This window comes from Aquarana catesbeiana, linkage group LG04 (assembly GCF_042186555.1).
Source record: "Aquarana catesbeiana isolate 2022-GZ linkage group LG04, ASM4218655v1, whole genome shotgun sequence".
NCBI classification, from domain to species: Eukaryota; Metazoa; Chordata; class Amphibia; order Anura; family Ranidae; genus Aquarana; species Aquarana catesbeiana.
In genome coordinates, this window is record NC_133327.1 from 460,056,701 (window position 1) to 460,128,789 (window position 72,089).

At 41.7% G+C, this 72,089-nt stretch overlaps 2 protein-coding genes across 5 annotated transcripts; one reads left to right on the forward strand and one right to left on the reverse strand.

Annotated features, from left to right (window-relative positions):
• Nucleotides 1–24,060: 24,060 nt before the first annotated feature.
• Nucleotides 24,061–57,498, reverse strand: ZBTB18 (zinc finger and BTB domain containing 18). 4 transcript variants are annotated; one of them, XM_073627548.1, is made up of 2 exons: nt 57,232–57,498; nt 24,061–27,375 (listed from the first exon to the last, which is right to left on the reverse strand). In XM_073627548.1, exons 1-2 carry the CDS (start codon nt 57,470–57,472, stop codon nt 25,799–25,801), a joined length of 1,818 nt encoding a protein of 605 aa, XP_073483649.1. In that variant the 5' UTR covers nt 57,473–57,498; the 3' UTR covers nt 24,061–25,798. The 4 variants fall into 4 exon arrangements, with proteins under 4 accessions (XP_073483649.1, XP_073483651.1, XP_073483650.1 ...); XM_073627550.1 differs by lacking the exon at nt 57,232–57,498 and adding an exon at nt 57,131–57,154; XM_073627549.1 differs by lacking the exon at nt 57,232–57,498 and adding an exon at nt 28,857–29,334.
• On the forward strand, nt 32,966–33,514 carry LOC141141554 (large ribosomal subunit protein eL21-like). The gene has a single exon (XM_073629149.1). The coding sequence runs from the start codon at nt 33,014–33,016 to the stop codon at nt 33,437–33,439; it is 426 nt and encodes a 141-aa protein (XP_073485250.1). The 5' UTR covers nt 32,966–33,013; the 3' UTR covers nt 33,440–33,514.
• Nucleotides 57,499–72,089: the final 14,591 nt, after the last annotated feature.

Sequence of the window (72,089 nt, forward strand, 5' to 3'; positions counted from 1 at the left end):
ATCAAGAACCGTTACCCTCTACCCTTAGTGCCCGAACTCTTCCAGAGATTAGGATCCGCAGTAATCTTTACCAAGCTAGATCTCCGTGGTGCCTACAACCTGATCCGCATTCGAGAAGGAGATGAGTGGAAGACAGCTTTTCGCACCAGATTTGGACATTATGAATACCTTGTCATGCCCTTCGGTCTGTGCAACGCACCTGCTACGTTCCAACATTTTGTCAACGACATCTTCCGTGACTTCCTGGATCTTTATGTTATTGTCTACCTAGATGATATCCTGATCTTTTCCTCCTCAGTCTCAGATCATCGCAGGCATGTCAGAAATGTGTTAGCTCGTCTCAGGCAGCATGGACTTTATGCTAAACCAGAAAAATGCCAATTCAAACTTCAAAGCATCCAGTTTTTAGGCCTAATTATTTCTGTTGATGGTATAAAAATGGATCCGCAGAAAGTATCTGCCATTCTGGAGTGGCCCGCTCCCTCCGATAAAAAAGGGGTTCAAAGGTTCATCGGCTTTTCGAACTTTTACAGGAAGTTCATTAGGGACTTCTCTACAATAATTGCCCCCATCACCGAAATAACCAGACAAGGGAATCGATTCCAGTGGTCCCCTGAGGCACAATCTGCCTTCGAAAAACTCAAGGAGCTGTTTACCTCCGCCTCAATCTTAAAACACCCGGATCCTGCTCTACCATTCGTCCTTGAAGTGGACGCTTCGGAGGTCGCAGTCGGAGCTGTTCTGTCCCAACGGCAAGGCCCAAAGGCCCTTCTCTACCCAGTGGCCTTTTTCTCCCGCAAACTCTCTTCAGCGGAGAGAAATTATGATGTTGGCGATCGGGAGCTTCTGGCCATTAAATCCGCTTTGGAGGAGTGGCGTTATCTACTGGAGGGTGCAGCACACCCTATCCTGGTCTATACGGACCACAAAAATCTGGAGTATCTCCGAACTGCCAAAAGACTGAAACCTCGACAAGCAAGATGGGCTCTATTCTTCTCCAGATTTCAGTTTCATATAACGTACAGACCCGGTTCCAAGAATACCAAGCCGGATGCTCTTTCTCGTATGTTCCCTGATTCCGGCAAACCTGAGCATCCGGACACCATTCTTTCATCCGGAAACTTTCTTTTGCTTCAAGTGGATCTGTTATCCCGCATAAAACAAGCTTCTTTAAATTGGACCCCAAGTTCCGGAGAGGTGGTGAGGGCCCAGGATGGTCTTTTTTGGCACAAGGGTAAAATCGTAGTCCCTGAAGATTTGAGGGTGGCAGTGCTGGAGCTCTGCCATGATCATAAGATGGCTGGACATTTCGGTGTGCTGAAGACAACTGAGTTAGTGCAGCGCACATTTTGGTGGCCTTTGTTAGTGAACGACTGCAAGAGCTATGTAGAATCTTGTACCACCTGTGCCCGGAACAAGAATAGCCGGACTAGAGCCTGGGGTCTGTTAAAGCCATTACCCGTCCCGGAAAGACCGTGGAAGATGATATCAATGGATTTCATTGTAGAGCTTCCCCAGTCAGAGGGCTTCTCTACCATCTTTGTCGTCGTAGACAGGTTAACCAAGATGGCTCACTTCCTGCCGATGAAGGGCACACCTTCGGCCATGGAGACAGCAAGGGTCTTCATTAAAGAGATTGTCAGGTTGCACGGAGTCCCATCGAACATCATATCTGATCGTGGTGTTCAGTTCACCTCACGGTTCTGGAAGGCTCTCTGTAACTCCCTGGAAATCGAGCTGGCACTCTCCTCCGCTTATCTTCCCCAGACTAATGGGCAGACGGAGAGAACTAATCAAACTTTGGAGCAATACCTCCGTTGTTTTTCATCTTTCTCTCAGGACAACTGGGTCTCTCTGCTGCCAATCGCTGAGTTCTCCTATAACAACTCTCTACATTCGGCCATTAAGCAAACACCGTTTTTTGCCAATTACGGATTCCACCCGTCCTTTCTGCCCAGGTCTTTACCTGAATGTGCGATCCCTGCGGTCTCTGAGACCATGGACTTCTTTCTTTGTAACAACAAACTCTTGCAGGACACCATGGCTAAGACCCAAGAGTATAATAAAAAGATGTTTGACAGGAAGAGGCGGGGAGAGCTCATCCTGGAACCTGGCAACCAGGTTTGGTTATCCACGACCAATATAAGAATGGCCTGCCCTTCAAGGAAATTGGGCCCCAAATTCTTGGGTCCGTTCGCAGTCAAGAAGAGGATTAACAATGTGGCCTACGAACTCAATCTACCTAGTACTCTGAAGATTCATCCGGTCTTTCACATTTCATTGTTGAAACCTGTTGTACCCAACACTTTTGCTGGTCGAAGTACTGACCCACCAGAACCCATAATTGTCGATAGCAAGGAAGAATTCGAGGTGGAGGCTATTTTGGATTGCAGGAAAAGACGCAACCAGTTGCAGTATTTGATCAAATGGAGGGGGTACGGACCAGAGGATAACTCCTGGGAGCCAGAGGGCAACTTACATGCCGAAGAGCTTCTGAGGTCTTTTAGGAGTACCCACGCTTCCAAATTGGCACAGTTGGACATCCGGAGGCTGCCCTTGAGGGGGGGGCACTGTCAGAGAGTTCCCTTGGGCAGATGCGCTGTTGGTGGGCATCGCGGCGCGTCGGCGCGCGTCGGCAGGCGCACGCGCCCGGTGTTTGGCGCCAACCTGCCTATTTAGGCCATCTGCACAGGGGGCTCGGTGCTGTCCGATCTTCAGCTTCCTGTGTTCCTGCTTCCTGCTTCCTGTTGTTTCCGATCTCCTGACCACCAGCCTGTCTCTGTTCCTCCTTGTTTGCTGCCTGCCACTGATCCCGGACCGTCCTGACTACGAATCTGCCTGCTCCTCTGTACTGCGTTGCCCGCCTGCTGCCGACCTCTGCCTGTGACCCGACCAACCCGCTCCACTCCTGCTCTGCACCCACTGCCTGTGCTCCAGTTGACTGGTGATCTCCATAACCATCTTAACCGGGATCTTCCTGCAGCTACCCGCCAGGCTCTCATACCACTCTGTGCTCCCATGCCTCCTGTCCATACTACCAGGGGCCGGTAACCAGATACGTAAGGGAGGCCTCCCCTTGCTACATCGGGCTCACCTGTCTGCTACGTACAAGTCTGACAGTCTGCCTGAAGAGCTGAGACAGAATTGTGGCAAGGCACAGATCTGGCCAAGGTTACAAAAAAATTTCTGCTGGACTTAAGGTTCCTAAGAGCACAGTGGCCTCCATAATCCTTAAATTGAAGACGTTTGGGATGACCAGAACCCTTCCTAGAGCTGGCCGTCCGGCCAAACTGAGCTATCGGGGAGAAGATCCTTGGTGAGAGAGGTAAAGAAGAACCCAAAGATCACTAGATCACTGTGGCTGAGCTCCAGAGATGCAGTTGGGAGATGGGAGAAAGTTGTAGAAAGTCAACCATCACTGCAGCCCTCCACCAGTCAGGGCTTTATGACAGAGTGGCCCGACAGAAGCCTCTTCTCAGTGCAAGACACATGAAAGCCCGCATGGAGTTTGCTAAAAAAACACCTGAAGGACTCCAAGATGGTGAGAAATAAGATTCTCTGGTCTGATGAGACCAAGATAGAACTTTTTGGCCTTAATTCTAAGCGGTATGTGTGGAGAAAACCAGGCACTGCTCATCACCTGTCCGATACAGTCCCACAGTGAAGCATGGTGGTGGCAGCATCATGCTGTGGGGGTGTTTTTCAGCTGCAGGGACAGGATGACTGGTTGCAATCGAGGGAAAGATGAATGCGGCCAAGTACAGGGATATCCTGGACGAAAGCCTTCTCCGGAGTGCTCAGGACCTCAGACTGGGTCGAAGGTATACCTTCCAACAAGACAATGACCCTAAGCACACAGCTAAGGGACAGTGGCTTCACAACTCCAAGACTGTTCTTGAATGGCCCAGCCAGAGCCCTGACTTAAACCCAATTGAGCATCTCTGGAGAAACCTAAAAATGGCTGTCCACCAACGTTTACCATCCGACCTGACAGAACTGGAGAGGATCTGCAAGGAGGAATGGCAGAGGATCCCTAAATCCAGGTGTGAAAAACTTGTTGCATAAAAAAAAAAAAAAAAAACTTGTTGCATCTTTCCCAAAAAGACTCATGGCTGTATTAGATCAAAAGGGTGCTTCTACTAAATACTGAGCAAAGGGGCTGAATACTTAAGACCATATGATATTTCAGTTTTTCTTTTTTAATAAATCTGCAAAAATGTCAACAATTCTGTGTTTTTCTGTCAATATGGGGTGCTGTGTGTACATTAATGAGGAAAAAAAATGAACTTGAATGATTTTAGCAAATGGCTGCAATATAACAAAGAGTGAAAAATTTAAGGGGGTCTAAATACTTTCCGTCCCCACTGTATGTAACCATTCTAATACTCACATGATGATCCACAGTACAATAATCAAAAAAGGGGTGGGGGGTGGTTCAAGGATAGGAGTGTCAGGGCTGGGCTCAGCCCTTGTGTCATGGATCTGCTACCTAAGGGTTACCTTAGTCCAGGCTGATTTCAGGGATTGGCAACAGGTTGCCTTATTTAAACACCTCAGCAGCTCTGTGTCCTTAATGTTTGATCTGCAGCTCTGTGTATGTGTTTCCTGAAGATCTGATATCTGCTCCTGTTTGACCCGGTTTGTTTTGAGACTGTTCCTGTTATCCGCCTGCATCTGACCCTTGGCTTGTTTGACGATTCCTTCTGCCTGCTCCTCTTGTACCTTTGTTGCCAGCCTGATTATCGACCCGGCCTGCCTTACGTTCCAAGACTCTCCTCCAGTCTGCTATACTTACCTACTGCAGCCATCCAGCTTCAGTCCCGGTCTGCTCACCTGTCTGCTGATCCATCCAGTTTGCTCACCTGTCTGCTGATCCATCCAGTCTGCTTACCTGTCTGCTGATCCATCCAGTCTGCTCACCTGTCTGCTGATCCATCCAGTCTGCTTGCCTGTCTGCTGATCCATTCAGTCTGCTCGCCTGTCTGCTGATCCATCCAGCCTGCTGGTCCTGTCTGCTGTGCTGGCCATCTGACCCATCTGCTGTTGATCCTGCCAGGCACTCATACCATTCTGTGCCATTCATACCACTCCTGTGCCACCTATCTGCTCTACCAGGGGCCACGAGTCAGATATGTAAGGGAGGCCTTCCTCTGCACTATCGGGTTAATCAGTCAGGTACGTGAGAACTTGACACATTCCTTCTCTGAGCTGGCCGCTCAGCTGTCAACTAATTGCCAGATCCTATCTCTCCACAGTGACTCACCTGTTGATGATATCCTGCTCGTCAGTCCTGCCTACTTAAGCCATCCAGCCCAGATGATCTCTGCCTTCGCCTTGGTCACATCTCTATAGACGCTCTCCTGTGTTCCTCTTAAAGACTTTCTTGGCTGACATTCCTTCTGGCTCCAGATCCTGCTTGCTGTTCTACTACGCTCATCTACACGGCGGATCTAGTGGAGGAAGCCGAGTCGCGGCTGTTCTGCGCCCCATCAGACCCGCAGGAGGCGCAGGGGGAGGTATATCCACACAAGCAGGGGATTGGGACTCTCCAGGCTGCTTATTTTGAGCTGTTGCCGGTGTTGGAGGAGCATGATCACCGCGCGACCATCTTAGTGCGCTGCTTGCGAGCGCTCACCCCTGACAGGCAGGTGTTTTCATTCATAAATCGAGAGACTGCATATAGTAAAGCAGTGTAAAACTGGCCAGTGGTGGGATAATGTTAATCATTTAGATTAGGCCTAACTGATGTATGCCTAACTTTTATTTCTATGTTGGGAATAGGGGGTGAAATGAACATGTATGATAGAATGCGATATTTAAGAACCCCCCCGCCCCAAATAAGTTAAAACCTCAAAATTCTACCATCTGGAAAAAAAAAATTTGATATGGATTGGACAGAAGCTAAAATCAACAATAAACTAAAATTTAAGGCAAAAAGGCACATAAACATGAATTTTAGGTTAAATCAAGAACTGCAAATGCAAGGTGGGGATGTTGAGGGGTAGCAAACAAGTACCCACCATCGCAATTTACAGAAGTAAAACACAGTTTGCTAATGTATTCCAGTCTATCCTTTTGCAGCTTGTCAGCTCTCTCTAAAATGTTTAGAACCAAAGAGGGTGGGGATTTTTAAGGTGCAAATCAATTGAATAGATATCAAATATTTTTGTATAAAAAGATTTTTACTTTATTAGGAAAATACAGTAAAATATTTTTTTCACATAAAAATGTAAAAAGGAGATTTATATATAGAAGTGCCACATGTATTTAATTGCACATGCAGTAACACAGCAAAAACGAGGTACTTCCCAACATGTTTCGCCCATCTGTCGGGCTTCCTCAGGGGATGCTGGTCACATGCAGAGTACACTGCCTTCTAGCGAAAAACATATAACAATAGTTGTATGTTAGAACAGGACATGAATACAGAAAATATGGATTCACCGTACCAGCTCCCTCGGTACGGCGGCAGCATCTATCCTGGCAGACCTACCCCGTTCTCCCCTTTCCCCCCCCTTCTAGGAGATACAGGTAGGCAATCACACTGTGACAGCCAAGATGCACATGCATGTAATTTGAATAAATGAATCCATATTTTCTGTATTCATGTCCTGTTCTAACATACAACTATTGTTATATGTTTTTTGCTAGAAGGCACTGTACTCTGCATGTGACCAGCATCCCCTGAGGAAGCCCGACAGATGGGCGAAACATGTTGGGAAGTACATCGTTTTTGCTGTGTTACTACATCTGCAATTAAATACATGTAGCACTTCTATATATAAATCTCCTTTTTACATTTTTATGTGAAAAAAATATTTTACTGTATTTTCCTAATAAAGTAAAAATCTTTTTATACAAAAATATTTGATAACTATTCAGTTGATTTGCACCTTAAAAATCCCCACCCTCTTTGGTTCTAAACATTCTTTCTTGGGATGTGGTGCTAGAAATTAAACTTCGGCACATGCTCATATAATTTTCGTAGCTCTCTCTAAAAGCTTCCTTACTGACCCTTCAAAGCCTGCTTGCTAATTCAAAATCCATACAAAGCATTTTGTTATAAAATGAAAATGTGATGGGGCTACAAATCTGAAACTAGTAGGATTTGCCACAAAACCAAGGTCTCAGAGAATCTGAACCTCATCCCTAGCGCTGGCAAGTTGAGTATCAGTGAGTGGATGGGCCAGTATGTTAACTTTACCATGACTAGGCAAGGTAACACTGTCTCTTTATTGTTATGAAAACATGACTTTTAGGTATACTGTAGTTTGTAATTGCATATGTATACTGGGGCAGTTATAGTTGGTGATTAAATGGAATCACAAGGTCTACTTTATGTTTAATTTATTAAAGTAAACGTGCCATTAAAGAAGTATGTGGGCTGCCAGAAATTCCTATGTGCGTTTTTGTTTTGGCCCAGTGACCTAAAGCATTGAAGGAAGAAGGGTTAACATCCCAGTTAGGCCGTTAGCATTTTCATGAAGACATGTTAAGTACGGTCAGCCTCCATGTTTCCCTCACTACAGGTTTCCTTTAAGCAGATGTGAATAGAGGAATCTGTTAGGTTAATGATTAGAAGTGGGTGGATGCAGGGCAGTATAATCTAATGGTGGGAATACCACACACTTTTTCTGGCAGAGATTTCTTCATCCACATCAATCTGAATGGAGGAATCTGTTAGGTTCTCTTTTTTTCCGTTCATCCCACGGGCTGCATGAAAAAAAAAAAAAAGAACATTACAATAAATGCCCAACAAGGACAAGCAACGTACTGGTACGTCGCTGGACTTTGAGTGATAATACCGGAATGATGCCTGCAGGTTTAGGCATCATCTTGGTATACTTTTTTCAGGCAGGGGTCCGCTTTCATGTAAATTTCATCTAAATAGCCACTAGAATGCTTTGACAAGCAGTGGGAGGGGATATCCCCCCCAAACGCGGTTTTCTTGGGCTCTCCTGTCCCACCGGGGAACCTGAGAAAGCAGCCGGTGGTTCCGCCAGCTGACCATAGAGCTGCTTAGAGACCAGAATGGCTCCAAGCATCTTTATGGCCTAAGAAAACGGAAGCTACGAGCATTTCATCACTTCAGTTTCACTGGATATAAACAGCACCATTTTTAAATTGGGAAAGCATCTTACCACACTGATCTTGGTGTGGTAGAGAGAGATCTAGAGTCTAATAGACCCCACATTTAAAAAAAAAAAAGAAGAAGAAAGTACCAGTCACTACCTATTGCTATCATAGGGGATATTTATATTCCCTGTGATAACGATAAAAGTGATAAAAAAAATTAAAAATTAAAAAGGGACAGTGTAAAAATAAATAAAAAAGCAAAATGAATTAATAAAAAAAATAAAATAAATTAAAGCACCTGTTTCCCCGTGCTCGCGGGCAAAGGCGAACGTAAGCTTTGGTACCGTGTCATATGTATACAGCAATTGCACCATGCATGTGAGGGATCACCGCGAACGTCAGATTGAGGGCAGTAATTCTAGCAGTAGCCCTCCTTTGTGAATCTAAGATGGTAACCTGTAAAGGCTTTTAAAAACATACGTGCGCAATTTTAAAGCATGTCGTGTTTAGTATCTATGTACTCGGCCTAAGATCATCTTTTATATTTAACCAAACAATTAGACAATATATTTTGTTTTTGTGCATTCAAATTCAAAAAAGGGTTTTTTTCCCCCAAAAAAATTGCATTCGGAAAATCGCTGCACAAATACTGTGTAAAAAAAATTGCAACATCCACCATTTTATTCTGTAGGGCCTTTGCTTTAAAAAAATATATAATGTTTGGCGGTTCAAAGTAATTTTCTAGCAAATACATTTTTTCATGTAAACAAAAAGTGTCGGAAAAGGCTTGGTCTTCAAGTGGTTAGAAGAGTGGGTGATGTGTGGCATACGCTTCTAAGGTTGAGCATAAAATGTCAGGACGGTTTAAACACCCCCAAATGAAAGTAGACACCCCAAACTGTTTGCTGAGAGGCACGTTGAGTCCAATAGAACAGTTGATGTTTTGCTACAAGTTTTTTTTTTTTTTTACAGAAAGTTGTCACTTAAATGATATATGGCTCACACATGCCATGCCATGGGTATATGTGGAATTACACCCCAAAATGCATTCTGCTGCTTCTCCTGAGCATGGGAATAACACATGTGAGACTTTTTGGCATTCTAGCCTTCATGCTTTCTAAAGGCGTAAATTGCTAATTTCACTTCCTCACTACCTGTCACAGTTTTGGAGGCCAGGAAATGCCACGATAGCACAACCCCCCATGATCCCTTTTCGGAAAGTAGACACCCCAAGGTTATTTGCTAAGAGGTATGGTGAGTATTTTACAAATCTCATTTGTTGCCCCAATTTTTTGGAAAATGAAGTAAAAGGAAAATGTATTTTTTCTTTTTTCAATTTTCAAAACTTTGTGACAAAAAGCAAGATCTGCTAAATACTTACCATGCCTGTGATAGGTAGTGAGGAAGTGAAATGAGCAATTTACGCCCTTTGAAATCCTGAAGGTGGTGATTGGTTTTCCACACCTGTATAGGCTCACAAAAAGTCTCACACATGTGGTATCCACATACTCAGGAGAAGCAGCATGTATTTTGGGGTGTAATTCCACATATACCCATGGCATGTGTGAGCAATATATCATTTCAGTGACAACTTTGTGTAAAAAAAAAAAAATAAAACTTTGGAAAAATTTTTTTTGAGTACAGCGTTGCAGGACCGCACAATTACCAGTTTAAGCAGCACAGTGCCATAAATTGCAAAAATGCTCTGGTTAAGAAGGGGGTGAAACCTTCCGGAGGTCAAGTGGTTAATTTTATAACATTTTGTTTTATGTGTTTTTTCCGGATTTTTGGATGATATTCTGTCGCTATCATTTAAAATACACTTATGATAAAAATTATAGACCTTCATTTCTTTGTAAGTGGGCAAACTAACAAAATCTGCAGGGGGTTAAATAATTATTTTCTTCACTATATACTATACACACACACACATATACATATACAAACACACATATACATATACACCCACACATATATACACATACACGCTCACCGGCCACTTTATTAGGTACACCTGTTCAATTCCTTGGTAACACAAATTGCTAATCAGTCAATTACATGGCAGCAACTCAATGCATTTAGGCATCTAGATGTGGTGAAGATGACTTGCTGAAGTTCAAACTGAGCATCAGAATGGGGAAGAAAGGGGATTTAAGTGACTATAAATGTGGCATGGCTGTTGGTGCCAGAAAGGCTGGTCTGAATATTTTAAAAACTGATCTACTGGGATTTTCACGCAAAACCTATTTAAGGTTTCTTAGAGAATGGTCCGAAAAAGAGAAAATTTCCAGTGAGCGGCAGATGTGTGGACGAAAATACCTTGTTTATGTCAGAGGAGAATGGGCAGACTGGTTCGAGATGATAGAAAGGCAGCAGTAACTCAAATAACCACTTGTTACAACCAAGGTATAAAGAACACCATCTCTGAATGCACAACACATCGAACCTTGAAGCAGATGGGCTACAGTAGCAGAAGACCACACCGGGTGCCACTCCTGTCAGCTAAGCACAGGAAACCAAGGCTACAATTCACACAGGCTCACCAAAATTAGACAATAGAAAATTGGAAAAACGTTGCCTGGCCTGACACATCTCGATATCAGCTGCAAAATATAGATGGCAGGGTCAGAATTTGGTGTAAGCAACATGAAAGCATGGATCCATCCTGCCGTGTATCAACAGTTCAGGCTGATGATGGTGCAATGGTGTGGAGGATATTTTCTTGGCACACTTTGGGCCCTTTAGTACCAATTGAGCATCTCTTAAATGGCATGGCCTACCTGAGTATTGTTGCGGACCATGTCCATCCCTTTATGACTACAGTGTACCCATCTTCTGATGGCTACTTCCAGCAGAATAATGAACCATGTCACAAAGCTCAAATCATCTCAAACTGGTTTCTTGAACAGGACAATGAGTTCATTTTATTCCAATAGCCTCCAAAGTCACCAGATCTCAATCCAATAGAGCACCTTTGGGATGTGGTAAAACATGAAATTTGCATCATGGATGTGCAGCCGACAATCTGCAACTGCGAAGAATTAGGGCAGTCCTGAAGGGAAAAGGGGTCCAACCCGGTACTAGGTAGGTGTACCTAATAAAGTGGCCGGTGAGTGTATATATATATATATATATATTATATATATACATACATACATACATACATACATACATCTATATTCTATATATACACACACACACACACATACATATATATCTATATATATATATATATATATATATATATATATATATATATACACACGCGCAGTGGATATAAAAAGTCTACACGCCCGTTACAATGTCAGGTTTCTGTGATGTAAAAAAAACGAGACGAAGATAAATCATTTCAAAACTTTTTCCACCTTTAATGTGACCTATAAACTGTACAACTCATTTGAACAACAAACGAAAATCTTTTAGGTGAAGGGAAGTAAAAATAAAAAATTAAATAATATGTGTTGCATAAGTGTCCCCCCCCCAACTATTACTTTGTTGAAGCACCTTTTGATTTTATTACAGCACTCAGTCTTTTTGAGTATGAGTCTATCAGCATGGCACATCTTGACTTGGCAATATTTACAGACTCTTCTTTGCTAAAACACTCCAAATCTGTTAGATTGTGAGGGCATCTCCTGTGCACAGCCCTCTTCAGATCACCCCACAGAATTTCAATAGGGTTCAGGTCTGGGCACTGGCTGGGCCATTCCAAAACTTTAATCTTCTTCTGGTCAAGCCATTCTTTTGTTGATTTGGATGTATACTTTGGATAGTTGTCATGCTGAAAGATCAAGTTACTCTTCATGTTCAGCTTTCTAGCAAAAGCCTGAAGGTTTTGTGCCAATATTGACTGGTATTTGGAACTGTTCATAATTCCCTCTAACTTGACTAAGGCTTCCAGCTGAAGAAAAACAGCCCCAAAGCATGATGCTGCCACCACCACCATGCTTCACTGTGGTTATGATGGTCTTTTGGTGATGTGCAGTTTTTGCACCAAACATATCTTTTGGAATTATGGCCAAAAAGTTCAACCTTGGTTTCATCAGAAATTTTCCCACATGCTTTTGGGAGACTTCAGTTGTGTTTTTGCAAATTTAGCAGGGCTTAAATGTTTTTTCTTTGTAAGAAAAGGCTTCCGTCTTGCCACTCTACCCCATAGTCCAGACATATGAAGAATACGGGAGATTGCCGTCACATGCACCACACAGCCAGATATTCCTGCAGCTCCTTTAATGTTGCTGTAAGCCTCTTGGCAGCTTCCCTGACCAGTTTTCTTTTCGTCTCTTCATCAATTTTGGAGGGATGTCCAGTTCTTGGTAATGTCACGGTTGGGTCATATTTTCTCCACTTGATGACTGTCTTCATTGTGTTCCATGGTATAGAAAATTGGAATGCCGTGTTCCATGAGATTCGGAAACTCTTTTGTACCATTCTCCTGACTGATACCTTTTAACAATGAGACCTCTCTGATGCTTTGGAAGCTCTCTGCAGACGATGGCTTTTGCTGTAGGATGAGACTAAGAAAATGTCAGGAAAGACCTACTAGAACAGCTGAACTTTATTTGTGGTTAATCAGAGGCACTTTAAATGATGGCAGGTGTGTACTGACTCCTATTTAACATGAGTTTGATTGTGATTGCCTAATTCTGAACACAGCTACATCCCCAGTTGTAAGAGGGTTTGCACACTTATGCAACCACATTATTTTAGGTTTTTTTTACCCCCCCCCCCCCCCCCCAAAAAAAAGATCTCAGTTTGTTTTTCAATTGAGTTGTACAGTTTATAGGGCACATTAAAGGTGGAAAAAGTTCTAAAATGATTTAGCTTTTTCTTTTTTTTACATCACAGAAACCTGACATTTTAACAGTGGTGTGTAGACTTTTTATATACATACAGTATCTCACAAAAGTGGGTACACCCCTCACATTTTTGTAAATATTTTATTATATTTTTTCATGTGAGGAAATTACACTTTGCTACAATATAGAGTAAATTAGTGAGTGTACAGCTTGTATAACAGTGTAAATTTGCTGTCCCCTCAAAATAACTCAACACACAGCCATTAATGTCTAAACCGCTGGCAACAAAAGTGAGTACACCCCTATGTGAAAATGGGGTCCAAAGTGTCAATATTATTTTGTTTGGCCACCATTATTTTCCAGCACTGCCTTAACCCTCTTGGGCATGGAGTTCAACAGAGCTTCACCAGTTGCCACTGAGGTCCTCTTCCACTCCTCCATGACGACATCGCGGAGCTGGTGGATGTTAGAGACCTTGCATTTGAGGATGCCCCACAGATGCTCAATAGTGTTTAGGTCTGGAGATATGCTTGGCCAGTACATCACCTTTACCCTCAGCTTCTTTAGCAAGGCAGTGGTCATCTTGGAGGTGTGTTTGGGGTCCTTATGTTAGAATACTGCCCTGCGGCTCAGTCTCCGAAGGGAGGGGGATCGTGCTCTGCTTCAGTATGTCACAGTACATGTTGGCATTCATGGTTCCCTCAATAAATTGTAGCTCCCCAGTGCCAGCAGCACTCATGCATCCCCAGACCATGACACTCCCACCACCATGCTTGACTGTAGGCAAGACACACTTGTCTTTGTACTCCCCACCTGGTTGCTGCCACACAAGCTTGACACCATCTGAATCAAATAAGTTTATCTTGGTCTCATCAGACCACAGGACATGGTTCCAATAATCCATTTCTTCAGCAAACTGTTTACGGGCTTTCTTGTGCATCATCTTTAGAAGAGGCTTCCTTCTGGGATGACAGCCATGCAGACAAATTTGATGCAGTGTTCAGCGTATGGTCTGAGCACTGACGGGCTGACTCCCCACCCCTTCAACCTCTGTGGTGGAACCAATTCTGTTAAACTGCTGTATGGCCTTGGCCACCATGCTGCAGCTCATTTTCAGGGTCTTGGCAATCTTTTTTAGCCTAGGTCAACTTTATGTAGAGCAGAGATCCTCAAGAGTTCTTTGCCATAAGGTGCCATGTTGAACTTCCAGTAACCTGTGAGAGAATGAGAGCGATAACACCAAATTTAACACACCTGCTCCCCATTCACACCTGAGACATTGTAACACTAACGAGTCCCATGACACCAGGGAGGGAAAATTGGGCCTAATTTGGATATTTTTACTTAGGGGCGTACTCACTTTTGTTGCCAGCAGTTTAGACAGTAATGGCTGTGTGTTGAGTTATTTTGAGGGGACAGCAAATTTACACTGTTATACAAGCTGTATACTCACTAACTTTACATTGTAGCAAAGTGTTGTAACATGAAAATATATAATAAAACATTTACAAAAATGTGAGGGGTGTACTCACTTTTGTGAAATACTGTACATACAGTGTCTTGGAAAAGTATTCATACCCCTTGAAATTTTCCACATTTTGTAATGTTACAACCAAAAACATAAATGTATTTTAATGGGATTTTATATGATAGACCAACACAAAGTGGCAGGAAAATGATAAATGGTTTTCAATTTTTTTTTACAAATAAATATTTGAAAAGTGTGATGTGCATTTATTTGTATTCGGCTCCCTTTACTCTGATACCCCTAACTAAAATCCAGTGGAACCAATTGACTTCAGAAGTCACCTAATTAGTAAATAGAGTCCACCTGTATGTAATTTAATCTCAATATAAATACAGAGGTTCTGTGAAGGCCTCAGAGGTTTGTTAAAGAACCTTAGTGAACAAAAGCATCATGGAGGCCAAGGAACATACCAGACAGGTCAGGGATAAAGTTGTGGAGAAGTTTAAAGCAGGGTTAGGTTCAAAAAAAAAATATCCCAAGCTTTGAACATCTCACTGAGCACTGTTCAATCCATCATCCAAAAATGGAAAGAGTATGGCACAACTGCAAACCTACCAAGACATGGCCATCCACCTAAACCGACAGACCAGGCAAGGAGAGCATTAACCACCTCCCGCCGACATTACGTCATATGACGTCATGGACTTTGAGTGGGGATATCTGGATAATGCCTGCAGCTACAGGTCACATTCAGATTTTTTTTTCCGCTGGCGATTAAGCCCCTTGATGGTTCTTACAGGCCATGGGAGGGGCCGCTGCCGCCCTCCGGTGCTTCTCCCGAGGTTTACCATAGAGATTTCTGGTGACCAGATGGTCCCGTCATCTCTATGACCCTCGGAGGCTCAGGAGCGACGTTATGACATCACGTCCGGGCTGGCGGAAGTAAACAAAGCCGAGGATGTGGCTGGAAAGACTGAGAGGGTTTATTTTTTTATCTCAGTCTTTCCAGCCTGGAGGAGAGATGAGGGGTCTTATTGACCCCACATCTCTTAATAAAGAGAACCTGTCACGCACTATTCCTGTTACAACGGATGCTTACATTCCTTGTAATAGGAATAAAAGTGATTAACAATTTTTTTTTTTTAAAGCGCCCCCGTCCCCGCGCGCAGAAGGGAACGCATACGTAAGCCGCGTCCACATATGTAAACGGCGTTCAAATCACACATGTGAGGTATCATTGCATTCGTTAGAGCAAAAGCAACAATTCTAGCACTAGATCTCCTCTGTAACTCTAAACATGTAACCTGTAAAACATTTTAAAGCGTCACCTATCAAGATTTTTAAGTACAACGTTTGGTGCCATTCCACACGCAATTTTAAAGCGTGACATGTTAAGTATCCATTTACTCTGCGTAACATCTTTCACATTATAAAAAAAGAAAAAAAAAGGGCTAACTTTACGTATTTTTTTAAAATTCATGAACCTTGTTTGAAAAATCGTTGCGCAAATACCGTGTGACATAAAAAGTTGCATTGACCGCAATTTTATTCCCTAGGGTCTTTGCTAAAAAAAGCATATGTTTGGGGGTTCTGAGTAATTTTCTAGAAACAAAATTATGATTTTTACATGTAGGAGCGAAGTGCCAGAATTGGCCCGAATGGGAAGTGGTTAATCAGGAAAGCAGCCAATAGGCCCATGGTAACTCTGGAGGAGCTGCAGAGATTCACAGCTCAGGTGGGAGAATCTGTCCACAGGACAACTATTAGTTGTGCACTTCAGAAATCTGGCCTTTATGGAAGAGTGGCAAGAAAAAAGCCATTGTTGAAAGAAAGCCATAAGAAGTCCCGTTTACAGTTTGCGAGAAGCCATGTGGGGGACACGGCAAACATGTGGAAGAAGGTGCTCTGGTCAGATGAGACCAAAATTGAACTTGTCTAAAAGCAAAACATTAAGGGGGTTATTTACTAAAGGAAAATCCACTTTGCACTACAAGTGCATTGAAAGTGCACTTGGAAGTGCAGTCGCTGTAGATCTGAGGGGGACAGGCAAGGAAAATAAAAAACAGCATTTTAGCTTGCAAATGATTGGATGATAAATCAGCAGAACTTCCCCTCAGATCTACAGCGACTGCACTTTCAAGTGCACTTGTAGTGCAAAGTGGATTTGCCTTAAGTAAATCAACCCCTATGTGTGGCAGAAAACTAACACTGCACATCACCCTAAACACACCATCCCCACCATGAAACGTGGTGGTGGAAGAATCATTGTGGAGGTGCTTTTCTTCAGCAGGGACAGGGAAGCTGGTCAGAGTTGATGGGAAGATGAATAGAGCCTAATACAGGGCAATCTTAGAAGAAAACCTGTTAGAGTTTGCAAAAAAAAACTTGAGACTGGGGCAGAGGTTCACCTTCCAGCAGGACAACGACCCTAAACATACAGCCAGAGCTACAATGGAATGGTTTAGATCAAAGCATATTAATGTGTTAGAATGGCTCAGTCAAAGTCCAGACCTAAATCCAATTGAGAATCTGTGCCAAGACTTGAAAATTGCTGTTCAATGACGCTCTCCATCCAATCTGAGAGAGCTTGAGCTATTTTGCAAAGAAAAATGGGCAAAAATTTCACTCTCTAGATGTGCAAAGCTGGTAGAGACATACCGAAAACGACTTGCAGCTGTAATTTCAGCGAAAGGTGGTTCTACAAAGTATTGACTCAGGGGGGCTGAATACAAATGCACGTCACCCTTTTAAGATTTGTAAAAAAAAAAAAAAAAAAAAATGTAAAACCATTTATCATTTTCCTTCCACTTCACAATTATGTGCCACTTTATGTTGGTCTATCACATAAAATCCCAATAACATTTATATTTTTGGTTGTAACATGACAAAATGTGGTAAATTGCAAGGGGTGTGAATACTTTTCAAGGCTATATATATACGTATGTGTGTGTGTGTGTATATATATATATATATATATATATATATATATATATATATATACACACACACACATATATTATATACATACATACATTTTGTTTTCCATGCCACATCGATGCAGTAATTCATACAAAAGGAGGCCGACTTAGTATTGAGTGCATACTATACTGTACATGGACATACTTTTCAGTAAGCCAACATTTCTGTATTAAAAATCCTTTTTTTTTTAATTGGTCATTTTATAGTTTATAGTTTCTGAGATACTAAATTTGGGGTAAGCATTAAAGTGATTTGCAAAGTCTGCTTTTTTTTTTCTTCTATACGGTGCCTTGCAAAAGTATTCATTCACCCCCTTGGCTTTTTACCTATTTTGTTACATTACAGCCTTTAGTTCAATGTTTTTTTTTTTGTGATTATATGTGATGGATCAGAACACAAATAGTCTAAGTAGGCGAAGTAAAATTAGACAAATATATACACATAAAACTACTTTTCAGAAATAAAAAACTGATAATTGGCATGTGCATATGTATTCACCTCCTTTGTTATGAAGCCCATAAAAAGCTCTGGTGCAACCAATTACCTTCAGAAGTCACATAATTAGTGAAATGATATCCACCTGTGTTCAATCTAAGTGTCACATGATCTGTCATTACATATACACACACCTTTTTGAAAGGCCCCAGAGGCTGCAACACCTAAGCAAGAGGCACCACTAACCAAACACTGCCATGAAGACCAAGGAGCTCTCCAAACAAGTAAGGGACAAAGTTGTTAAACCACTTCCAGCCCACGGACGTCATATGACGTCCTGGGCTTTGGGCGGGTATATCTGAATGATGCCTATAGTTACAGACATCATTCAGATATTGCCGGTTTCAGCTGGCGAATCTCTACACCATAGGAACGATCATAGCGGCCGTTCCGCCGCTTGATCATTCCTATGGGAGGCGAGAGGGGACGTCCCCCCCCCGCCGCCCTCCGGTGCTTGCTCCGACTCACTGTTACGATCGGTGAGGCGGAGAGTGGATCCGCCGGTGCCGGATGTAGATCATAGAGATTTCCGGCGGACCAGATGGTCCCCGGAGTTTCTATGATCGTCGGAGGCCGGGCGCAATGTTATGACGTCACGCCCGGCCTCTCCATTCAAAAAAACGGCGCCGCTTCGGCTGGGAAGCGGCGATCGTTTTATTTTTTTTTTAATTTCAGGCTTCCCAGCCTAGTGGTGAGATATGGGGTCTTATTGACCCCATATCTCACTATTAAGAGCACCTGACATGTCATATTGCTATTACAAGGGATGTTTACATCCCTTGTAATAGGAATAAAAGTGATCAATTTTTTTCTTTTTTTCAAAAAAGTGTCAAAATAAAAAAAATAAAATATAATTAACAATAAAAAAAAAAAATTTTTTAAAGCGCCGCTGTCTCCGTGTGCTTGCACGCAGAAGCGAACGCATACGTAAGTCCCGCCCACATATGAAAACGGTGTTCTAACCATACATGTGAGGTATCGCCGTGAAGGTTGGAGCGAGAGCAATAATTTTGGCCCTAGACCTCCTCTGTAACTCAAAACATGTAACCAGTAAAAAAATTTCAAGCGTCGCCTATGGGGATTTTTAAGTACCGAACATTGGCGCCATTCCACGAGCGTGTGCAATTTTGAAGCGTGACATGTTAGGTATCTATTTACTTGGCGTAACTTCATCTTTCACAAAATGCAAAAACATTGGGCTAACATTACTGTTTTGTTTTTTTTTTTTAAACACAAAACAGTTTTTTTCCCCAAAAAAACGCGTTCGAAAAATTCCTGCGCAAATACTGTGTGAGATAAAAAGTTGCAACAACTGCCATTGTATTCTCTAGGGTCTTTGCTAAAAAAAACATATATAATGTTTGGGGGTTCTATGTAATTTTCTAGCAAAAAAATTATGATTTTTACATGTAGGAGCAAAGTGTCAGAATTGGCCCGGTATTGAAGTGGTTAAGAAGTACAAGTCAGGGTTAGGTTATTAAAAAAATATCCAAATCTTTGATGATCCCTCGGAGCACCATCAAATCTATCATAACCAAATGGAAACCTGCCAAGAGACGGCCACACACCAAAACTCACAGACCGGGCAAGGAGAGCATTAATCAGAGAGGCAGCACAGAGATCTAAGGTAACCCTGGAGGAGCTGCACAGCAGAGACTGGAGTATCTGTACATATGACGACAATAAACCGTACGCTCCATAGAGTTGGGTTTTATGGCAGAGTGGCCAGAAGAAAGCCATTACTTTCAGCAAAAAACAAAATGGCACCTTTTGAGTTTGTCAAAAGGCATGTGGGAGACTCCCAAAATGTATGGAGGAAGGTGCTCTGGTCTGATGAGACTAAAATTGAACTTTTTGGCCATCAAAGAAAACGCTATGTCTGGTGCAAACCCAACATATCACATCCCCCAATAGAACACCAGCAGTCGGGACTGGGAAAGAGTTGAGGGAACTTGTACCACTGTTTGTGTGATTTGAGGCTAGGACGGAGGTTCACCTTCCAGCAGGACAATGACCCCAAACACACTGCTAAAGCAACACTTGAGTGGTTTAAGGGGAAACATGTAAATATGTTGGAATGGCCTAGTCAAAGCCCAGACCTCAATCCAATAGAAAATCTGCGGTCAGACTTAAAGATTGCTGTTCACCAGCACAAACCATCCAACTTGAAGGAGCTGGAGCAGTTTTGCAAGGAGGAATGGGCAAAAATCCCAGTGGTAAGATGTGGCAAGCTCATAGAGATTTATCCAAAACGACTTGGAGCTGTGATAGCCGTAAAAGGTGGCTCTACAAAGTATTGACTTTGGGGGGGTGAATAATTATGCACATTGACTTTTTATGTTATTTTGTACTATTTGTTGTTTGCTTCACAATAAAAAAAAAATCTCTTCAAAGTTGTGGGCATGTTCTGTAAATTAAATGATGCAAATCCTCAAACAATCCATGTTAATTCCAGGTTGTGAGGCAACAAAACATGAAAAATGCCAATGGGGTGAAAACTTTTGCAAGGCACTGTAAAAAATAATAAACATGTTGTTATACTTACCTGCTCTGTGCAGTTGGTTTTGCACAGAGCAGCCTGGATCCTCCTCTTCTCAGGTCCCTTTTCTGTGCTCCTGGCCCCTCCCTCCAAGCAGCTTGCTATGGGGGCACCCGAGTCACAGGGCCACGGCCTGGCCCCACCCCCTCTCTCTCCTGATTGGCTGCCAAGTCTCAGCCAATCGGGAGGGAGAGTCTTGGACGGCCAACACACTCGTGGACATCACTGGACAGAGATGAGGCAAGTATTAGGGGGGCTGCTGCAGACAGAATGCTTTTATCTTAATGCATAGTGTGAAAAAAAAAACCTTCTGACTTTACAACCCCTGTAGTCATCAAAATTAAAAGAAAGAAATGCTTAAAATATATCACTTTGTGTGTAACGCATCTATATAATAATATGTTTCTTTTTTTTAATTGAATTACTGAAATAAATTAACTTTTTTATGATATTCTAATTTTATGAGATGCACAGACATTCTGATAATCAACAAGGAGAGAGGAGGGGTATATGGCCAGGACCTCCCCTTGTCTATTCACAGAATCTCTTGCATTCTCTGAGCAGAACATTTTTGTGACAAGAGGAGGGAGGGGGTAGCTACACAACATGATCCCTGCACTTTGTAAGACTTGAACTTGCAGCGCTGAAAGAAATGTGCAGACATTAGTATGCGGCTTCAGTGAAGCTATATTTATTTTTATTATTTTTAATACTACACAGTAGAAAGCAAGACCTAGGATTATCATCCTTAGAGATAACTATTTTGTACGGAGCAGAATTTGAAGAAAACATTTCCTGGGGTTTAGCTTTAATTACAAGAGTCTAACTATAAATTACAATTTAACAAATGTTGCCCTGTTTTACTGCTATATTTTCCTGGCTTTTTCATCAATTTAGAAAAGTTTGTGGTGTGAAAGAAAACTGATGGTTAAAAAAAGCAATATGGAACCAAACTGATACTGCCATGATGAAGTTGTTTATACCATCTTCAAATGTAATTCACTTTTACGGTGCAGAATTAAGGAAATAAAACAAAAAACAAAAAAAAAACCTAGAGTTTAACTTTAACACTGTGAAGGCCCCGAGGGAATTAAACTTGCTGTTGTGGCATGATCGAATGATCATCTGCATGCGTGTCAGACAACCGATCGTAACACAGACCTATTAAATGATTAATAGATTTTTTTTCTGATAGTATTTTCAATTGATCCCCTATGTGTTGTTTTACTCAATATTTTAATTGGTGTTTAATTGCTTTTTGTGATCACTCGTACCCAAACTGATCACCAATCTATGCTTGTATGGTCACCTTTAGTCAGAAGGCAGGGGAGAATGCATAATAGATTTGTGTGCACTTTTTAAAGCATACGCAGACTTTACAAAGTAAATATACACAGAGTTTAGCCAATAAGGTAAAGTTGAGATGTGTGCAAGAAAAAAAAATCTTACTTTTTTTAAATTTTATTTGCACTTGATTGTGTATGTAAAATGAACACAACTTAATTTTATTTACTATACAAGAACATACACTTTGTAGAGGAAGCCTCTACTCCTTTAGTAAATCAATCCTCAATGAATGGTGGTTTCATCATCAAATGTAACTAATAGAGTTTTTTTGATTACAGTCATGCTAAAACATATTTCTTGTATAAATGTTACAGTACGTGAACAGAATAGATATTTTTATGGAAATAAAATTTGATTATTACGGTATATACACAAATACATTTGCATGTCTGCGAAAGTTACTAGACAACCTGTAATGCTTATCATAAGCTACTTTTGCACTAGTAACCTGCTTTCCTAACGCTATCTCAATCAAATGTCTGTTTTTACTACGGACATATTACTTCAAATTGCCACGTTACAGATAGATGCATCTTTACAATTACAGGAGACTCCTGCTATGTTAAAGTAGAAATTACAGCCTAACCCTAAATTCACATCATGGAATCCTTTAAAATACTTGTTCAACACTGCAGGTAACCCACCCATACTCAAAATGCTACAGAGCTCTACCTCCCACAATTGAGGCTGATTTACCAAAAGAGTTGAGAATCTTCACACAATAAATTCACTTTGATTATCCAATCAAGTGAAAAGCAAAATACCTATTTACTTATGTCCCCCGCACAGGATTTGATAACTGAAATAAATATTCAAACAAACTACTGAGTGTAGATTCTCAACTGTGTAGTAAAAAGTAGTTTATTATAGCTGCCTAGGAGTATCAGAGCAATAGGTTTTTATCTACAAGCTGCACAAAGACAAAAATGCATTGCTGGAATGGTGGCTTGCCATTTAAAATGCATGAAATAGGATGTTGATGTTATCATATCATTAAAAAATAAAAAGTTCAGCATTTTTACAAATATGTAGCAGAGTGTTGCACTCTGACTTAGTAGTTAAAACATTTTGCTGTATGATATTCAGGTTGCAATTCCTACAACAAGCACAATGTAGATGGAATATGTTGCACGCGTTTCCTCCCACAATCTGAAAACCCATTGGCAGATTAACTGGCTAGTGCCCAAAATAATGTATTTGTAGAAATGTATTTTAAGGCAGTTCGTATCTGCTATAAGCTAATTCTTAGAGGGCCGGAAGCAACCGGTTGAATGTATTTGAATAAAAAAGAAAAAAAGAAAAAACCTCAAAAATGATGGATGCGTGCATAAGAAAACATATCTATATTTGTTAACTGTAGTTAGTGTGTATGTTTTTAATAGGTAATCAAGTATTTACTTCCAGCCTATGTGTTGAAATTAACTCCACTATCAGGTGCATACATTTTAATTTTGTTTTTTCAACCCTATCAGCAGTGTGTAAATTCATTTTTTTTTTCCGTCTAAATCTCTTATTCAGAGATGTAGATAATATATATATATTTATTTTAGTGTTGAGTTGTAGTAAATTGATGAGCTGCTTAATAAATTGTTGTTGTAAACTTTGCGGGGACAAAAAGTATGCTGTATTTTTGCTATAATTAAAGTATTTAAACAAAATTACTTTCAGGAAAAATGAATATGTACAGGGACAAAATATATGTAAAACATACTTCAGGGGAATTTTAAAGTATTAATACTGTAATGTCATTTGTTAATTTTTATGTAATTTTGTTTATTTAAATGATGCAATTCTGATTTTAGGTCTGAACATATAGGGAAATGTGTATTCTTTACTTCCAAAATATGTATATGGGCTATAATCAGGGTAGTGTTTTATAATATATTACTTACAGTGACAGTTTTATTTCAGCACTGAAACATTTACACCTTCTTTGATTACTGTTTCATGTAAAATATTTGGGTTAAAATGTTAGTTTTGCATTTAAAAAGTGTCTATCCAGACTTTGTTCTTGTATACAAAAAAAAAAATAAATACAAAAATCTGTAAATATTTCTAAAGAAACAAACAAAAACACTCTTTGTCATGGAGGAATCAAAATTTCTAATACCTAAAAGATATGGTGCTAGCACAAGAAAAATAAAAAGTACCCCGTTTGTTTTCTAACCATTTCCTATTAAGGTTTTTTTTTATTTTTTTTATTTTTTTATTGGGTACATGTTAATAAAAATTCTACCCGTCATACTGTAACTCCCATAATATTGCAATAAAAGTTACAAAACCACACAATAGGATCAGTGAGTATACAATATAAGGTTTTACATTTTGCTAAAAGTATTGCAAACATAATATGACCATTTTGCTATTTTATATAATTTATTGAAGTTTGCACACAAATTAAAAAAATTTACTGAACATACACAAAGTACAAAATTTAAAACGGCATAATAAATTACCCTCCCATTTCCTGGAAAATAAATCACACAATGATTGTCAAAGCTAGACAGCAGTCATTCTTAAATTTAGTATTCAACACAGAGCAAGCTTTAAAATTATGCTAGGTCAAAACAAATCTGCCTATCCATTGATTGTCTTTTCTAAACAAATGTAATTTTATTAAATTGTTCCTACAAAAGTATCTAAGCGATGATACATTAAATTCACATCTTTCATATTTATTTTAGAATGTTTTAGATTTGTAAGAAATACAATGAAATACAGCATACACCTCCCATTTTGGAAAATGCCCCTTATATTAACTGCTATACAATACTGGAGAGTTCTTTTAAATAAATAAATAAATAGACAAATCAGTCTTAAGAATAAATAAATACTCTTATCAGTAGGTTTTCCCAATACACATTTTTATAACTAAATTTGTGTAACAGGAGAATATTGTCATCTTAAGTGCTGGCTAATAAATTAATTGAGTGGCCAGGCACCAAGCTGCTTGGACATAAACCAATCTATGCCTCTACAACATGTCAAGCTAGAGCTTCACTCAGGTGTTTTTTTTTAGATAAATCAACCATAATTAAAGAATCATTTTGTTTTACAAAGTGCCATAATCAGTGTTCTGCTACATTTTGATGCACAGATCTTCTCTATTGAAAAAGCACTGCACATTCAAATTGGTGTAAACAGGTATATTTTCCTGGAAGCAAGGTGTGTCAGATAAAATAATTTAACAACTTATCACTTACAGTGTGGAGAGACTACCCTTAAATAAAATAAAAAACAACCCACACAACACAGTTCATGGTGTGTTTTTAAGACCACCAAGTTGCAATTGTAACAGCTTGTTTCAAAGAAAACATATAATTATCTTGCATATATGCAATGTCAATAATCAAAGGAAAAAAATAACCATGCATTTGTTATAATAAAATAAAAGCAGCATTTGTTTGACATCACCTCATCAAGTTATACAAGTTAAACATTTAAATTTGAAGTTTAACACCTCAGATTCACAATCTTTATATATATATATATATATATGTATATATCAAACTAGGCTCTCTCCAAAATTCTCTTATGCAACAGTTTAAAACTTCTACCAAACTGGATACAAATATGTGAATCTTTTATTTTTTTTTAAATGTTTAAGAGGCAAGTTTAATTTAATTTAAGAAAAGTATTTTATGGATAAACCCATCACTTGTATCACACGGTCATCATTTCTTGACAGTGTGCTACATGCCTAACCAGTAGATTAAAGACCAATGTCTTCCTGACAAATAATAAATATTAAAATAAAGGAAATCCCATAACACATTAGCCAGTTTTAATAATTATAATATGAAAAATCTTGAAACGTGCAATTTTGAGATTTAGTAACTGCAGTTTTGGGGATAAAAAGGTTTTTCAGTTTTGTAAAAGCATTTTGGATACTTACATAAACAAGACAATCGTTATAATTATTATTTATAAAAAATGGCTCATTTTATATTTGAAGACCAGTAACATCCGAAGTAAATTAATTATAGCAGAGGGAGAGGCAGTCATGTAATAATTTGACAGTGCATAAGTGAATACATGTATAAGCATATACACAGGTTTATAAAATGTGTATGCACAAATGCATGCACATTCTATTTACTTCCAAAGATCTTGTGAACTATCTTCTAAGGTCCAATCTCTCACCACTGGCAAGCTTATTGCTTCACTTTTAACAGATAAAGAGTTCACCAGTTCACAGTGAAATTTTCTGATGTGTCTATATAGGTCTCCAGACTGTGTGAACCTTCGCTCACACCATTTACATGCATGGGGCTTCTCCCTTGTATGAACTACAGCATGCCGGCTCAAATTGTGCGAGTACTGGAAACTTTTTCCACACTGAGTGCAAGTGAAAGGCTTTTCTCCAGAATGAGTTCTTTCATGACGTTTAAGTGTGTACATACATGAAAAAGTTTTACCACACAGGGAACAAGTGGGAACATGGACATCATTGGTGGGCTTATTACGAATGCCATCTTGTTCTCTGAAGTGTGTGCTTAAATGGATTTGAAGAATATGTGGGCTTGGGAAAACCTTATTGCAGAGTGGACACATGAAGATTTGTCCACCAGGACTTAGTATGTTTGAAACAAAAGGAAGTAGGCTGTTGTCCATGTTACCTTCCATTGGAACTCTCTCATTCTCCGGAGTCATCATCTCATCATCACTTGCTTTTTGATCATGATCCAACTCTCTTAAGACTGCATCTTCCCTTACTGGACCCAGGTGAACTGACTCATACTGTGTCCTTACATCAGTGTTTACACCTTTCACAGTGCTGTGCTCTACATCATACTCATTGGTATCTATATCATTTTCATCACAAGAAACATCTTTTTCTACTTTTATTTGAATTAGACTGCTTCTCAATGTATCTGGTGAAGAAAGGTAGGAGCTGCTTAAAGGCTCAGTTCCTGAAACACTGGATTTTACTGAAAGGTCCAAGACACAGTCTGAATCTGCTATGTTCCTTAAGGAAGTGTTAGATCTCATAGATAATGAGCTAGCTGAGCTGCAAGGACTAGGTACTGTTTTTCCAGCTGTTGTGTGTGTTTCCGTGTCTGCACAATTGTGTGTCATGCTTGTTGAATCCGAGGGCATTCGTATCCACATACTCTCAGATTCCACAGTCAAGTCACTTTTACCAGACAGAATATTCAATTTTTCAGCTTCACCGTCTTCATCATCACTCACTAGATCACCTGCCATATGGCTGCTACCATCTGAAAGACTCTCCACTTTATCTGAACAACTTGAATAATCTTCTTCCTTTTTTGTGCTGTCTGCCTCTGTTGAAGCTTTTTCTTTCAGTTTCTTTTTGCAGACTTTTACTATAGCATACATGTGTAGATAGCTTGCAGCTGCTAGTACATCTTCAACAGGGAGATCTTTAAACTGGAGTTTTCCTTCATACATGAATTCAAGCAGCAGAGCAAAGGCTGGAGCTGTAACAATGTCACTGTTCAGATTAACAATGTCTCTTTTGTCTAGCTGATCCTTGTAAAAGAGGTGGAAATACATGCTGCATGAAGCCAATACAGCCCTGTGAGCTCGAAAATGGGCATCTCCTACAAGGACAGTGCAATCGCACAGAAATCCTTGATCTCTTTGCTCGCTCAAGCACTGTAGCAAATGTCTGCTATGTTCTGGAAAATCCATACTGTCTTCATAACCTAAAAACAAAACAAACATAAAAAACCCATTGTATTAGAGAAAGGTGGTAATATTTACTAATGCAAAACGACACAATAAACTCTTCTGGCACAACTGCTACACAGACTATAAACAATCTATAGTAGATTTTGAAATCTTAAAATGTTGCATAGAAATTGATACAGGAATGCTAAAAAACACAATGCTTTTGCTCAAATCTACCGTACACAGAATTTCTTTTCTAAACATCATAAGTGATGACAATACTTTCTAAAAAGAAAGGGCCTCTGGCAAAAAAAAGAAAATACAGTAGGGACATAAAATCATTTGTGAATGTCATTTTAATACCAAGTTATAAAAGTTTATATTAAATTATACACTTAATGTAAAACTGTTATATTCTGGTTACAGAACATGCTAAAGAATATAAAGATTAACAATTACAATCACTTTAAGTGCCCCGTAACCCACATCAATCCTAATCCTTAAGAGGGCTAAAAATAAAGATTGGAGGGCAGCTCACAAGGTAGCTGTGATCAAATTAGCAGGCTGAAAGGACAGAGGGACGAAGAAGGAAGCTTATAAACATCTGATCCAGCTGACGGTGGCCATATGGCAGCTGCTGCCCAGATAAAGAGATTAAGAATAGAGGAGTGCGATTACAGCTGTCTGGCCAATTCAAGCTGCTCAAATCTACAAGTTCTAAATTAGTTTGCTAGTAGATAAACCAGTCCAAAGAATTAACAAAAAAACAAAAACAAAAAAAAAAAACACAATAAAAAAAAGAATATTCATGTTGGGTACATCCAGGAAAGCGTTGATTCCTGTTACCATGCAAAATGAAAGTGCGATACATGTGGGGGGTGGGAAACAACGGTATTGTTAACAAAATACGTTTATTAAATCTTGCTGCATGCTATATATGTTACATACATAGTAGGTGAGGTTGAAAAAAGACACAAGTCCATCAAGTCCAACCTATGTTTGCAGGCCATTCTTTGTTTCAGCTTTACACACAAATATATGCAAAAATATTTAGCATTTTGTATATAAACTAGAAAGCAAAACTAGAAAGCAAAAGTAATGACTCACTCATAATAATGATACACTTTTACAAAACAGATTAAACATCACATTGAAATAATGCACTACAAGGAATACAGTAAAAAGTGTAAATGAACATTTATCTTTTTTTTTTTTTTTTTTAAACGACAAAACACATTTTTATGTACTGTTATGACTGATATACAACAAATAAAGCATAAATAATAAAACATGCCAACATGTTACATAGGACTGATCTGGCATTTATATTACGTAAATTATACATAATAATATTTAAAACATTAATGTTAATAATAATTTTCCATCTGCATTTCCCCCCACCAAATAAAAATATGTTCAAACATACACTGATAAAAATTAAAGAAACATTTTAATTTAAACTAAGAAAACAGTATTAAAGTTTAATATATATATATTTTTTTACCAAAAGTCCTACCTTTTTTATACATAGACCTGTATTATGCTCTTTCCCCTTAGAAGTGCTGTATGATGGCTGTAGAGATCGGCTCAAGAAAGAAATTAAAAAACGGAAAGAAAAAAAAAAAAAAAAAAACCTGACAAACAGATGCAAAGTGGAGAGGATGTTAGAGAGGAATAAGATACCTTTTCCCCACACAGCTCTGCACACACTAACTCCCTGGCTGTGTGTTAGAATAAAAGGCTGAGGGATGGCAAGCTGTCAGCTGCTCTGACATCATGTTCAGATGGAAATGCTACCTCCAGCTGTGCTCCTTTTAATGCCATATGCTGCTCCTCTACACTCCTGCCACCAGCTTTTTCTTTGGAGAACTTTTTTTCTTCAGTTTGTATAAACAAAAACTTCAAAGTTTCCTCTTCTCTAAACTTTCTTCACATACCAACTTAACATATGGACTATTATAATTATGGAATTTTCTAACAACTTCACACCATTCTTGATGGTTTTATGCATTGAAGGTATGCACTCCCACAACATGCTGCTTAAAAATATATTTAAAAAAAAAAAAAATGTATAGACATGTGACTAACCAGTTTTTTTTCACATTCCTATTTTTCCCTGCAGTTCCTGCCTGTAAGAATTAGATACATGTTGATAAATTATATTTCACAATATACGTATAAAAAAGCTATTGTTACAGCACACTCCTTTTTAAAACGAAGACAAAAAAATTGATATAATTCTCTTCCTTCATGTTAAAGTACAGTGTTCCTCTGATTACAATAATGGGTGCACTGGTGATGAGTGTGCGTAGAAAAAAAAACTTCAGTTGTTACTACTGCATGTGGCTGATGAAACAGCACTGCAACCTTTTACAGTAGGTGTACATATCTCTATTGTGTTCATAAGCCTCACATCTGTGTGCGCCACATAAACAAACACAAAATATTAGGTAAGTGGATTGTGACTTGGCTTTTTAATTTGGGTTAAAATAGCTGATGCTAGAATTGTCTAAACAACATAGACTTTAAAAAATACTGTTTAGACATTAAGATGGTATATCTGCTTGTGACTTAAAATAAGCATAAAACTTGCCATGGGATTTGGCTCAGCTTAATTTATAGGAGACAGTATCACCTTGAAATAAATGTTTAATCTGAAAACATTGTTTTTCTTTCTTCTATTAATTCATCAACTGCATGCACATTCTCTCGTGGTTAAAGCACATAGTTAAAATATGTGTATAGGGAAAATATTCCTTCATAACAGGACTATGGTACTTGAACTGGTATTTCATATTATAATGAGAAAATGCAGAAACATGCGTTTTCTGTGTCATACTAAAATCAAATAAAAAACAGATATATAAGAAGTGTATAATAAGTAAGTAAAACCAGTACATATTAAATAAACAAAATCAAGAAATATGGGGAATTCATCTTTCAATAGCATTTACCAAATGCTGCTTGAGGATGCGATGAGTGTTGAACACCAAGGGATAAATGCCAATGCATATACATGATACCAAGTAAGGAAGCCTTATAATAATACTCTAAATAAATGTTATGCAATAAATTAAAAGATCAAAGCCAGAATATAGTCTGCACAGCTGAATGGCATAAAATATACATTCACCACTAAACAAAACAAAACAAAAAAAAAAAAAGAAGAAGAGGTATAAAATGGAAATTCTCATAGGAAATCATATTATATCTTTAAAATAAACATCATTGCACAAAAGGCACTCAAACATAAGCCAGTGATGACCTGCAGTATTCACATGCACTGCAGTGAATGAGTACATATAGCACGTCTGTATTTATGTGCTAGGAAACTGAATTCTGACCCGCAGTTTTCGGCTCTGTTAATGAACAGCATCTTCACAAAGATGTCTATAAGTAGACTGTAAAATACTGCATGCCATATTTCTAGAGCAACCAAGTGTACGCAGGAAGTCTTGTAAATCAGTCATGAACATAAAATGCATTTTAGAGTGATTTTTAAACAATGCAATAAACATACTTTAGGGCACTTTCACACTGGCAGCGCACGGGCATTGGCGCTTTTAACCCCCGCTAACGGCCAAAAAAGGGTTAAAAGCACCCGCCGCTCCTACAGCGCCTCAAAGATGCTGCTTGCAGGACTTTTTTTAGCGTCCTGCCAGCGCACCGCGAGGGCTTTCCCACTGGAGTGAAAGGAGAGGCGCTTTACAGGTGCTATTTCTAGCATTATAGTGCCTGTAAAGTGAGTCAGCGCCACTTTGCACACACACATCAATGTTCAGTACTCCACACTTATTGACCATTTATGTCAGCCAGTTCATTTTGAATGGTCTTCCAATGACCACAACAAACCAAAAACCAGGTGTTCACTTTTTGGAAACGCACAATGCACAGATGGTTTCCATCTGTGCATTGTGGTGTGCCACAATGCATGTTCATTGTGGTGCATTCGGAAGGTGAATAGCACTGCAACACACATTAAGGTTGATTTACTGTAGGGCAAATATACTATGCACTTCAAGTGCACTTGGAAGTGCAGTTGCTCTAGATCTGAGGGGAAGATCTGAAATCAAAGGAAGCTCTGCTGATTTCTATCCTGTGCAAGCAAAAATGCTGCTTTTTATTTTCCTTGCACGTCCCCCTCAGATCTACAGTGACTGCACTTGTGTGTGCACTTGTAGTGCACAGACTATTTACATTTAGTAAATCAACCCCATTGCTCGTTAATATTTACTGCAGAAATGCAAGGTAAAACATGCATTTTAGTGTGCATTACCACAATTCACAGATGTGAATCCAGGGCAGGGGCCCATTTGCACCATTGTGCTGTGGTAAAGTGCACATGAGGGCATGTGTTACTGCAATGCATGGTAACGCACATTTTATGCTCTGCTGCACTGCACTGCCATTCATTGTGAATGGCACCCCAAAGCACCTTAAAAAGCACATGTGCACGGTAATGCATCGTAGTAAATGCAAAGTCCTGTGCTTTACACTGCAGGAACATTCAACCTGCCCTATTTTTCTATGCGTTGTGGTGAGTTTTAGTACATTCATTTTGAACGCTCAGTTTAATGAACAGCAATGCAAGTTGACAGCCCTAAGTGTTCATGATGTGTCAGTGAGGTTTCCATAGGACTGCCTTGGTTTGTCCTGAGAAAACTGAGAATCACAATAAGACGAACATTAGGGTAGCTGAATGCTTAAAGTAATGGCTTGAACACACCAGCCCTTTTGGGTTGCATTGGGCAGCGTTGTCCAGTGCAGTTCCAATGCATACACAAGACATTTTTTCCTTATGTCTTAGGCTCCATTCACACCTAGGCGATTTGATTTCAAATTGCAGCAAGACGCATTTGCGATGCAATTACTCGTTAATGGCACCCCCAATCGCAGTGCGATTTTGGCATGATAAATTGCACTGCAATCATGGCAAATCGCAATGCAAGAAGCTCCTTGCTCCATTTTGCTTAATAAGCTTTGCGCATTTTTACCACACGATTCATCGCATTGAGATTTGAGTGCCATTACCTACTTAAAGACCGGAAGATTTTCCCCCTTAATAACCAGGCCATTTTGTGCAATACGGCACTGAGCCGCTTTAACTGACAATTGCGTGGTAGTGCGACAACGTACCCAAACAAAATTGATGTACTTTTTCCCCCACAAATAGAGCTTTATGGTGGTATTTGATCAACTCTGCGTTTTTTTTTTTTTGCGCTATAAACGAAAAAAGAAGAGTGACAATTTTGAAAAAAACAAAACTATTTTTTTTTTACTTTTTGCTATAATAAATATCCAAAAATAAATGTAATAAAACAAATTGCTTCATCAGTTTAGGCTAATATGTATTCTTCTACATATTCTTGGCAAAAAAAAAAACGCAATAAGTGTATATTGATTGGTTTGCACAAAAGTTATAGCGTCTACAAAATAGGGGATAGATTTATGGCATTTCTATTTTTTTAGTAACTAGTAGTAACTAGTAATGGCAATGATCAGCGATTTTTAACGTGACTGCGACATTGCAGCAGACAGATCGGACACCTGACATTTTTGACACTTTTTTGGGAATGCGTGAAATTATTACAGTAATCAGTGCTAAAAATATGCAGTTATTGCTCTTTCCACCGGATCCGCCATCTTGCAGTAGGGGGCAATTGTTAGTGAAAAATGACGAACACAAGAGGCAAAAGGCGAGGAACCCGTTATATGTTCTCTAGACTCTTCCGCAAGCATGGTCCGGTGCCACTGTCAACCTATATGCGCATCTACAAGAAGGGTGATATTGTGGACATCAAGGGTACAGGCATAATCCAGAAAGGTATGCCACACAAGTGCTACCATGGCAAGACTGGCCGGATCTACAATGTCACACAGCATGCTGTTGGAATAATTGTGAACAAACAAGTCAAAGGTAAGATTCTTGCCAAGAGAATCAATGTCCGTGTAGAGCACATCCGTCACTCAAAGAGCAGAGACAGTTTCCTGCAACATGTGAAGGAAAACGAGAGGAAGAAAAAGGAAGCAAAAGAGAACGGCACCTGGGTGGAGCTAAAACGTCAGCCAGCCCAACCAAGTGAAGCTCATTTTGTCTGAACATTTGGAAAGGAACCTGAGCTCCTTGAGCCAATTCCATATGAGTTCATGGCATAAAGTACTGCTATTAACCACTTGCCGACCGCCTAACGTATATATACGTCGGCAGAATGGCACGGGCAGGCAGAATCACGTACCTGTACGTGATCTGCCTCCCGCGGGCGGGGGGTCCGATCGGACCCCCCCCCGGTGCCAGCGGCGGTCGGCATTTGACTGGGAGCGTCGGGAGGCGAGGGGGAGACCATCCGATCGTGGCCCCCCCCTCGCGATCGCTCCCAGCCAATCGGAATCCTCCCCTGCCTGTGTGTAGTTTCACACAGGCAGAGGATGTGATGTCATCTCTCCTCGGCTCGGCAGTTTCCGTTCCAGCGCCGAGGGGAGATGACATGTAAGTGCACACAACACAAACACACACAGTAGAACATGCCAGGCATACTTTACACCCCCGATCCCCCCCCGATCGCCCCCCAATCACCCCCCCCCTGTCACAAACTGACAGCAAGCAGTATTTTTTTTTTTTTTTCTGATTACTGCATGGTGTCAGTTTGTGACAGTTACTGTGTTAGGGCAGTGAATATTACCCCCCTTTAGGTCTAGGATACCCCCCTAACCCCCCCTAATAAAGTTTTAACCCCTTGATCACCCCCTGTCACCAGTGTCACTAAGCGATCATTTTTCTGATCGCTGTATTAGTGTCGCTGGTGACGCTAGTTAGGAACGTAAATATTTACGTTCGCCGTCAGCGTTTTATAGTGACAGGGACCCCCATATACTACCTAATAAATGTTTTAACCCCTTGATTGCCCCCTAGTTAACCCTTTCACCACTGATCACCGTATAACTGTTACGGGTGACGCTGGTTAGTTAGTTTATTTTTTATAGTGTCAGGGGACCCGCCGTTTATTACCTAATAAAGGTTTAGCCCCCTGATCGCCCGGCGGTGATATGCGTCGCCCCAGGCAGCGTCAGATTAGCGCCAGTACCGCTAACACCCACGCACGCAGCATACGCCTCCCTTAGTGGTATAGTATCTGTACGGATCAATATCTGATCCGATCAGATCTATACTAGTGTCCCCAGCAGTTTAGGGTTCCCAAAAACGCAGTGTTAGCGGGATCAGCCCAGATACCCGCTAGCACCTGCGTTCTTCCCCTCCGCCCGGCCCAGCCCAAGTGCAGTATCGATCGATCACTGTCACTTACAAAACACTAAACGCATAACTGCAGCGTTCACAGAGTCAGGCCTGATCCCTGCGATCGCTAACAGTTTTCTTGGTAGCGTTTTGGTGAACTGGCAAGCACCAGCCCCAGGCAGCGTCAGATTAGCGCCAGTACCGCTAACACCCACGCACGCACCGTACACCTCCCTTAGTGGTATAGTATCTGATCGGATCAATATCTGATCTGATCAGATCTATACTAGCGTCCCCAGCAGTTTAGGGTTCCCACAAACGCAGTGTTAGCGGGATCAGCCCAGATACCTGCTAGCACCTGCGTTTTGCCCCTCCGCCCGGCCCAGCCCACCCAAGTGCAGTATCGATCGATCACTGACACTTACAAAACACTAAACGCATAACTGCAGCGTTCGCAGAGTCAGGCCTGATCCCTGCGATCGCTAACAGTTTTTTTGGTAGCGTTTTGGTGAACTGGCAAGCGCCAGCCCCAGGCAGCATCAGGTTAGCGCCAGTACCGCTAACACCCACGCACGCACCGTACACCTCCCTTAGTGGTATAGTATCTGATCAGATCAATATCTGATCTGATCAGATCTATACTAGCGTCCCCAGCAGTTTAGGGTTCCCACAAACGCAGTGTTAGCGGGATCAGCCCAGATACCTGCTAGCACCTGCGTTTTGCCCCTCTGCCCGGCCCAGCCCAGCCCAGCCCACCCAAGTGCAGTATCGATCGATCACTGACACTTACAAAACACTAAACGCATAACTGCAGCGTTCGCAGAGTCAGGCCTGATCCCTGCAATCTCTAACAGTTTTTTTGGTAGTGTTTTGGTGAACTGGCAAGCACCAGCGCCCTAGTACACCCCGGTCGTAGTCAAACCAGCACTGCAGTAACACTTGGTGACGTGGCGAGTCCCATAAGTGCAGTTCAAGCTGGTGAGGTGGCAAGCACAAGTAGTGTCCCGCTGCCACCAAGAAGACAAACACAGGCCCGTCGTGTCCATAGTGCCCTTCCTGCTGCATTCGCCAATCCTAATTGGGAACCCACCGCTTCTGCAGCGCCCGTACTTCCCCCATTCACATCCCCAACCAAATGCAGTCGGCTGCATGAGAGGCATTTTCTTTATGTCCTCCCGAGTACCCCTACCCAACGAACCCCCCCCCAAAAAAGATGTCGTGTCTGCAGCAAACGCAGATATAGGCGTGACACCCACTATTATTGTCCCTCCTGTCCTGACAATCCTGGTCTTTGCATTGGTGAATGTTTTGAACACTACCATTCACTAGGTGAGTATTAGCGTAGGGTACAGCATTGCACAGACTAGGCACACTTTCACAGGGTCTCCCAAGATGCCATCGCATTTTGAGAGACCCGAACCTGGAACCGGTTACAGTTATAAAAGTTAGTTACAAAAAAAAGTGTAAAAAAAAAAAAAAAAAACACAAACAAAAATATAAAATAAAAAAAAAATAGTTGTCGTTTTATTGTTCTCTCTCTCTATTCTCTCTCTATTGTTCTGCTCTTTTTTACTGTATTCTATTCTGCAATGTTTTATTGTTGTTATGTTTTATCATGTTTGCTTTTCAGATATGCATACCTTACCGTTTACTGTGCTTTATTGTTAACCATTTTTTTGTCTTCAGGTACGCCATTCACGACTTTGAGTGGTTATACCAGAATGATGCCTGCAGGTTTAGGTATCATCTTGGTATCATTCTTTTCAGCCAGCGATTGGCTTTCATGTAAAAGCAATCCTAGCAGCTAATTAGCCTCTAGACTGCTTTTACAAGCAGTGGGAGGGAATGCCCCCCCCCCCCCCAACGTCTTCCGTGTTTTTCTCTGGCTCTCCTGTCTCAACAGGGAACCTGAGAATGCAGCCGGTGATTCAGCCAGCTGACCATAGAGCTGATCAGAGACCAGAGTGGCTCCAAACATCTCTATGGCCTAAGAAACCGGAAGCTACGAGCATTTTATGACTTAGATTTCGCCGGATGTAAACAGTGCCATTGGGAAATTGGGAAAGCATTTTATCACACCGATCTTGGTGTGGTCAGATGCTTTGAGGGCAGAGGAGAAATCTAGGGTCTAATAGACCCCAATTTTTGCAAAAAAGAGTACCTGTCACTACCTATTGCTATGATAGGGGATATTTACATTCCCTGAGATAACAATAAAAATGATTTAAAAAAAAAAAAAATGAAAGGAACAGTTTAAAAATAAGATAAAAAAATAATAATAATAAAAAAAAAAAAAAAAAAAAAGCACCCCTGTCCCCCCTGCTCTCGCGCTAAGGCGAACGCAAGCGTCGGTCTGGCGTCAAATGTAAACAGCAATTTCACCATGCATGTGAGGTATCACCGCGAACGTCAGATCGAGGGCAGTAATTTTAGCAGTAGACCTCCTCTGTAAATCTAAAGTGGTAACCTGTAAAGGCTTTTAAAGGCTTTTAAAAATGTATTAAGTTTGTCGCCACTGCACGTTTGTGCGCAATTTTAAAGCATGTCATGTTTGGTATCCATGTACTCGGCCTAAGATCATCTTTTTTATTTCATCAAACATTTGGGCAATATAGTGTGTTTTAGTGCATTAAAATTTAAAAAAGTGTGTTTTTTCCCCAAAAAATGCGTTTGAAAAATCGCTGCGCAAATACTGTGTGAAAAAAAAAAATGAAACACCCACCATTTTAATCTGTAGGGCATTTGCTTTAAAAAAATATATAATGTTTGGGGGTTCAAAGTAATTTTCTTGCAAAAAAAAATTATTTTTTTATGTAATCAAAAAGTGTCAGAAAGGGCTTTGTCTTCAAGTGGTTAGAAGAGTGTGTGATGTGTGACATAAGCTTCTAGATGTTGTGCATAAAATGCCAGGACAGTTCAAAACCCCCCCAAATGACCCCATTTTGGAAAGTAGACACCCCAAGCTATTTACTGAGAGGCATGTCAAGTCCATGGAATATTTTATATTGTGACACAAGTTGCGGGAAAGAGACAATTTTTTATTTTTTTTATTTTTTTTTGCGCAAAGTTGTCACTAAATGATATATTGCTCAAACATGCCATGGGAATATGTGAAATTACACCCCAAAATACATTCTGTTGCTTCTCCTGAGTACGGGGATACCACATGTGTGAGACTTTTTGGGAGCCTAGCCGCGTACGGGACCCCAAAAACCAAGCACCGCCTTCAGGCTTTCTAAGGCCGTAAATTTTTGATTTCACTCTTCACTGCCTATCACAGTCTCGGAGGCCATGGAATGCCCAGGTGGCAAAAAACCCCCCCAAATGACCCCATTTTGGAAAGTAGACACCCCAAGCTATTTGATGAGAGGTATAGTGAGTATTTTGCAGACCTCACTTTTTGTCACAAAGTTTTGAAAATTGAAAAAAGAAAAAAAAAAATTTTTTTTCTCGTCTTTCTTTATTTTCAAAAACAAATGAGAGCTGCAAAATACTCACCATGCCTCTCAGCAAATAGCTTGGGGTGTCTACTTTCCAAAATGGGGTCATTTGGGGGGGGGGTTGTGCCACCTGGGCATTCCATGGCCTCCGAAACTGTGATAGGTAGTGAGGAGTAAAATCAAAAATGTATGCCCTTAGAAATCCTGAAGGCGGTGCTTGGTTTTCGGGGCCCCGTACGCGGCTAGGCTCCCAAAAAGTCCCACACATGTGGTATCCCCATACTCAGGAGAAGCAGCTAAATGTATTTTGGGGTGCAATTCCACATATGCCCATGGCCTGTGTGAGCAATATATCATTTAGTGACAACTTTGTGCAAAAAAAAAAAAAAAAAAAAAAAAAATTTGTCACTTTCCCGCAACTTGTGTCAAAATATAAAAAATTCCATGGACTCAACATGCCTCAAAGCAAATAGCTTGGGGTGTCTACTTTCCAAAATGGGGTCATTTGGGGGGGTTTTATGCCATCTGGGCATTTTATGGCCTTCAAAACTGTGATAGGTAGTGAGGAGTAAAATCAAAAATGTACGCCCTTAGAAATCCTGAAGGCAGTGATTGGTTTTCGGGGGCCCCGTACGCGGCTAGGCTCCCAAAAAGTCCCACACATGTGGTATCCCCATACTCAGGAGAAGCAGCTAAATGTATTTTGGGGTGCAATTCCACATATGCCCATGGCCTGTGTGAGCAATATATCATTTAGTGACAACTTTTTGTAATTTTTTTTTTTTTTTGTCATTATTCAATCACTTGGGACAAAAAAAATGAATATTCAATGGGCTCAACATGCCTCTCAGCAAATTCCTTGGGGTGTCTACTTTCCAAAATGGGGTCATTTGTGGGGGTTTTGTACTGCCCTGCCATTTTAGCACCTCAAGAAACGACATAGGCAGTCATAAATTAAAGGCTGTGTAAATTCCAGAAAATGTACCCTAGTTTGTAGGCGCTATAACTTTTGCGCAAACCAATAAATATACACTTATTGACATTTTTTCTACCAAAGACATGTGGCCGAATACATTTTGGCCTAAATGTATGACTAAAATTGAGTTTATTGGATTTTTTTTAGAACAAAAAGTAGAAAATATCATTTTTTTTCAAAATTTTCGGTCTTTTTCCGTGTATAGCGCAAAAAATAAAAACGGCAGAGGTGATCAAATACCATCAAAAGAAAGCTCTATTTGTGGGAAGAAAAGGACGCAAATTTCGTTTGGGTACAGCATTGCATGACCGCGCAATTAGCAGTTAAAGCGATGCAGTGCCGAATTGTAAAAAGTGCTCTGGTCAGGAAGGGGGTAAAACCTTCCGGGGCTGAAGTGGTTAAAACATCCTTTTCTCAAAAAAACAAAACAAAACAAAAATGCAGTTATTATACTAATGACACTGGCAGGGAAGGGGTTAACACTAGGGGCGATCAAGAGATTAAATGTGCTCCCTCAGTGTGTTTACTAACTGTATGGGGGACTGTGCGACTGGGGAAATACACAGATCCGTCTTCCTGCATAGCAGAAAGACAGGATCTGTGTGATGTCCCCTGTCAGAACTGAGATTTGCCTTGTTTACACAGGCAGATCCCCATTCTGTCACTGCAGGGAACGATCGTGGGTAGCCAGCGGACATCGAGTCCACCCCACCTGCCCACAAATTGCCACATACGAGCCAACGTACAATGATGGTGATTGGCGGGAACCAGCCACATTGCCACAGTACAACTGTGGTGGCTGGTCCTTAAGAGGTTAACAAGTAATGGCATTGCAAATGTGCCTTGTGATTTGGAATCACGGGTGGAATTGCGTCGATTCTGCCCGTGATTTAAATCGCCCAGGTGTGAATGGAGCCTTAACCTCCCTGGCGGTTTTCCCGAGTGTGGCTCGGGGTTAAAAATCAGGACCATTAGCGGTAACCCCGAGCCACACTCGGGATTACATCGCAGGATCCTGGTGTGGCATTACTTACCTTGTCCCCGGGATCCTGCGCGGGCTGTGTCCTCTGCCCGAAGCCTCTCTGTGCCAGGCTCCGTTCCCTGCGAGCGTCGCGACGCACGGGGGCAGAGCCTGGCGGCAAATTCAAAAAAATGTCAAAATCATAACACATACAGTACTGTAATCTTACAGATTACAGTACTGTATGAAATGATTTCACATCCCTTTTGTCCCCAGTGCTTTGGTCAATGCCCTGCATGCAGTTTTATGTGATATATACTGTTCTTTCTGCCTGGAAACTGGAGATTGTCCATAGCAAACAAAAAGTGTCCCTTTACGTCAAAAATGGCTTTAGACCAGCTAGAAAACAGCGATAGTAAATTAGAACACTTGCAGAATTGAGCGATAGTGAATCGTGGGGAAATTTATTTTATTACTATTTATTTTTATTTTTTTTAATTATTTATTTTTATTTATTATATTATAATTTATGTTTTTGTGTTTCAAACTTTATCATACCCGGGATATCTACTAGACTCTTGTTTGGACAGATTTAAGTGTGTTATTGTTAAGAATTACAGACCTACAATATAAAACGCCAAATTTCCATGCAAAATAATGGTACCGCTTTCAGCACCTAAAATCCGAAATAATCATACCGCCAGGGAGGTTAATGTTTCAGTTCATGCCAATGCACTGCGTGCTGAAAAAAGGACAGGTTGCATTTCCATGCAATGCAGCACATTGGGACGTGTTGAAACACATCACAACGCGTTGTGGCCCATAAAGTTGAATGAAATGTCATTTGTTAAAAAGCAAATAATTAAAAAAAAAAAAAAGCAGTGGGGTGCAATGTAACAGTGCATTGCACCAAACCTACATATTGCACACCAGAAAGCACGCATTACACGGAACATAAGTGCACCCTCTGGTGTGGCTGGGCCCCAACCCTATTCATTTCTCAAACTTAGAAAAATGGCAGGATGGATCAGAGGAAACCTTTACTGAGCCAGGCACACACACTGGGGTTGATTTACTAAGACTGGAGAGTGCAAAATCTGGTGCAAACCTATCAGCTTCTATCTTCAGCAAAACGTGGAAGCCGATTGGTTTCTATGCAGAGCTACACCAGAATTTGCACTCCCCTGTTTTAGTAAATAAGCCCCACTGTGGGCTCACCATTGAATCCTATAGGGCTCATGCATATTGCAGCTCAAAGAAGATGCACCTACAGGCATTTGAGCTTTTTTGAGCTTTCATTTCCTTTTTTTCTGCCTGGAAACTCCCCTCCAGGTTAGCCAAAGTGTCCATGCGTTTTCCGGCATATGAGTTTACGGGCAAAAAAAAAAAAAAAAACCCAAACCCTGCAGTGTCTATGGACACATTGCTGCAGTGTGCATGAGCCCATAGAGAATACCTCGCTGAACTAACACTGTCAATATTAAGCCTTCACAAGGTAACAGATATTCCAGGCTTGGGTGGCTCAGCCAACATCACCCTGCTCAATGAGCTTCGTTTGAGAAATGACAGGAGTCGGACAGAAAAATTTTGTTGAACAGTGACTGCAGCCAATCAGGGTGCAAACTGTTAAAATACAATAGGCGGGAGTGGGAGATTCACAGGCTGAAAGAAAAAAAAAATGAAAATGCTTATGGCCGGGCTTAAGGCTGAAAAAAAAAAAAAAAAACACCATAGAAAAGAAGAATAAATAATTCTGTTGACAATGAAAATCAACAGTTGGCCATTCTTATTTTCAAATCTGCATTGGAAACACTACTGAGCATCTTATTGAAAGCCCATAACACATAAAAACTGTTTTCTCAGAGTAGGTTCAATTAAAATGGGAACTGAACTCTGGAAGCAGAGGGCAAAGGACAAGCCACCAGCATTGCCTGTGGTCTCTTTGCAGCTCATCTTTTACCTATTACTGACTCATTTTGCCTTATTCTGCCGGCAGCAGAGCCTCCTGCATGAGCAGTGAGCAGAACGGTTGTGCACAGTATTAGTCACTAAAACTCTGAGATTAGCAATCAGAGGTAGCAGTGTCTCAGATTCCTTCCACAGCCATGAGGTTGTAGGCACAGGAGTGCCTAGACATCCTCACATACCAAAAAGTACACTGCTATTTTTTAGGAGGATTTTAAGACAGACAAATAATACATTTTCGGGGTACTGCCTGAAAAAAAAAAGCATTTCTAAATGTTCCCTATAGCAAAGCTTTGAATGCAATTAGTAGAACTCCACTTTAAAGCCCATCTCTTCGCAAGATTGGGAATGATCCCATCCCACCATCCATAAAAGAAAGAAAAAAAAAAGTAGTGTTTTACTCACCCAAGTCTGTTGTCAAGTGACCCACCAAGACCTCTTATAGGAGTAAAGACTGATGATCCACTGCAGCTGTCCTGGCCACTGGCAACACATCTTATCATCGCCCCATGTCATTATGTCACTGTGTCGCAGCCTTCAGGATTCAGCATCAACCCCACCAATGGACCAAAATGAGAAATGTCTACATAACGTGCAATATGGGCACCTAAAGGGGGACACTCCAAGTCCACAGTGAAGAAGCAAGATGATGCAAGGCCCAGCCACAGGTCTGATGTTTTAGGTATTTTGGAAATGTAGCTTTTTTATTTTATGGTGTAATTAGATGGGGGGGGGGGGGGGGTATGGTTTGTGGAAGGGGCTTCCCTGGCCACACTTACAAAACAAAAAAAAAAAGGAAGAAGAAATGAACGTGTGGCTTTTTAGACAAATGCATCTTTAATATTACCACCCACTAAAACCGGATGAGGCATGGGCTCAAATACACCTCTGAAGGTATGCTGTTGGTATCTGACACCAAGCCATCAGTAGCATCCTTAACTCCTGTAAATTACAAGATGGGCCCTCCATGGATTAGCCTTATTTTTTTACCACATCCCACAGATGCTCAATTAGATTTAGATCATAAGAATTTGGAGGCCAAGTAAACACCCCACACGCGTTGTGTTCCTAAAACCATTCTTGAAGTCCATCAGACCAGACCACCTTCTTACATTAAAAAACGTGTGTCATTAATATTAATTAACATTAACCAATAATCAATTTCCCAGTACAAAATTTGTGTGCATCACCGACAAACAAAAACTATACTGAAATAAATGCTGCTACTTTAAAAATACCAAAAAACGTGTGTCATTCATATAAGTGTAAATTGGTATTGGTTTTACACTAATATTAATGACACATGTTTTTTGGCATTTTCTAATTTTTAAAGTAGCAGTGTTTATTTCAAAATAGTTTTGTTTCATGTCTTTAGTGTAGTGACACACACTAATTTTCTATTTGATCAGCTTCTTACATTGCTCCATGGTCCAGGTCTGATGCGTACCTGCCCATTGTATGTGCTTTTGGCTGTGGACATGGGTCAGCATGGGGGCCCTGACTGGTCTGTGGGTACGCAGGCCCATTATGCAACAAACTGCGCTGCACTGTGTGTTCTGACACCTTTCTATTGCAACCAGCATTAACTTTTTCATTTGAGCTATAGTAGCTCTTCTTTGGATCGGACTGCACAATGCGAGCCTTTGCTTTCCACATGCATCAATGAGCTTTAGCTGTCTATGGCCCTGTCATCGGTCCACCAGTTTTCCTCTCTTGGACCACTTTTGCCAAGTCCTGATCACTGCAGACCATAAACATTCCACACAAGCTGCAGTTTTTGGACTTGTTCTGACTTGCTAATTTTTTCTGCTTTCAACACATCAACTTCAGAGACAACATGTTCGCTTGCTGCCCAATTTACCCACCCACTTTTGGATGCCATTGTAACGAGATAATCAATGCCCAAATTTATATAAGGCCCCTTTCACACTACATTATACATATTAAAAAAAAAAGGATCCAAGCAGTTTGTAATTAAGGCGTTTGGAAAGACTTAAGGCTAATTCACACCAGCAGCAACGTTACAATGCAGTGGCTGGAGTGTGGTGCGGTCTGACCGGATCAGTGCAGTGATGATGCGCTGATCACGGGGCATTGCATTGTTCATTTTTTTTCTTTAAAATAAACCTTATCGAAATGTCACACAGACATTTCATAAAGTTCAACTTGGCAACACAGTCTGAGGCAGTAAATTGCCTCACACTGTGCTGCACTGAAGAAAAGTACTGCATGCAATCCTTTTTTTTAGCGCACACCACCACTATGCAGTGATGTGAAATGGGCACTCAGGCTCGGTTCACACTAATGCGTTTTTTGCAAAAACGCACTAAAGTTCATTTAACATGGTTTCCTATGGGACACAATCACATCTATGCTTTTTTCAGCAACTATGTTTTTGAAAAGGGTCAGGGACTTTTTTAAACACAAAAAAGGTGGGTTTTTTTTTGCTTTTTTTGGTTCAATAGACTTCAATGGAAAAGCTGCAGAAAAGCATGTAATGCATTTTTGCCACAATTTGCATTTTTTTTAATCTGCCCAACAAAAATAAAAAATGCGGAATGCATCAAAAACGTGTCTAAAAACGCAGAAAGCACTGCAAAATGCACTGTAGAATGCATCAAATGCAACCTGCATAGGTGTGAATTGAGCCTTAAGAAGACAAGGCATTTTGCCTTATGTGGTGTGACTGCACTGGAATAGCTGCCCAAGTCAGTCCCACCACATCTGGCATGAATATACCAGATGTGGTGGGACTGACTTGGGCATATTTCTAAGAAGACAATTAGAAACAAGTAAAATGGACAACCAAAAAATGTTAATTTGTTAAAAATCTTGTCCAGATGAATGGTTTAAAATATTTTTTTTGTTATAAATTTTACAAACTGTTAATACAGCAAGTTATCAGATTGCCCTTAGGGATCAGGAAGGTATTCTTTCCTTTGGAGCAAACTGGACCAAGCTTTGCAATTATTTTTGCTTTCTACTGGATCAAACAGGGGGTTTAGTATAACATTTTTACCTGGATGGAGAACTGTCTTTTTTCAACTTAACTATGTAAGGCAGGCCATGTATTGTACATTCGTTTTTGCTTAACCAGAGCCATTGTGTTCTGCCAGGGGGGGGAAGGCTCCCAGTTGGCAGAACCCAAGAGCGCTACAGAAGCTATTCATCGAATCGACACATCAAATTTGTGGATGGGAGAAATTGGCACTTTTTTTTTTCATTCAACCTGCCAGCTGAATACGATGATCAGTGTTGCCGGCTATAGTTGGTGGCACTGCTCGGGCGTAAAAAACAAAACAAAAACACAACAGGCTGGTTGTACAGAATGTCTATCGAGAGATTAACTCCTGTACAACCAGCCTGCCCGTAGATGGAGTGAATATTAGCCAGTCCCTGCTGAATCTGCCAAATTTCGATCCATCTATGGATGATTTAAATATATACTTATGTTAGAGCATCCATATTCATCACATATGCAGGCTCCGTTTCTTGCCTAGTAGCGCTGTATATAGTGATAAGGCATTGCTGATACTCTAATCACACTAGGAAAACACCAGAAAGAATTTGTCTTATTGAAAACAACAGAATCTTTGTAAAAACCCAAAATGCTCCTAGCCACACAATGTAAATTAACCTGCTTAGGCTCATATGAAGGAATTTGGAAGAAGCAGTTTTTTTGTTCTTGAGAAGCAAAAGAGAGATGTAGGATAGAACAGCCCTACATAGAGAACAATTTTCTATGTGATAATGCCAATGGGCTTTGGTGTAGTCTTCTGTATGTTAGCATTGTCTGTACAACCAATTTGTCAAAGCAAACAGCTATGGCTCTCTATATGGATCTGTTTCATTCCCATCCCTTCTCTGACATAAAAGTATTATTAGTGAGAAACAACGCAGAAAGTGGCCCTTTTGGGCACTGTTACCAGAAGTTAACCGTAAGGTTTGGGAACTTCATCTAGATTCTAACATCCATGGAAGGCTTGTCCAGGTGATTCTGCTGGTTGTTTTTACAGTGCCAAGAATATGAACTGGATCTGGACCATTTCTTTTTTGTGCACCAGGCTTGTGACCATCTGGTTACTATGGAGGACTTGATATCCCTTAACAGTTAAAAGGAGATTGCTGGTGTTTGGCAAGGGATGCCTCCTTGTTAATCAGTTTATCATAAGGCCAGCAGCAAAACACCTGTGCGATTAAGCTCTCATGGGAATAACCATTCCCTGACTACCACATACTAGTCCTGAGTCGATGTCCTGGAACTAGTAAGCAAAACACAAACTGATGAAAGGATGCTTTCATAGGAACTGAATCGCACAAGTGTTTTATTTTATTTTATTTGTGGTAGAGCCTCTAAAGCTGTCTGCATTTAAAACTGTACAGATATGAACACTTTATGCAATTTTCGTTTAAAATGATAAGATATATAACAAAACAGTGGGTGACAGTTAGCATGCTGACATCATAACACACGGAAATCCACAGCGATATGAAATTTGTAAAGATTCAAAAGGCTTTGTATGCACAGACAATAAAAATGGAGCATTTGGCACTCTTGCCTCCACTTCCTGGTGCCTGCCGAATGTTGCCCAAAAAGTGCATTGAGCCAAATGGCTCAAAAATAGAAATACTCTGTGCTTCAATTAGTGCTGTAATATGTTCCCCAAACACTGCCTTCAAGGGTCCACCACTGCCTAAATAGGCAGGCCAATTCAATTTCATGACTTTTCGCACAGACTCCCAGGCTAGACGAATGTTTGAAAACAGGAAAATGAACATCAATAAGAAACATCCTATTCTTTTTTGCCATCAATATGTTTTTAATTTGGACTAATGATGTATTGCTGTGATCATCGTGGTGCACACAATACAAGTACAAATAGGGACACTTGGGTTGATTTACTAAAGGAATATAGACTGTTCACTTAGCAAAGTGGATGTTCACTGACTACGTAAATAAAGGTGAAGCTGCGATCATTTCAATCAAACACAAGCAAAAAGTTTTTTTGTTGTTAATTTCCTCCTGTGATCCCCATGATATAATCACACACATAGGTTGGACTTGATGGACTTGTGCCTTTTTTCAACCTTACCTACTATGTAAGAAGTGGGGACAAAGGAGCTTTGGCCCTACTTCTCTTTAACAGAAAATAAAAAGGTACTTTTGTACTTCGTGTTCCAGTGGCATGCACTAAGACATGAAGGTATTACAGTCATCTTTGAAGCAACTCAGTTAACTAAATAATAGTCCAACTAAGATTGTTACCTGTAAAGTAAGTAAATACTCACACCTTTGCTACTGCCTGTACTGCTTAAAGCGGAAGTAAACCCATCCATAAAACAGTTTCATTTCCGGGAAGTGCTGGAAATGTAACACTCCGATTGGTTGTGCTGTCAATCAAACTGTCAAACCATCCAATGGCTGGTGTCATAACTGATCACATGTGCAGCATCATGGCATTTGTAGATTAAACAGAGGCAAAGATGGCAGTTTCCTTGGCTGAAAACGATAGGAGGGTTTACTTACACTTTAAGTCCTCTCCATCGCAGAGAAATTGTCCCCTAAAATCTATGCAGATACCAACATTTTCAGGAGTGTCAATCTCCTGCAGTGCTTAGTGCCTTCTTCTGTCAGCCCCAACAAAAACATAGGACCCAACAGTGTAGACAGAGAAGATTGGTGATCACCCTAACTATAACTATATTGGTAACAATGATCAAAGTTTGCCTTAGAACCAGGCAATGGGGCAGAACGTGTTGGAGAGCTTTTGTCAAATTCCTTGCTGTTCATAGCAAACAATAAGAATCCCCGTTTAATTTTAACAGCAGTAATGAGAGCTCTAAGGTGATGCTATGGGCAACAAATCATATTTTCTGCACTTTACATACAGTATATACAGTAGGTATAAATAAAATTCTATACACCCCTGTTAAAATGTCAGGTATCTGTGATGTAAAAAAATGAGACAATAATTAATCTTTTCACAACTTTTTCTACCTTTAATGTGACCTAAAACTGTACAACTCAATTGAAAAACAAACTGAAATCTTTTTTTTTTTGGGGGGGGGGGGGAGTAAAAATAAAATAATGTGGTTGTATAAGTGTGCACACCCTCTTATAACTGGGGATGTAGCTATATTCAGAATTAAGCAATCACATTCCAACTCTTGTTAAATAGGAGTCAGTACATACCTGCCATCATTTAAAGTGCCTCTGATTAAGCCCTGGTTCAAAATGGTGCGTTTTGACATGCGATTTGACATGTCAAATTTGCGAGAATTGCCGGCAATGGCACCGTCCTAATCGATGCGACGCTGCATTTGTGGTGCCACACCGATTTCAGAAAGTAGTTTCTGTACTTTTTTTTGTGATTTCAGTGTGCGATTTTCATTGACTTCTGTGCAGAAACCCGCACAGATGTCTGTGAAATCGCAGCCGAAATCAGGACTGCCATGCAGGAGTGAAATCGTTCGTGTTCAACTGAACTCACACAGCTTCATTCCCGCAGCTCAGTGTGAACCAGAGCTCACTCCAAAGAAAGTTCAGCTGTACTGGTAGGTCTTTCCTGACATTCTCTTAGTCGCATCCTACAGCAAAAGCCATGGACCGCAGAGAGCTTCCAAACCATCAGAGGGATCTCACTGTTAAAAGGTATCAGTCAGGAGAAGGGTACAAAATAATTTCCAAGGCATTAGATATACCATGGAACACAGTGAAGACAGTCGTCAAGTAGAGAAAATATGGCACAGTGACATTACCAAGAACTGGACGTCCCTCCAAAATTGATGAAAGGAGGAGAAGAAAACTGGTCAGGGAGGCTGCCAAGAGGCCTACAGCAACATTAAAGGAGCTGCAGGAATATCTGGCAAATACTGGCTATGTGGTACATGTGACAACAACCTCCTGTATTCTGTATATGTCTGGGATATGGGGTAGTGTGGCAAGACGGAAAGCCTTTTGTTAAGAAAAACATCCAAGCCCAGCTAAATTTAGCAAAAGCACATCTGAAGTCTCCCAAAAGCATGAGGGAAAATGTGTTATGGTCTGATGAAACTAAGGTTGAACTTTTTGGCCATAGTTCCAAGAGATATGTTTGGTGCAAAAACAAAATTGCACATCACCAAAAGAACACCATACCCACAATGAAGCATGGTGGTGGCATCATAATTTGTGGCTGTTTTTCTTCAGCTGGAACAGGGGCCTTAGTCAAGGTAGAGGGAATTATGAACAGTTCCAAATACCAGTTAAGATTAGCACAAAACCTTCAGGCTTCTGCTAGAGAGCTGAACATGAAGAAGAACTTCATCTTTCAGCATGACAACTACCCAAAGCATACATCCAAATCAACAAAGGAATGGCTTCACAAGAAGAAAATTAAAGTTTTGGAATGGCCCAGCCAGAACCCAGACCTGAATCCGATTGAAAATCTGTTGGGTGCCCTGAAGAGGGCTGTGCACAGGAGATGCACCCACAATCTGACAGATTTGGACTGTTTTTGCAAAGAGTGGGCAAATATTGCCAAGTCAAGAAGTCAAAAAGTCTGAGTACTGTAATGCAATTAGGCTCCCTGGCGGTATGATTATTTCAGATTTTTGGTGCTGAAAGTGGTACCATTATTTTGCATGGAAATTTGGCATTTTATATTGTAGGCCTGTAATTCTTAGGAATAACTCACTTTAATCTGTCCAAACCAGAGTCTAGTAGACATCCTGGGTATGATAAAGTTTGAAACACGAAATCATAAATTTTAATACAATAAATAACTATAAATAATTATACCAAATAATAATATAATAATAATAATTATTCAATAATGTAATCAAATCAAAACCACTGAAATTTGCTCAGTTGCAGAATTTTCGCTGTCATTACTTTTCAGTGTTTGATGCTATGGACAATCTCCAGTTTCCAGAGAGAAAGAACAGTATTTATAATATAAAACTGCATGCAGGGCACTTGAGAAACCACTAGGGACAAAGGGGATGTGAAATAATTTCATAGTAATGTAATCTGTAAGATTACAGTGTACTGTATGTATTGTGTGTGTTTCACTTTTTGAATCTGGCGCCACTCTCCATCCCCGTGCGTCGCAATGCTCGCAGGGAATGGATATCGGCTCCGGGATGAATCGAGCGGAGGACGAGCCGCTCACACTGCGGGGAGACATCGCAGGATCCTGGGGACAAGGTAAGTAAGCTCTTCCTGGATCCTGCGATGCGATCCCGAGTCTGGCTCGGGGTTACCGCTTTTGGTTCTGAAATTCCACCCCGAGCCAGAATCGGGAATACCGCCAGGGGGGTTAAAAAGGTGCTTCAACAAAGGATTAGTTTAAGGGTGTGCACACTTATGCAACCATATCATCTTAGTTATTTTATTTTTACTTCCCCCCCACCTAAAAGATTTCATTTTGTTGTTCAACTGAGTTGTACAGTTTATAGGTCACATTAAAAGGTGGAAAAAGTTCTGAAATGATTTATCTTTGCCTCATTTCTTTACATCGCAGAAACCTGACATTTTAACAAGGGTGTGTAGACTTTTTACATCCACTGTAAGTATATAGTCATTGGGGTCAATCCATACACCGAGATAAAAAGGTGCAGTAAAGTGCAATCACTAGGCTGTATGACTAAGCAGAGGTACAGTACGTATGTGTAATAAGAAAACAGAGTTGCTCTATATACATATAACAAGCATATATACATTGAACATGACACAAAAACGAGAAGTTCCAGGTTAAAATAATATTTTTATAGCTCCTCGTGTTTGATCTCTGTAGATAACAGACTACCAGTTTTATATACATATATCAGTTGTTGGGATGGTTGCCAATATACAGATTCTACTGTAAAGTGAACCTGTGCTATGTTTCCCACCAGTACAGCATGGAGCTCTCCGTCAACCGTTTGCACCGTAATGCCCCGTACGCACGATTGGACATTCCGACAACAAAATCCATGGATTTTTTACGACGGATGTTGGCTCAAACTTGTCTTGCATACACACGGTCACACAAATCTTGTCGGAAATTCCGAACGTCAAGAACATGGTGACGTACAACACGTATGACGAGCCGAGAAAAAAATAAGTTCAATAGCCAGTGTGGCTCTTCTGCTTGATTCCGAGCATGCGTGGAACTTTGTGCGTCGGAATTGTGTACACACGATCAGAATTTACGACAACGGATTTTGTATCCAGATCTCAAATTTTGTGTGACGGAAATTCCGATGGAAAATGTCTGATGGAGCCTATACACGGTCGGAATTTCCGACAACAAGCTCCCATCGAACATTTTCTGTCGGAAAATCTGACCGTGTGTACGGGGCATTAGTGTAAACTATGCACATGCCCCAAATCACAATACAACGCAGGGCTCGCAACTGTCCCTGTTTAACACCATATCTTGTCCCTATTTTCTTCTAAGTTGTCCTTTCTTTTTCTTTAATGTACAGACCTTTACAAAATATGTGCATTTTAACTTTCAAATGTGGTATACAACAAAGTTATTGGATGTGTTATTTTGAAGCCAGCATATAGTAAGGGTAGTGAAAAAAGCACTTGTGGGTTTGACTATTTTTTGGGTATTAGTTCCTAATGGAACCAAGCAGGTCTGGTGAGAGTGAGGTCTCTATGGATATGCAATAAAGAAAAGGTTGCTATTGACACAGGGAACCAGACACCCTACCCATATGTATCAGTAGAATCTGGTACCCTGGTCAGCGGTGCAGCTGTTTTCAGTTGTATAATGTTTAATGATTACCACTATGCCTTACAATAGGCAGGCAAATTGGAAATCATTGATCATAAAAAGGTATTCCCTGCAGACCTACTGCTCAGAAAAGGGACAGGAGCATACTTCTAAAAAGCAGGACTTGACTTCCTCTGCACCAAGTAACTAACTTGTGGTCAACATCTGGCCATATAATGCAAGGCATTGGGAAAGCAGTTTCCTGCCTGCTAACAGAATAACCCCAGAACCACATTAGCCTACTTGTGAAGTATGTCTGAGAGGGAAGACATTGTAATGAATAACTTCACTATATCTGGGTGTTAAGGAATCTACTGCCTTGCACAGCACTGACAGTCTGTTACACTAAAATGGACAACGCTTATGGATGGCCCTCCAATCACTGAGTACACTCAGGCTTAGACCAAGTTGTATTCTTCAACTGCAATGGGATCTACTACGCCTTCCTGGCTGTGTTTTTGGGAAGGGGACCCTAGATCACAAGACTGAATAACATTACAAACCCTATGGAAGGCAAAACAGTTTACATACTGTACACGTATTTCAACTGTATATTTAGCTAGTTCCTTGAACTTCAGCTGTAAACACACAAGACATTATTACTGCAATTGTTTAGTCCAACTAAAACAGGTATTTGAATTTCAGAGTTAAATCACCTAGTGCTTTCTAACAATAATTCTGTCACACACTTGGCTAAGCTTGAAAAGCATGAACAGAGGCTACCTCCAGGGAAAATTGATGTTAAAATGATCAGCAGATCCAAGGATAAAAAAGGTAGAAACAGTTATATGAAAATGTTGACTATACCTGTAATGACTGAGCTTGGCCTTCCCTTCCCTTCCCAATGCTTTCTATCAGTCATTGAGCCTACCTTTTACATGAAATGGGTAATGATAATGGCTTGGGTGGCAGGCAGTCATCTACCTTTTTACAAGAAAATTCAACTTTTGTCTATAGCTTGAGCTGCTGGATGTCTGGTTCTATGGATTGGACATGCTGGCGATTGTCTTAACCTCCATACTCTTCTCCTGCACATACTGCTGACTATCATATCCTCCCCAACTCCCCCCCTGCACAGATAACTGCTAATATGCCCTTCTTCTGCAAATAATACATGTCGTAATACCCTCTGCTCTCCCTTCTTGCATATACTATGCACACTTACACACTCCAGTACTTCTCTCTTGCACATACTGCCTGCTGTTGTATCCTCTGCTCTTCCCTCCTACACAACTGTTATTATATCCTCCCATCCTCTCAGCCCCCTCGTGATACTAATTAAATAAAGAGGAAAGAAATATTTTTAAAAATATATACAAAAAAAATAAAGCAGCCCCCTACACACATTTATGATATATATACTGTACATAAGTAAACACCTCTTATGGTATATATTAGGTCAGGGATTATTTTCAGTGTAAACGCAGTTCTGGCATTTCCAACTCTTGATGTATATAATGGCAAGGGGTGCTGAAGTGTGCTGGAGGGTGCATTGATGCTGGCCGCTGACGTATCTATTGACGCGGGGGGAGGGCTTATTGATGCAGGATAATCTATTTGTAGCTGGTAGGGGATCTTAAGTTGCTGTGAGAGAACTACTATTGATGCTGGCTGCTGAAAGGCCTATTGATGGTGGCTACTAGGAGATCTATTGTTGCTAGGAGTGATCTATTATTCCTGGGTGGGGTCTATTGTTCCTGGCTGCAGGGGATCTATTTTATTTTTTTGTTATCGTTACATACAAATTATGTACAAAAATTATACTCTATAAAAAGGGGCAGTAACTGGGAATCTAGGGGGTGTAACCTAGGTACGATGCTCAGAGGTTGATGGGGGACAGAGCCAAGGGGTGACAGAAAAGGGGGAGTACCTGCACCTGTTCTCTGAGAAAAAGAAAAAAACAACATGTATTAGGCATTCCTAGCCACAGAGTTAGAAAAAAATTATAGGGTCATCATTTAGATTTAACATTAAAGAAATGTGCTGCACGGCTTTTTTTTTTTTTTAATGTGTTACTTTATTATAGCTTTAAAATATTTAAAAATAAGCATTTTGAATCTAGATATATTTGGTACTTATTAAAGTGGACTTTCGTCCTCTTCATCTATTTTCCACACTATGAATCCCTTTCTCACAATTGCCCCAATTTTTTTTTTTATAAATGAAAATAGATTTTTTGCCTACTTGTGTCACATATCCCAGGAGGCTTTGGACCAAATCTGTGAAAATGTACATCCGCTGCAGTGCATCATCAGGGAGACGGCTGTCTCTTCTTGGTTCTTGCAGCTGGACACACAAAGACCAGCTGCAAGAAGAAAAAGAGACAGCCGTCTCCTGATGACGTCAGAAGAGCAGATGGAGGTGTTGGGACCTGGGCATAAAAGTTTGATAAACTTGTTGTTGATAAAACAACAAATAAGGTAATTTAAAATAAACGAGGGGGGGGGGGGTGTTGATGAAATTCTTCTTTAACATTTACTCAGAAATTTAGAAAGCATATCATGCTTGTGTGTGTATATTTGTAATGAAAACATTTGCTCAAGGTTTCCATTTTTCTTGATTTTTTCTTTATTTTGACCACTTGCCTACTTTTTAATTCCCACCTGCCTGAAAAAAATAGAGAACACTGCTTTTTATAAGCTGAAACACAAGAACATATCTATACAGCAAGATGCAGTCAGGATAGTTTGAACTGCTATAAAATAACACAATTTGTGTGCATTCAGCTAAGTTCATGGCAGATAATCACTGACTGTGCAGAGAGCCGTAAATAGATGCAGCCGTTGTTCCAGTCGTTATATTGAACAGGACCGGAAGCGGCACCTAACCGCTGAGAACCGCAGCAGAATCAGAAGGTTCCTGCTGGTACTATTTGCACTGGCCTTAATCGCTGGTGTGAATGTAGCCTTACTAACATTAGACAATTTTTTGGAAGCTCTTCGCAATAAACACATGATACACATAAAACATGCACCATCAAAGAGGTATATATAAATAATTATATCTATTGGTGCTGCATTTTTTTCTTTTGTGCTGGATTTCTTCTGCTACTTGTACTGCTCACCAGAACAACTTGCACAAACAGACATTGAAAAAGATGCTTGGAATGCATCCCTGATGCCCTGCCAGAGACTGTGCCAAATGCCTGGATCCCCATCATCGCTTAGCCATACAGTCCAACCACACAAAACTTTATTGAAAATTCCAACACAGGGCCTTTCGCTTTCTAATTCTGTAAAATCTCTGGGCGCTAGTTTTTTTTTTTTCTATAAGAATGACTTAACAAATACTTTCAAACCTGCACGCTTGAATCAGTTTGGAACATTCCTCCCAAAGGAACCTCTCAGAGCATGACTAACAGTCTATACTGCACATGAAGACAATAAAAAAAAAATACGCAAAATAACACAAAAAAAAAAAAATTACCAAACGATAAGAACGCAGTAATGAAAGTAATGAAATGTAGGGGTAGCACTTTTATAACTTGTGTCAAATTATGAAAGAAGCCCGTCGTCTTTAAACTTTGTAATCACTAACACATAAAGCACACAAAATATTTAGCATTACTAAAAAGGTAAATATGTGTAGAAAGAAATTTACCAAACACAGAAGGACACAACTATACACATTGGGTGGGCAATTAAGCATAGAAGAGGATCAACGTCAGTCTCTCTCAACCTTTTTAACACAGAAGAATCCTTGAAATAACGTTCTGTTCTCAGGGAACCCTTGATAATAATTACTTTATATACAGCTCATTAGTGTGATTGTCACTGAGAAGAATGCTCCGGACACCGGAGGGCATCGGGAAGAATGCTCCGGACACCGGAGGGCATCGGGAAGAATGCTCCGGACACCGGAGGGCATCGGGAAGAATGCTCCGGACACCGGAGGGCATCGGGAAGAATGCTCTGGACACCGGAGGGCATTGGGAAGAATGCTCCGGACACCGGAGGGCATCGGGAAGAATGCCCCAGACACCGGAGGGCATCGGGAAGAATGCCCCGGACACCTGAGGGCATCGGGAAGAATGCCCCGGACACCGGAGGGCATTGGGATGATTGCTCCGAACACCGGAGGGCATTGGGATGAATGCTTCGTACATCGGAGGGCATTGGGATGAATACTGCAGATACCAGAGGGCATTGGGATGATTGCTCCGGACACCGGAGGGCATTGGGATGATTGCTCCGGAAACCGGAGGGCATTGGGATGATTGCTCCGGACACCGGAGGGCATTGGGATGATTGCTTTGGACACTGGAGGGCATTGGGATGATTGCTCCGGACACCGGAGGGCATTGGGATGATTGCTTCGGACACTGGAGGGCATTGGGATGATTGCTCCGGACATCGGAGGGCATTGGGATGATTGCTCCGGACACCAGAGGGCATTGGGATGATTGCTTTGGACACCGGAGGGCATTGGGATGATTGCTCCGGACATCGGAGGGCATTGGGATGATTGCTCCGGACACCAGAGGGCATTGGGATGATTGCTTCGGACATCGGAGGGCATTGGGATGATTGCTCCGTACATCAGAGGGCATTGGGATGAATGCTCCAGACACCGGAGGGCATTGGGAAGAATGCTCCGGACACATCGGAGGTCCGTAGGATGAACCCTTTCACACCAGACTGTTTTGTAGATCAAAGCTCCAAATGTCCATGCTTTAAATTGTGCCAGCAACTTTACACCTGAAGTTCAGAAAGGTACACAAGTTACTTTTGGAGCAAAAAGGGACTTTATTGTTTACACTTCACTGGGAGGATGCAAAAAAAACAAAAACAAAGACGTAACCTGCGTTTTTCAAGTGCTCCCATAATAAAAAAAAATAACTGGGGACAAAAATGTCTGATCCTACCCCTCCTATTAACACATAAAAAAGGCTCAAAATCACCTAATGTACATTATTTTCAGGGGCTTCCAAATAACAATGGCTGCAGTCAGTGATTACTCATCTGCAAGACATGAATTTCTCAATGAACCTCTGGAGGATCCCTGATTTCCATCATTTCAATCCCACGGATCACTAATATCTGATCACTTGATGAGGAGTGATTCAGCAAAGCCCAGCGTGTCTATTCTCCCAGATTTGCGTTGAAACACTCCATAACTCCTATTGTACCTCTTCAGATTGTTAAAAGAAGGCACATTTCCTTAGAAAGTAACTTGTCATGTAGAGAGCAGTCACAGCAGGGCTGGCACGTCCCATCTAATTTAGTGGGTAAGACTCTGGAGCAGCTGTACACAGCAACCAATCAGCTTCTAGCTTTCATTTTCAACGCTTAACTGAGGGAGCTGAAGCTAGACGCCGATTGGTGACTGTGCACATCTGCTGCCGAATAGGATGTGCTCCTGAAATGCACACGATGTGCCTGGGATAAATGTCACAAATCTCCTGTGAACTGGAGCCCAGGGGGGCCCGAACACACAGACAGGGATCAGAGAGGGTCTAAGTGTCAGCTCACCTGCCATGCACTGGATTCCAACCCCGTCCTCTCTAGTCTCCTATGCACCTTGTCCTTGACACACACAGTCCCCCCTCCCCTTCATTACCCTCGGCTCTTACTCTGAAGAATCCCGGTCACTGCTCGTCCAGTGACCGCTCCTTTCCTCCGCTGTGCTCGGGCTGTGTGCTCCGTGTCCGGACGGCTCAGTCTCGTGTCAGGAAGGTGTCCCCAGTGCTGAGCCCCGGGGCGCCACTGGCAGCACACATCAGTCTGGCGCGCTCTAGGTGGGCCAGGTGCCAGAGAAGGTAAGCACCGAGGAAAGCTGGGAAGGATGGCAGCATCAGGCCGGCCACCGCGCATGCGCGAGACTTCACGGGCTAGGGGCGGGCAGTGTCACTACAATTAGTTCTTGTGACGAGCCCGGTCATCTGTTACGTCCCGCCGTCATGTACTCTGTCAGATGTCAGGGTACAAGTCGTCTGTGACACTGGGGCTGAGGACAAAGAGGATGATAAGGAGGGACGTGACCAGGCTGCACAATCAAGGTGTCTGCCTGGCACTGCACAGCTGTACGCTCCAATACACAGAGTGATAGCACCTGTAATCATGTATGGCAGCTTTTACCGGTACAGAGGGCGTTTGTTTCTTCTGCCTCTGATGGCGGAAATGGTTCTCCTTTATCCAGGTTGTGACATGACTCAGAGTACCTGGATGAAGGGGAATTCACTAAGACTGGAGCAGCTGTGCATGGCGACCCATCAACTTCTGGCACTTATTTTCATAGTTTACCCTAGGTTCACATTGGTATGATTTGGCATGCCAAATCGGCAGCTGTTGTTGGCTTTGCGGCGTCGCACCGATTCCCAAAAAAAGTTCATGTACTACTTTTGGTGACTTCAGGGGACCATTTGTATAGACATCTGTGCAGGAACCCACACAGATGTCTGTCAAATCGCCGCTGAAGTCAGACTGCATTGCTGGGTTAGTTCAGCTGAACTCGCAAGATTTCTAACCCGCTCCAATGTGAACCTAGGCTCAAAGTGGAATTTCCCCCATAAAGGGGAAGTTCACCTACCTCCCCTTCTTCTTTTAAAGCTTTTTTTTTCTTTCTTTTTTTTTTTTTGGGGGGGGGAGTGCAGGTAACTAGTTACCTGATACCTACTTCTAATTGGATAACCTAGGCCAGTGATGGCGAACCTTGGCATCCCAGATGTTTTGGAGCTACATGATGCTCATCTGCACTGCAGAGTGCATGAGCATCATGGGAAATGTAGTTCCAAAACATCTGGGGTGCCAAGGTTCGCCATCACTGGCCTAGGTTATCCAAGTGAAAGTTCTCCCTCTGCTCGCAGCCTTCTGGGACACGTCACATGTCCCACACCGCTGCAGGACCGTTCACAGAGCACAATGCGTCTCATACATGCGCAGTGGGAAGCCAAGTCGCAAGGAGTCACAGGCTGCTTTCCTTAGTAAACATGTCGGGGCTGTCGACCCAAAGGTTGGCGAAGAACCAGTCCAGGTGAGGTCAGCGCTGGATCCCTGGACAGGTAAGTATCCATTTTATTTTTTTCAAAGAGGTGAAGAACTTCTTTAACCGCTTGCTGACCAGCCGCCGTCATTATACTGCGGCAGGTTGGCACGATCCCGCGAACCGTCGTAGCTATACGCCGGCTTGCGGGATTGGCATAGCAGGCGCGCGCACCCGACCCGCTGCACAGCGGGGATGCCGATACTCGTGGCCGACGGTCACGATGACCGCCTGCCACGAGCGATCGCGAGCACGAGGGACAGAACACGGAAGTGTGTGTGTAAACACACAAATCCGTGTTTTGTTCTGAGAGGAATGACAGATTGTGTGTTCCTATTAGCTAGGAACCACGATCTGTCACTTCCTCTAGTTTTTCCCCCCCCCTTCAGTTAGAATCACCTCCCAGGGAACACAGTTAACCCCTTGATCGCCCACTAGTGTTAACCCCTTCACTGCCAGTGACATTTTTACAGTAATCAATGCATTTTTATAGCACTCATCGCTGTATAAATGCCAATGGTCCCAAAAATGTGTCAAAATTGTCCGATGTATCACGATAAAAAATCGCAGATCGTCACCATTACTAGTAAAAAAAAAAAAATAATAAAAATGCTATAAACTCTATCCCCTATATTGTAGACACTATAACTTTTGCGCAAACCAACCAATATATATACGCTTATTGCGATTTTATTTACCAAAAATATGTAGAAGAATACATATCGACCTAAACTGAGAAAAAAATAGCTTTTTTTAAAAAAAAAAAAAATGGGGGATATTTATTACAGCAAAAAGTACAAAATATTGTTTTATTTTCTAAATTGTCGCTCTTTTTTTGTTTATAGCGCAAAAAATAAAAACCGCAAAGGCGATGAAATACCATCAAAAGAAACCTGTATTTGTGGGAAAAAAAGGATGTCAATTTTGTTTGGGTGCAACGTTGCACGACCGCGCAATTGTCAGTTAAAGTGACGCAGTGCTGAATCGCAAAAAATGGCCCGGTCATTCTGCAGCCAAATCTTCCAGGGCTGAAGTGGTTAAAGTGATTGTAAAGCCTAGTATTTTGTTTTATTCAAATGACACGTCATACTTACCTGTTCTATGCAATGGTTTTGTAAAGGATCCTCCTCTTCTGGGATCCCCTGCTGGCGATCCAGGCTCCTTCTCTTCCCTGTGTGCCCCCATAATAGCTGCTTGCTATGGGGACTCATGTGTGGGCTTACTCCCAAGCCATGCTGTCTGACACAGACAGCGCAGCTCAACCCTGCCCCATGGACCCTCCTTGCACCATTTGATTGACAGCAGAAGGAGCTAATGGCGCCTGATCATTAAAGTGATTTTAAAGTCTGTTTTTTTTTTTTAATAACAAACATGTTATACTTACCCCCTCTGTGCAGTGGATTTGCACAGGACAGCCTGGATCCTCCTCTTCTGGGGTCCCTCTTCGCTGCTCATGGGCCCTCACTCCTGTTAAGTGACCCCACAGCAAGCAGCTTACTGTGGGGGCACCCGAGCTGAGCTGCAGCTCTGTGTGTCCATTCAGATAAGGAGCCGCTGTTCGGCCCTGCCCCCTCTCTCTCTCCTGATTGGATAACTGATTTTGACAGCCGCGGGAGCCAATTGCACCGCTAGTTCGACGAGAACACACATGATCTAACTAGAAACGGTTTTTAAGGCATGGGTTATGATTCTCGACAAGCAAAATGGGAATACAACTCACCACTAATACCTCCAAAATAGCACACAGATAAATCTCCTGCGCTGTGCGGTGAGCCTAGGTGCAATATTGTGCTTCTATTCTGATGCCTAAAAAGCGGATAATGCACACCTTGCTACCTTTCACAGACTCAGGAGGTCCAAAGTACTAAAACATAAAGAAAATAGAAGGCACATGGCATAGCGCATTATTTGCAGCTGTTCTGATCTGTAAACTTTAATTTCATTATTTCTGGGGCATGGTCTGATAATGGTGTTATTTCTATAGATGATTTTTCCACTGAGTCTAGCAGTCTGTGCTCTATCATAATGTAGTCCAGCCTTGAGTATGTCCCATGCACTGAGTGGAAGGAATAATCTCTTACTGCTGGATGTTTCTTCACCTGTCTAAGTTGATACTCCCCATTCCCCCTTGCACATGACGTACTATCCACCTGTGGATCCATGCAGAAATTCAGATCTGCCAAAATTAATTTACCTTTTTTAAAATCCATTAACTTTCCTAAAACTTCTTTCAAGTAACCTTTGGGGTTTCTATTAGGGCAGTATATATTAGCCAATGTACATTCCATTCCCTGCAGTTTTCCCATCAGAAATATGTATCGTCCTTTTGGGTCCACCATCCTCTCTCTTCTACTTCTCTTGCCATAACTATTGCTACTCCTTTTGCTCTTTTCCTTGAGGAATCTCCATAATACCTTTATTGGATGATGTTTTGAGTACAATTTTACATTTGAATCTTGTGCTGTATATGTCTCCTGTAAAAAAAATTAGATCTGCAGAGTATCGTTTGATTTCTTGTAAGACCTTATGTCTTTTTGTTGGGGTATACAATCCTCATATTATAAGTTAAGAAATGTAATGTTATCATGTTGTCTTTCTCTTCTCTCTGCCTGCCCCCCACCTCCCTCTCCTTTCAGCACCCGTCCTCAGACGTGTGCAGAAGTCAGGGGAGGTCCTCAGGGCCATGCAAAGGGATTTAGTCCAGAGACATGAAAGGGAGACAGGATGAGAGGAGAACTCTGTGAATTTGGCACTATGTATTCAAAGAAGAGGAGAAACACAAGAGAGGGCCACTTCCTTTGTACCATATATATTCCCCCTCACCCACTATCCTCCCAACCAGACATGCAGGGAAACCCCAGTTATACTGTATGTCCTGTTTACACATCTATTCCAAGAGGGGTTTGAGATGTCTCTTTCTCATTTAACCACTTCCCTACCCGCCTATAGTCAAATGACGTCCACAGATGGGATCTCCCATCCTGGGTGGACGTCATATGACGGCCTTGGGTTCCCGTCCGCCTAGGGGGCGCGCGCGTGCCCGCCGCGTTGCTCGGGACCCGGTGCGTGTGCCCGGCGGCCGCGATGTCCGCCGGGCACCCGCAATTGCCCGTTAACCGGGCCGGACCGTGGATCTGTGTGTGTAAACACACAGATCCACGTCCTGTCAGCTCAGAGGAGAGCGATCCGTGTTCCCAGAACAGCGGAACACTGATCGGTCTCATCCCCTTGTATGTCCCCGCCCCCTACAGTTAGAAGCATTCCCTAGGAAACACATTTAACACCTTGTGTCCCCCTAGTGGTTAACCCCTTCACTGCCTGTCACATTTACACAGTAATCAATGCAATTTAATAGCATTGATCGCTGTATAAATGTGAATGGTCCTAAAAATGTGTCAAAAGTGTCCGATGTGTCCGCCATAATGTCGCAGTCACGAAAAAAAATCGCGATCGCCGCTATTATTAGTAAAAAAAAAAAAAAAAATAATAAAAAAAAAAATGCCATAAATCTATCCCGTATTTTATAGACGCTATAACTTTTGCGCAAACTAATCAATATACGCTTATTGCGATTTTTTTTACCAAAAATATGTAGAAGAATACGTATCGGCCGAAACTGAGGAAAAATTTTTTTTTTTTTTTTTTTAAATTGGGATATTTATTATAGCAAAAAGTAAAAAATATTGTGTTTTTTTTTTCAAAATTGTCGCTCTTCTTTTGTTTATAGCGCAAAAAATAAAAACCGCAGAGGTGAACAAATACCACCAAAAGAAAGCTCTATTTATGGGGAAAAAAGGACGTCAATTTTGTTTGGATACAACGCCGCACGACCGCGCAATTGTCGTTTAAAGTGCGACAGCGCTGAAAACTAAAAATTGGTCTGGGAAGGAAGAGGGTGAAAAGGCCCGGTATTGAACCGGTTAATGTTTCAAAGTTACATAGTTAGTTACATAGGTTAAAAAAAGTCACACAAGTCCATCTAGTTCTACCAAAAAAATAAATAAAAAAATACAATCCCATATACACAATCCTTCACCCACAGTTAATCCAGAGGAAGGCAAAAAACCCCAGCAAAGCATGCTCCAATTTGCTACAGCAGGGGAAAAAACTCCTTTCATGATCCCCCGGGAGGCAATCGGATTTTCCCTGGATCAACTTTACCTTTAAAGGTTAGTACCCAGTTAAATTATGTACATTTAGGAAAGAACCCAGGCCTTTTTTAAAACAATCTACTGAGCTTGTCAGAACCACCTCTGGAGGGAGTCTATTTCACATTTTCACAGCTCTTACTGTGAAGAAACCTTTCGGTATTTGGAGATTAAATCTTTTTTCCTCTAGACGTAAAGAGTGGCCCCTTGTCCTCTGTCATGACCTTAACGTGAATAATTCAACACCAAGTTAACTATATGGACCACTTATGTATTTGTACATGTTGATCATATTCCCCCTTAATCTCCTCTTCTCAAGAGGAAATAGATTCAGTTCCTCTAAACTTTCCTCATAGCTGAGCTCCTCCATGCCTCTTATCAGTTACCTTCTCTGCACTTTCTCCAGTTCCTTAATATCCTTTTTGAGAACTGGTGCCCAAAACTGAACTGCATATTCCAGATAAGGTCTTACTAATGATTTGTACAGGGGCAAAATTATATCTCTCTCTGGAGTCCATACCTCTCTTAATACAAGAAAAGACTGCTCGCTTTGGAAACCGCAGCTTGGCATTGCATGCTATTGAGCTTATGATCTAGCAAAACTCCCAGATCATGCGAGAGGTCAGGAAAGATCTGGAGATTTACACTTTCATATTTCAATGGTGACACTCCCCTCAAGTTTCTCCATATTTGAGCTTTTTCTTCATAATCTAACTATTATGTCTCTTGGGGAATCCACTGCTACACCTTGTGGTCTTCTGATTCTATGCGCTCTTTCTATTTTTAATGGCTCAGACACTGGTCTACCTAATAGTCGGTTAAACATTTTTCTCATTAGTTACATTAGGTCCTCTTCTTGCGTTTGGTTCTGGTAGGCTTCAAATCCTTATGTTTTTCCTTCTATCTCGATTTTCCTGGTCCTCTTGTTTGTATGCCATATTCCTTTGACCAATCTGTGGGGTCTTCATTTCCTCCTTTAATTATTTTATTATTTGGGTGTGGGTATCCAGTCACCTTTCTGTATCTTCCAATAGTTTCAATATCTGGCCTAAATCACTGTGTAACGATGCCATATCGGTTTTTAGGGAGTTTTCTAATTTTGCGAACATTTCCGCCATTGGGCTTTTAGGTTTCTCCATTTCTCCTATTTCGGTGTCACTATCAATCTCTAAGTCCATTCCCAACTGACTAAGCATGCTTGAGCCCACTTATAGCCTATTTTGTCCACTTTTTTTATTCCCAGTCCCTTGTTTCACACATATTTCATACTGTTTCCCTTTTGTTGTTTTATCACTACTCCCATGCTGGGACATTTACTTTGTTATTGTCCCTGGACTTGTGCTTATTTTGAGCGATTTTGCAACTCCACTTCCTTTGGCTGGTTTGCCCTTCATCATTGTATTCCCTTTTCTTTTCTTTTCCTTTCCCTTTTGCTCTTTACTCTTGTTTACATTCTTTGGATGAATACCCCACAACTTTGTCAATCTCTTTTTCCTTTTTCTCTCTTCTCTCCCTTTGCCTCTTATGGCTAACACACCAACTTGCCTTACTATGTATGGGTTTCAGAAGTTTTTATGTGTGCAAAAATAGATGCTTTCTTTTTAACTGCTTCCCGACCAGCCGCTGCAGTTATACTGTGGGAAGTTGGCTCCCCTGGGCGAGCCGTCATAGCTGTACGTCGGCCGCTATAAGACCACTAGGGGGCACACGCCCATGGTGCAACGACTGAGCCAATGCACGTGCCTGGCAGTCGCAATGTCTGCTGGGCACCCGCGATCGCTCCACACAGAGACAGAATGGAGGTCTGTCCATGTAAATGGACAGATCTCCGTTATGTCAGGGGTGAGGAGACTGATCAGTTGTTCCTAATGCTTAGGAACAACAATCGATCTCCTCCCCAGGCAGTCCCATCCTCCACAGTTAGAATCACTCCCTAGGACACACATTTAACCCCTTGATCGCCCCCTAGTGGTAACCCCTTCACTGCCAATGACATTTATACAGTAATCAGTGGCTATTTTTAGCTCTGATCGCTGTATAAATGTCAATGGTCCCAAAAAAGCATCAAAAGTGTCTGATCAGTCAGCCGCAATGTCACAGTCCCGCTAAAAATAGTAGATCCCCGCATTTTACTAGTAAAAAAAAAAATTAATAATAAAAATGCCATAAATATATCCCCTATTTTGTAGACGCTATAACTTTTGCGCAAACCAATCAATATACGCTTATTGCGATTTTTTTTATACCAAAAATATGTAGAAGAATACATATCGCCCTAAACTGAGGAAGAATTTTTTTTTTTTTAAATTTGGGGAATATTTATTATAGCAAAAAGTTAAAAATATATATTTTTTTGTTTATAGCGCAAAAAATAAAAATCGCAGAGGTGATCAAATACCACCAAAAGACAGCTCTATTTGTGAGGGAAAAAGGACTTAAATTTTGTTTTTGTACAATGTCGCACGACCACGCAATTGTCAGTGCTGTATCGCAAAAAATGTCCTGTTCATTAAGGGGCCAAATCTTCTGGGGCTTAAGTGGTTAAGAAAAGGAAAAATCGAAAAAATAAAAAAGGAAAAGAGTGAACAGTCCACAGTTTATATGTTACAGCACAATGTATGCAAGTAAACAACTTACCCCTTCTGGTATGTACAAGTTGCAGCGTGGCTCCCGGTGCCCACGAGCTCTAACCATGCCAGGCCCCAGCTGAGCGTCTCCTCCACAGCCGGATCCCTGTCCGCCACTCCTCGGACTGAGCCCAGCGTTCCTCTACTCTAGGACCAGAGCCCCCATGCAACATTCATGCGGCCATGTCTGCTGTGGAGACTGCCTGCTCCTTTAGCATTCCCTATCACTGGTAAGCAGACACTTCCTCCACTTCGTCGGCCAAATAGATGGGAAAAGGTGGAGAAGGGGGGGCAGGGAATTTACTTGTGTCTACATGGACTTGATGGGATCTCCTGGAGCTCCTAGCACGAGCTCCTTAGGGGCGCCGTGTTCAGGCTCTATCACTCCTTGTCACAAAAACTGACAAACGTTCTAATCCTGACCTGCTCGCTTCTGTCCTCTGACCTCTGTTCTCTGTCCTGCTAACCCCTGTCCTCCAACCCCATCCTCTGGCCTGCCGACTTCTGTCCTCTGCCCCACTGACCCCTGTATACTGCCCTGCTGACCTATGTTCTCTAACCCCATCCTCTAGCCCGCTGACTTCTGTCCTCTGCCCCAATGACTCCTGTATGCTGACCCCTGTACACTTCCCAGCTGACCTCTGTCCTCCAACCCCATCCTCTGCCCCGCTGACTTCTGTCCTTTGCCCTACTGGCCCCTGTACACTGCCCTGCTGACCTCTGCCCTCTGACCCCTATATGCTGCCCCTTCACACTAATCTGCTGACCACATTCTTTGCCCTTCTGACCTCTGTCCTCTGCCCCACTGACCCCGTCCTCTGCTCTGCTGACCCCATCCTCCACCCTGCTGAACACTGTGCTATGCCCTGCTGACCCCTGTCCCCTGCACTGCTGAACCATGTTAGCTAATGGGAACTACTAATTTACAGGTGCAAGAATTGGGGCTGATATGAGGTGTGAAGGTGCAGAAATTGGGATGATCTGGGGTCTGAAGGTGCAGGAATTGGGGCTGAGCTGAGGTGTGAAGGTGTAGCAATTGGGGGTGATCTGAGGGGTGAATGTGCAGGAATTGCGATTGATTCGAGGGGTGAAGGTGGAGCGTGACAGCTGGCAGCTGATTGCCAGAGGCTGGCTTGTCAGCTGGCAGTAAACCATCAGGGAGTGGCTTTGCAGCAGACAGAGGATTACCAAAGGCAGGCTTGGCAAGCAGTCAGCAGATTCCCAGAGGCAGGCTTGGCAGCAGACAGCCCATCGCCAATGGCAGGCTTGACAGCACACATCAGATTACCAGAGGCAGGCATTGAGGCAGACTGAACCTCATCGGCAAGCATTGAGGCAGACTGAACCCCATTGGCAGGCAGACTGGATCCAATCGGCAGGCAATATGGAGGTGGACTGGACCCCATTGTCAGGCAGCATGGAGGTGGACCGGACCCCATGGGCAGGCAGCATGGAGGTGGACCGGACCCCATGGGCAGGCAGCATGGAGGTGGACCGGACCCCATGGGCAGATGGCATGGAGGTGGACCGGACCCCATGGGCAGGCAGCATGGAGGTGGACCGGACCCCATGGGCAGGCAGCATGGAGGTGGACCGGACCCCATGGGCAGGCGGCATGGAGGTGGACTGGACCCCATGGGCAGGCGGCATGGAGGCAGACTGGACCCCATGCACAGGCGGCATGGAGGCGGACTGGACCCCATGGGCAGGTGGCATAGAGGCAGATTGGACCCCATGGGTAGGCAGCATGGAGGCGGACTGGACCCCATGGGTAGGCAGCACAAAGGCAAGTTGGGCCCCATTGGCAGGCAGTTTGGATAGTGGCAGAGTTAAATGAATAGGAAAGAACTTTTGCTTCTTTTTTGGTTTAAATGCTGAAGTCCTTCAAGTGATTGCAGGGTGCTGACCAGATTGTGTTACTGGTGGGAAAATAGTAGCAGTACTGGGGAGCATAGAGTGAAGGGTAGCAGAAGCAGGAAAGATGTCTGAGAGGTTGCTATGGGTAACTGAATCGCACGGGGAGCCGTCAATGGGTTAAATACAGGGGACGTGTGGTTAATGAAGACAGAGTATTGGTATACAGGACGTAAGGAACACTTAAAAGCAGCTATGGTTGCTAAGGGTAATGAAGGAAGAGATTCTTGATGTTTAGAGGCAGATCTGAATTCAGTGAATTAACTGAAACTGGGGATAGTATCCCAGACCAAGCTTGAAGCAGAGGCTGAAGCTTTAAAGTTACAGTTCCCTTGTCTGACTAGGGAAAGTACATCAGTAACACAATCTAACAGGAGCCTTTATGAACAAGCTAAGTAGTTCTCAAAGAAGTAAGCAAGTATACATAGTTAGTCAGGTTGAAAAAAGACAAAAGTCCATCAAGTTCAACCAATTAAAAAAAACAAACATACAATCCCATATACACAATCCAGTACCCACAATTGATCCACCCAAAGACTGGAACTGAGGCATATTAAAGTAAGGGGTGAAATCCTCATAGCAATGAGCAATGCAGGTGAAGCTAATTCAGAACAAACCTGAACCAGAGGCTGTATTTCTCTTGTCTTTTGCTCTGGCTGGCTGCAGAAAGCACATGGAGGTGGAGTGGCATGCGGGGCCTCCATGGTACCTGCTGCTTTCTTGAGAGCTGTGTAGAGGTTGCGCTGGGGGACATGTACAGTAAGGTTTTGGGGTATTGTGTATGTCAGGAATTCAACAAAGTGTTCTCACCCCACCCGTACAACATCCATATATACAGTGCTCACCCCCCCAATACAACATCCATACATACAGTCCTCACCCCCCCATACAACATCCATACATAGAGACCTCACCCCTCCCCCATACAGCATCCATACATACAGTTCTCACCTCCCCTATACAACAGCTACACATACAGTCCTCACCCCCCCTATACGTCATCCATATATACAGTCCTCACCCCCCCCTATACATCATCCATATATACAGTCCTCACCCCCTATACAAAATTCATATATACAGTCCCCACCCCCCCATACAAAATCCATTTATACAGTCCTCACCCCCCTATACAAAATCCATATGTACAGTCCTCACCCCCCCTATACAACATCTATACATACAGTCCTTATCTCCCCATACATCCATATATACAGTTCCCACCCCTCCCCTCCATACACCATCCAAAATACAGTTCTCACCCCTCCCCTCCGTACACCATCCATATATACAGTTCTCACCCGCCCCATAACACCATCTACAAATACAGTCCTCACTAGGGTTGCCACCGGTATGGGAATGACCCAGAAAGTCCGGGTTAATACATACAGTTCCCCCCCACCTATACAACATCCATACATACAGTCCTCACTCTCCCTATACAACATCCATATATACAGTCCTCACCCCCCCATACAACATCCATGCATACAGTCCTCACCCCCCTATACAGCAGGGAAGGGGTTAACACTAGGGGGCAATCAAGGGGTTAAGTGTGTCCTAGGGAGGTGTTTCTAACTGTGGGGGCAGTGTAGTGACTAGGAGTAGAGAGATATCGCCGTTTCCAATCACTAGAAACAGCAGATCTCTCTTCCCTCCCTGACAGAACAGGGGATCTGCCTGTTTACATTGACAGATCCCCCGTTCTCTCTCAGGAGCGATCGCAGGTGCCGGCGGTGCGCCTGCTAAGTCTATTTAAAGGGCCGACGTACAGCTACGATGATTTGTCCAGGAGAGCCAACCTGCCGCAGTATAATGACGGTGGGAGGTCGGCTAGTGGTTAATAGAAAGCTCTATTTGTATGAAAAAATTATAAACATAAACATTTTATTTGGGTACATTGTTGAATGACACCCAGCATCATTCAACCCACTAAACCCAGGATGTCAAAGGTACATCCCCTGGGGTTATGTTATCATGGACTCTTATTACACCTGTGCAGAATGGCGCTTTCATGTCATTACATAAATTCTGCATTGTGTGCAGGATTAAGGACCACCCTAGATTTGAATATATGCATAGTGTATACAACAACAACAAAAATGCTGCGCGCCGCTAAAGTGTTCGGGTTTGGCTTGAAGAAAAGGTGGCAACTCTACTAACTATACACAATATATAAAAAATGCGAAACACAGAAAAGCAGGGAAAACTGGAGGTGCAGGGAGCAGGGAACAAAAACAGATCACGAAGGGGGTACAGGCACAAGGCAGCAGGGCACAGAGCAGGAGCAAGATCATGATTAATGGAAAGCAGAAACTGGCAGCAGCAAAACACTGGAGCAAGAGGCAGTAATAGGGGAGGACCTAAATACCCTCCCAGCAGCCAGGATCAGGTGGAAACTGATTACTGGGGGTCTGCGCGCTGCTGAAAACAGTTCTGCAGCTGTTTCTTATCATTGGTACAAATTCACATGCGGGACTTAGTCTATTGGAAGCACTGCTGGTCACGGCTCAACGACCTGAAAAGCAACAGGTTTGGGGGCTGCTCTAGTACCCAAAAAATGTTTGTCAACCCTCAGGAAATTTCTGGATTCTGAATTAATGGCTCCTACATAGTTACATAGATTGGAAAAAGACACTAATCCATCTAGTTCAACCAATTAAAAAAAAAACACCCAAATAGAAGACCTCCATATAAATTATCCTAGTTAACCACTTCCATACCGGAGCATAGACAAATGACGCTGGCGGGAACAGTATCCCATCCCGGTGGACGTCATATAAGTTCCTGTCACCAGCCCATCATAGTACCCAATATCCCTTTCACCAGCCCATCAGAGTACCCAAGTACCTGTCACCAGCCCATCAGAGTACCAGAGTACCTGTCACCAGCCCATGCTTTCCAAAATGGGGTAATTTTGTGGGTAATTCCATTGTCCTGGTGCTCCAGGACCTTCAAAGGTGCGATAGGTAATCAGGAAATTATATGTGTAAATTTATGCTCCTAGAATGCCTGATGGTGCTCCCTCTATGTTGGGCCTCTGTATGTGGCCAGGCTGTGTAAAAGTCTCACACATGTGATATTGCCATACTCAGGACGAGTAGCAGAATGTATTTTGGGGTGAAAGTTTTGATATGTACATGCTATGTGTTATGTGAAATATCTTATAAATTGACATCTTTGTGTAAGATAAAATACGTTTTCATTCTCTTTCCACATTTTCCAAAAACTTGTGGAAAAAAATGACATATTTAAAAGACTCATAATGCCTCATAGATTATACATTGGGGTGTTTGCTTTCCAAAATGGGGTCATTTTGTGGGTAATTCCATTGTCCTGGTGCTCCAGGACCTTCAAAAGTGTGATAGGTAGAAATGAAATCAATTTCTAATGATTTGCAGCATAGCTTGTAGACTCTATAACTTACACACCAACCAAATAATATACACTAATTTGGGTTATTTTTACCAAAGATTTGTATCAGTATAAATTTTGGCCCAAATTTATGAACAAAAATTACTTATTTGCAAAATTTTATAATAGAAATTTAAAAAAGTGTTTTTCTTTCAAAATTTTTGCTGTTTTTTTATATCGCAAAAAATAAAAAACCCAGTGGTGATTAAATACCACCAAAAGAAAGCTCTAATTGCGTAAAAAAATGTGTTTGGGTATAGTGTTGCATGACTGAGTAATTGTCATTCAAAGTGTGAAAGCGCTGAAAGCTGAAAATTGGTCTGGGCAGGAAAGGTGTATAACTGCCCTATATTGAAGTGGTTAATCCAGAGGAAGGAAAACAAAACCCCCAATAAAGCATGGTCCAATTCACTCCAGTGGGGGAAAAAAATCCCTTCCTGATCCCCCAAGAGGCAGTCGGATATTGCCTGGATCAACTATCCCTCTAATTACTTCTAAAGATTAGTATTCAGTTATAGTTTGTGCATTTAGGAATGCATCCAGCTCTTTTTTAAAACAATCTACTGAGCTGGCCTAAACTACTTTCACTTTGTTCACACTGTAAAGATATCTGGAGGATGTTCTGCCAATGACAGCTGTGTTACATTCCTCAACCCCGTGCCTATGTTGTGCATGGGGGCTGTTGTGTAACAGCCAGGTGAAGCCTTTATCAATCACCATCTTATATCCTGCCCCCACAGTGTTTAGCAATATAAGGACATGAAGGAGGATGGAGGGAGGGGAGTGACATTTTCCACTGTGTATACACCCACATGTGTGACAGTGTGACAGTCACATGGGCTGGACACATAGGAAAAGGAGGAAATTAACAGCTTATAAGGGAACTGAAACTGGAGCATGCTCAGTAGATGTCAACAGCTGGAGGCTGCAGCTTGGATACATACAAGAAGGGAGGAACAGTGAACAGCAGGATCAACGGCAGCAGTTATCAGCAGGATTTTTGCAGTCTACAGAAAACAAATGCTCTAATGGATGAGCAAGTATGAACACATTGTAATATAGCATGTATTGACAGTTTTTAATGATTTGAGTAAACACCAACTTTTGGTCCCATTACATAGCATAACTATGGTGGCATTACATAGCAAAAATACACATTTTGGTTACATTTTCAAGTACTTTTTACTTGCTTTAAAATCCTTACATGTTTTTCCTGCTTTTTAATGTTTAGGAGGGGGCTGTGAGGTAGTGTTTAGCATAAATAACCCTGTCTGTACTGTGTTTGCAGTTCTTCATTATCAGCTTGAAACTTGATTTTTAATACTATCTGTCCTAACAAAGGGTTA

Bases quoted from the DNA above. Each gene is read 5' to 3' on its own strand.
- ZBTB18 (XM_073627548.1), bottom strand. From the start codon at position 57,472: ATGCGCGGTGGCCGGCCTGATGCTGCCATCCTTCCCAGCTTTCCTCGG. The intron at 27,376-57,231 runs GTAAGAGCCGAG...TTTTGTTTTTAG, and splicing joins AGTGACCGGGATTCTTCAGA to GTTATGAAGACAGTATGGAT.
- LOC141141554 (XM_073629149.1), top strand. From the start codon at position 33,014: ATGACGAACACAAGAGGCAAAAGGCGAGGAACCCGTTATATGTTCTCT.